This window comes from Episyrphus balteatus, chromosome 1 (genome assembly GCF_945859705.1).
Source record: "Episyrphus balteatus chromosome 1, idEpiBalt1.1, whole genome shotgun sequence".
Classification (NCBI taxonomy): Eukaryota; Metazoa; Arthropoda; class Insecta; order Diptera; family Syrphidae; genus Episyrphus; species Episyrphus balteatus.
This window is the reverse complement of record NC_079134.1, coordinates 104,703,968-104,776,056: the sequence shown is the minus strand read 5'-3', so window position 1 is coordinate 104,776,056 and position 72,089 is coordinate 104,703,968. Positions and strand designations below refer to the sequence as shown.

Genomic DNA, 72,089 nt, shown 5'->3' with positions numbered 1-72,089 from the left:
CTTGATAGTTCCCTGGAACTAGTAGGTAGATTTAGTTTTTATCAACTGACATAAGTTTTTCTGGTCGCTTTAAACGGCCATCAGAAAAAAATATTCATTATCATATTTTTTTCTTTTTTTGATGCATTTTCCTGAAAAAAACTCCAATTCTTGATAGTTCCGCGAAACTAGTTCCAGGAACTAGTAGGTAGATTAAGTTTGTATCAACTGACATAAGTTTTTTTGGTCGCCTTAAACGGCCATCAGGAAAAAATGCATTTTTCTGAAAAAAAAACTCAAATAGATAGTTCCGTGGAACTAGTTCCAGGAACTAGTTCCCACCGAAAAAAGAACCGTTCCATGTTCGTTTTGGCTTTGGAACTGTTTTGCGCATCTCTATTGCCCACGTAAAGAAAGTGTCACCTTAATAACATCTGCATCAGACGGCTCATCAATGCCAAACGAAAGTGAAGCAAATCAGCCCAATCTCAGCCCAAGATGATTTTTCCGATCTATAAAAGAAAGGGAGATGTGGCAGCCGTGACGTCTAGTTTAAACGAGACAGTCGTTCTCCCCATGTAACTGGGGAACAACAGGAGCCTGATAAAAAAAAGAGTAATGAATATACAGGGTGTCCAAAAAGTTAACGTCGAAACGAAAACGGTAGAAAGGGTAGGTTGTCCCATTCTGATCTATTTGGGATGGTGACTTCATAATTATTGCCAAAAACCAATTGTGGGGTGGTGTAGTCGGAGTGACTGTGGATTGATCCGAAAGAATTCAGAATATTTGTGTGACCAATGGAGTTATTGGTCAATTGAGAGATGGCTTGGAGTCTTATAGCAGTGCTCGCGGCCACCTGCTTGCTCAATATATCTATGGGTGGAAGATTGAGTAATATATCAAGAGCGGCGGAGGGTGTCGAACGGAGAGCTCCGCTGATGCACATGCAGGCTGAACGCGGAACTTTGCTTAACTTGTCGCGATATGTTACTTTTTCCAGAGCAGTCCACCAAACTGCTATCCCGTAAGTGAGAATAGGTCTGATGACCGCAGTGTATAGCCAATGAGTTATTTTAGGGGATAGTCCCCATTTATTCCCTATAGCTTTTTTGCAACTTTTAAGGTAACTTGCCGATACATCGTAGTGCATTTTTTTTACACTACCGTTCATTGAATTAGAGTCATGTAAATTTTTTTAGTAGGGTCAATGTGGGTAAATGTAAACAATTTTATGTCTTTTTTTTCTTCTGACTTCAGATTTTTATATGTTTTCACGGAACAACTTGAATGGTATCTTCAAATGCAAATATGAAATGATGGCAATTCTTCTTTATAAATATAAACAAATATTTCCCAAATTGTTTACATTACTGTCAAATATGGCATGTTTACAAATGCCCCACCATGTTTGTGTTTTTTTACAAATTCGGGGTAAATGTAAACGGTGGTTTAAAATTTAGAATTTCCTCTTTATCATATGGATAACAACTTGAAAAACGTTCAAGAAAGTATTTGACAAAAACTTTTTCAAATTCCAATAAAAGTTTTTGTTTTCTTCCTTTGATTCTTTATATAGGCACCCAATATGCATCCTGAGCACCTCTGAACGTCATATTTTTTTTGTTTTTACGCCAAAGACCGATTTTGCAACATCATCCACTGAAAATGGTGGATTTGGCTACTTTAAAATGTGACTCCACAGCACTTTAGCAATAGTAATTGACTAAAAATACTTTATTTTTATTAAAACAAATAATTTCAGCAAAAATATATGTTAATATTTACCCCCAGAATACATTGTTTACATTTACCCATTATGAAAAATATTCTGGGGTAAATTTAAACACATGCAAATCGACATAAATGTCCTGTATTTTAAAATTTGTTTGTTTCACATAGAATCTACATCAAAATTCAAAACTAAAAAGTATTTGCAAATTATACTGACTTAATTGAATCTGCAAAAATATTTAATATTTCTAAAAGACAAACGACTTGTTTGGCACTTTAAAAAATTGTCTTTCACGAAAAATACGCTCGTCGAATGAATACTCACTTGACAGCATTGAGTTTGACGTATAAGTTAAAAGATGCATGACGTATGTATGCGTCAAAGAGACTTAACTGAAGCTTGTTATGAGCCATGTTCTCATTTACCCCTGTTTACATTTACCCACATTGACCCTACTTAGTTGGGCAAAAAAGTAATATTAACTTTAAAACTGATGCAGCTGAGTTAAAATTTTTGAATGCATTTTGAAGCAGGGTTATTCAAGGTTCCGTAACAAAAGAAAAAAATGAGAAAAATTAAGACTTGAAGTCACGGCACATGAAAAACCGTCTTAGGGTGACCATTTTTTGGACTTTTTTTCAAATGCCCATAACTCACAAAATATATGGCTGCGATTTTTTTTATTACTTTTCTGATAACTGTCACCACCTACTCTATCTACCGTTTTCGTTTCGACGTTAACTTTTGGGACACCCTGTATAGAATAGGGATTCATGTAGAAACTGGAAATAAAGAAAGAACGATTTAATTTTAAAAATTATAAAATAGTCTTTTAAATTTTGACCTATCACAACTTCACAACTTGTTTCACAGCTTAAAAAACACCCTTTCACAAAAAATGCTCATTAGACAACAGACATTAATTAGAATATTCAGCACATAAATCTGCTCGTTTCAATTAAAAAAAAAATATCCCGCAGGTTTCCTACACATAGTCGAACACAAAATAGAGCAATGTTGCAGTTTTTTTCTAGTATTTTGTGTGGTGGCCAAACGTTAAATGGTATTTCCCAGTAAAACGTAGGAGTACAGAAACAATCGGTGAAATACGCACGAATAAGAAGTACGGATACATAACTATAAGTGAAGAAACTAAAAGCAGAAACCTAAGAATTAGAAGTAGGTACAGGAATGGGTGTTTGAAGAAACCAGGGCGGCATTTTTTTCATTTTTACAAAGTAGTCAAGTTTATTCGTTAAATACTAACGATATATATAAGTACATTTTCTTAAAATTAAAATTACATATATAGGTATTATATTATTACAAAACTAAAAGAAAAACTTACATATAATGTACATTATGGGTTATTTTGAATAAAGAATATTTTTTTAAAGTTAAGTGATTTTATATTTTCAATGTTGGAGTTATTTATATTTGAATTTTTATTGTAAATATTGATTAAAAGATTTAAAGGGCTATTAGCACCGTAGTTTGATCTACTGAAAATGTTAGAAATTGGCAACTGCCTTCTCAAGCTATACTGACTAGCAATGAAATTTAATCGACAGAGGATCGATGGAGCTGAAATCGATCCATTTATTATCCCGACAATAAAACAAAATTGTAGATACGCTCTGTGACTGGTAAGAAATGGAAGATTTATTAGATTAATACGTTGAGCATAAGTTGGCAAGTTAATTCGATTTGCCCGTGGTAGAAATCTTAAGCAAAATCTCATAAATCTTCTTTGAACGGACTCCAATCTATTTATATGAACCGCATAATATGGCGCCCATATAACGCAACCATATTCTAAAATGGATCTTACGAATGAGACATAAAGAGTTTTTAAAACGTAAGGGTCACGAAATTCCCGAGCAAATCTTTTGATAAAACCAAGAGTCATGTAAGCTTTTTTAATAATGTAGTCAAAATGGTCAGTAAAAGTTAATTTTGAGCCCAATACTATCCCAAGGTCAGTGAAACTAAACATATTAGTTAGTGGTGATAGATTAATCGCATAATTATAGACAATCACATTTTGTTTGCGTGTAAAACACATTGTTTTACACTTGTCAATATTTAAAACTAAACCATTAATATTGCAACATTCCCAAAAACGTTGAAGGTCTCTTTGTAAAAGATCACAGTCATTTGCAGAGTTGACTGTACGAAAAATTTTTACATCATCAGCATATATAAGAGACAAAGAATTTACTAGGACAGACGGAAGATCATTAATAAATAGTACAAATAATAACGGGCCAAGATGGCTACCCTGAGGTACACCAGAGTTAACAGTAAAACATTTAGAACGGTCACTTTTAAAAACAACACTATATAACCTAGTAGTGTTAGTTGCACAAACACATATGCATTGAACCAGGGACGCAGTGCAGTAAGATGGTTGTTTTGCAAGGCGCAATGTTTTATTTACGTAAAAGTTTATATTTTTTATGAAACACGTTATTTATGTTTTTTTAAATAAACATTGGCTTAAAAGTGTAAAAGTACAAAAGTGAAAATTTTCAAACGTATTTCTGGACGGAAAACTAAAAAAATGAAGCAGAAAACTTACAGCCGTATTTATAAGATTTGCTTAAATCGGTTCTCAAAGGTTGTTTAGTTAAGCTTGCTTAAATATTTAATTCGCCTTTAATCAACGTTGCTTAAATTTATATTTATAATCGAATTTCCACAGTTGATTAACTAAATGATAGTTGTTTCAAAAAATGAAGGGGAATTGACTAATCTAGTAGAAAAATCACGTGGTTTTTGACAACTTGAGGGTATGTATTTTTGTAAACAAAAATTCTTAACCTTGACTGCAAAAAAAAAACATTAAGTCGTTCACGATGATTTAGCTTTCGTCGCACATAGGGGTATTTACCTTCAAAAACCGCTCATGAGAATTTTTTTTGCTTAATGAAGTTGTACTTGACTGAAACCACTAATTAACAGTAAAAGAGGTTTTTTCTAATGAATTTAGGTATAAAAAAAAAATTTGGATACACTGAAAAAAAAAAATAGTGAATTCTGATATTTTTCAATATCAATAAATATTTGATAGTTAAAATGTCACGGTTATATTTGTTTAATTGATAATAAAATATCAATTCGTCAAAAAAAATTTTTTTTTAACTAAAACAGTCAATAGTTTTCACAAAACAAGGTTCACATAAAAGTCGATAAAAGCTAGACGGGCAAAAACGGGCAGACGTTTTTTTTGTTTTTGCTTTTTGACATCTTCCTCTTTAATATGATACCAAAAATGTTACCAAATAACACCGAATGATATAACAAAAGGTCCATTGAAAAAGCAGAAATTAAAAAAATAACTGTCTTTTTACTTACATTTAAAATAAATTAATTTAACAATAAATTAAAGCTCCAAGTACAACAAATATATTTTTTAAATAAAGTAAACACCTGGAACTGAAACTTCCAAAACAAAAATTTTATGTAAAACAATAGAAACACAAAAAAAATTTTATTATTGCCAATATAATTTTTCACATAAAACAACTGAACCACATTAAAGGATTACAGTCAATGACTTTCAACTGATGCTGTGGCTAAGTGCATGCATAAAAACAAACAAAAATTACGGGACATTATTCCGTGGGTATTTAAGAATAGCCAAACAAAAAATCACTTCTCAACTCCACATTTTGCAAAATAGTTATATGAGCGGATTTTGGAGTTGAATACCCCTATGTGCGTCGTTTTCCTCAATAAAATGCACAGAGCAAAGCCAGAGAGCATTGATTTTTTTATTTGTTTTAACCATGTTAATTTTTTTTAACATTCTTTAATTCTTTAATTTTAATTTAAAATTCAATCTCCTTTTCTTAGGGAATAATTTAATTTTAAAATAGCGTCTTCACCCCACACCCTAGATAAATGAATACCATGATACTGAGCTCACGATCTTTGTAAAACTTCATATGTGTTCAAATCAATCTTAAAATGGCTCTTAGTAAGCTCTAAACGCGGTGAATGGCGTTTAAGATAAGCAATCGCTAAGCAAAGTTGTTTAAATGTGTAATTTTTTTATAAATACCCATTTTGTAATTAAGAGCTATTTAGATGTTGTCTAACTTTAAACAACCTTTAAAATTCTTTTATAAATATGGCTGTTAATTTTTTGGTCTAAAAAATTAATTAATATTGTAATGTTTTATTCCGGGTTCACAATAAAACTTATTTAATTTCCACTTATATTTCCGTTTAAATAAGAACATGTAGGACAAGGTTTTTGTCCTTGATGTTTGTGGATGTGACTACACACTATTGTGTAGTATCAGTTCTCAAATTATCTGTCACAAATCTAGAAATCGCAGCTTTGTTTATTTATTCTGAGGCGCTTATACTGTCCGAAGACCGCAGTAAACGTTGAACAGATTAGACATCCGAGGTTACATTAATTCCCAGCAAGCTGAAAATTGGTAGGATTGTTGGAAACACCATCATATATTAAATCTTAAAAGTCCTCATCGATCCGAGGCCTGGAAAAAAATTTACGGGGGGTCAAAGGTCTTGTCTAAGGGGAATATTTTTAAGAAAGTTGGCCACTTAGGTTTCTATAGATTTATTTTATACCACAGGTGTTTAAAATTTTTCATAAAATACTTTTTTTTACATTTTGTATCAAAAAACAGATTTCAAAATTTTTTTACGAAAATGTGCAATAGCTTGCAGTTTTTAAAGCGTTTATGTACTCATACAATTATTGTAGAAAATGATAAAAAAAAGAAATTAATAAAATTCGTTTATTCGTGGTTGTAGTGAACGAAAACATAAGATGATAAAATTTAAAATACACTGAACGAAAAAAAGCCAATATTATATGAACTGGTTGCGATAGAACTTTTTTCTATCTGTTTTTAGAACAGTCATAAGTGTAGCTATCAGCCGTTTTAGGGTTGTCCATTCTCTATTGCACACCCTGTATATATTCAGACATATTCTAAACAAAAATTCCCAGGGAAATGGTTTCGGGAGAAGGGCCCCAATCGGAAAAATGGTTAAAATTTCCATTTTTTTTTTGCTTTCCCATATTCTTAACCATTGAAGAACGAAATTCAAGTTTAAAAAATAATGACATTTCAGGAATTTTTCAGTTAGGAGTTTTTTCAGAATAGGCCTGATTATGAGGATTACAACTCAACTTCAACTTTTTGAATCGTTATACCTAAGAAACGGTGGGTCTAAGGAAAAAAAGTGTCATGACACTTTTTATATATAATAATCTGGTCTACAATTCTTGCATTGAAAATTGTTTGATAAGACTTACCGTTTTGCTGAAAATCGTGAAAAACCAGTTTTTGTGACCTTTGACCCCCCTTAAATTTTTTTTCCAGGCCTCGGATCGATGAGGAGACTTTTTAGATTTAATTTATGATGGTGTTTTCAACAATCCTACCAATTTTCAGCTTGCTGGGAATTAATGTACCTAACCTCACCCCCTAATTTTAATCTAATTTGACCGGACAATTTTATTATTCGCTCAAACAAACACACTTTTAAATCACTTTATTTGCTACTAACAATTCGCAACACTTTATTTCACTTTGTACTGAGGGTCAATTCCCGATCTGTGAAGCTGTGAAGTGATAAATAAAATATCAATTCAGTTTTCACAGCAATTTATCATTTTATAGACCAGGGTCGATAATTTTTGAAACCAAAAAAAATCATAGTAGGATGAAACCCATTGGAAAAGGAGGTGAACATGATGAAAATTAAAGGAAAAATAAATTACGGGCGAGCCGAGTTCGGGAAGTGGGTGGGTTGAGTTTTTAATGGTAAAAAATGGTATATCTCGATTTCCGGCAAAACTACAAATCCTATAGAAAAAAGTTGTATGGCAAAGTTGTAGGTAATAAAAAGATCTACAACTTTTGTATCAACAATTTTTTCACATAACCTCAAAATTTATGTGAAAAATTCAAAAAACCGAGTTTTTGGTTTTTTATTTTTATCTTTTTCAAAAACAAAAATTTTTCTACGAAATTTGGTGAAAACTTACCTTATTAGGTTCCAAATACACTATAATTTATTTGATTTAAAATATTAATTTGTTCACCTTATTTTGACTTAATACCAAAAAAACACCCTAATTTTCAATCGAAAATTCACGTGTCAAAATATCAGCTTTTTTCAAAAAGTCGGTGGGCATTTCGTTCGTTAAAATGTCTATTTTCTGATGGTGTAAAAAAAATTTTACATAGTATACTATAGAACATGTTCTAGTAAAATTCAAAAAATGAAAAAAGTTTGAATTCGAAAAAATTTTTGTATCATTGCTTACAATTTTGGCCTATATATTCAAATTTACACTTTAATTACTCAAAAAACGTAAGATTTCATGTAACATTGATTAATCTTACGTTTTTTGAGTAATTAAAGTGTAAATTTGAATATATAGGTCAAAATTGTAAGCAATGATACAAAAATTTTTTCGAATTCAAACTTTTTTCATTTTTTGAATTTTACTAGAACATGTTCTATAGCATACTAATGTAAAATTTTTGTTACACCATCAGAAAATAGACATTTTAACGAACGAAATGCCCACCGACTTTTTGAAAAAAGCTGATATTTTGACACGTGAATTTTCGATTGAAAATTAGGGTGTTTTTTTGGTATTAAGTCAAAATAAGGTGAACAAATTAATATTTTAAATCAAATAAATTATAGTGTATTTGGAACCTAATAAGGTAAGTTTTCACCAAATTTCGTAGAAAAATTTTTGTTTTTGAAAAAGATAAAAATAAAAAACCAAAAACTCGGTTTTTTGAATTTTTCACATAAATTTTGAGGTTATGTGAAAAAATTGTTGATACAAAAGTTGTAGATCTTTTTATTACCTACAACTTTGCCATACAACTTTTTTCTATAGGATTTGTAGTTTTGCCGGAAATCGAGATATACCATTTTTTACCATTAAAAACTCAACCCACCCACTTCCCGAACTCGGCTCGACTGTAATTTATTTTTCCTCTCATTCTTATCCTATTCCGCTCCTTTTCCAATGGGTTTCATCCTACTATGATTTTTTTTGTACTTTTTAATGTTTTTGAAGGCATCGGCACTGGTCTATTATCACTTCACAATAAATAAAAAAGCGATTCCCAAACTCATTACGATAAATAGTCATGACTGCCTGTACTAAAAAGTACTAAATGAAAAATTCTGTCACTTTTGTTTCAGTTTTGACTTTTTAATTTTTGTTTTTTGTGAGTTTTTAATTATTTTTTAATTATCTGTCAATAAATTATTAAAAATAACAAGCGTTCTTGCAAAGAAAAGCTTTGTTTTGAAGCACAAAGGTCAAATAAGTGTTCTCAGAAACAAATAAAGAAAGTTGAGAAGGCGAGGCCATGAAGAAGGATACTAATCAAATCTTAGACTCCGGACGAACTTGGAGAAGAATTGTTATTCATAAATTTTCCTTTTTATCAAAATTTAAATGGAAACAAATATTAAAAAATCTAAATAAAAAATTGGTTTACCAAAATAGTGCCTTTATTTCTTTCCTCATATCTTTTTCAACTTAAATCATCTCGCTAGTGTCAAGATCCTCTTGTTCCAAATATGAAGTTGTCAGTCAGCTAAGTATTTAACCATTGAAGAGCCTTTAGTCTAAATCAACTACTATAAAGCTCCATAATTTGGCTCCGTTAATCAACCCAACTAATGCTATCATTACTGAACAAGGACTTAATGTGAAAAGTTCGTAAATTTCAACGCTTTGAGTTCTATTGAAAGACCCATGACATCTACTACGGCGACTGCAACCGGCAACAGGGCACATTTGGATGTGGATTTGTCATCGGAGGCAGACTCAGGCAGAACGTCCTGAGTTTTAACTGCGTCAACGAGCGCCTCACCACAATCCGCATAAAGGCTAAATTTACCAACATAAGCCTGATATGTGCACACGCCCCCACGGAAGAGAAAGACGATACCACCAAAGATAATTTCTACGAGCTCCTCGAAAAAACCTACGAGCAAATCCCAAGCTACGACATTAAAATTGTCCTGGGCGATTTTAATGCAAAGCTAGGAAGAGAAGATATCTTTGGAAGCACAGTCGGAAAGCATAGCCTGCACGACAACACATCCGATAACGGATTCAGGCTAGTCGACTTTGCTGCGGGGCAAAATGTTGTCATAGCAAGTACGCGTTTCCCGCATCTCAAGATTCATAAAGGGACATGGAAATCTCCAGATCAATCAACCGTCAACCAGATTGACCACATTGCGATCGACGCTAGACATTCCTCCAGTATTATGGACGTCCGAACGTTCCGAGGAGCCAACATTGACTCTGACCACTACCTGGTTGTAGCCAATGTACGGATGCGGATTTCCAGACCATCGCCAACACAAGGAAATACTGTAAGGAAGTTTAACGTCGGGCGAGAGATTGCCAGGTCCTATTCCGATCGCGTCTCGAATAACCTCTTAAGAAGTCCTACGCCGCCAGCAGCAAGTATAGATAACCAGTGGCAGCACTGCCAAGAAGCCATTAGAGATGCCGCCTCTGAAGTGCTGGGTTTCACAAGGCCACCACAACGAAACCCCTGGTTTGATGATGAATGCCGGCAAGCACATGCAGCTAAACAGAAAGCATACAAAGCGGCGCTGCACAGAAGGACCAGAGCTGCCAATGAGCTCTACAAGCGGAAAAGAACAGAGGAACATCGGCTTCTCAGGAGAAAAAAGAGGCAACACGAGAAAGAAGCGATCGTGGAAATAGAGGGATGCTATAACAGGAATGAAGTTCGTAAGTTTTACCAAAAGGTAAAAAGAACATCTCAGGGGTATAAACCTAGAACTGAAGCCTGCAAAGACCAACAGGGAAACATCGTAGTAGAGACGCAAGCGATGCTGAGAATATGGAAAGATCACTTCTGCAATCTCTACAATGGCGATGACGAAGCCAACCCCGCCCAAAGACAGATTGCACCATTCAATATCGACGATGAAGGCCAACATTTCCGTCCCCCCGACTTGGAAGAAGTGAAGGCAGTCATATCCAAGCTTAAGTCAAACAAAGCCGCTGGAGCTGACGGCCTTGCTGCCGAACTATTTAAAGCAGCAGGAGATGACCTGGTCAGGAGTATGCACCAGCTCATCTGCCGAATATGGTCGGAGGAAAGCATGCCCACAGAATGGAATCTCAGCATCGTATGCCCGATCCTTAAAAAAGGAGACCCTCTAACATGCGCCAACTACAGAGGAATCAGCCTCCTTAACATCGCCTATAAGATCCTCTCTGCCGTACTATGTGAGCGTCTGAAGCCGTTCGTCAACAATCTGATAGGTCCTTATCAGTGTGGCTTTAGACCAGGAAAGTCCACCATCGATCAAATATTCACATTACGGCAGATCTTGGAAAAAACCCAGGAACAACAAATCGATACCCACCACCTGTTCATCGATTTTAAAGCCGCGTATGATAGTATCTACAGAGATGAATTGTATAGAGCTATGTCTAGTTTTGGCATCCCTGCAAAGCTGGTCCGGCTGTGCAGGATGACGATGGAGAATGCACGCTGCTCCGTCAGAGTCGGTAAATATCTAAGCGAAGCATTTGATGTCGAAAAAGGTTTTAGACAAGGCGACGCACTGTCATGCGATTTTTTTAACATCGTTCTTGAAAGAATTATACAGAACTCAAACGTCAACACCAGAGGCACCATCTTTCAAAAGTCCGTTCAGCTGCTTGCATATGCCGACGATATTGACATAATCGGAAGAACTCAGCGTGATGTCAATGGCGCTTTTGTAAGCATTGAAACGGAAGCGGCAAAAATGGGTTTAAGGGTCAATGAGGGCAAAACCAAGTATATGCTGTCGTCAAAAAAGGACACACAACATCGACGCATTGGACAAAACGTCACCATCGACAGCCATAACTTCGAGGTAGTAAAGGACTTCGTCTACCTGGGCTCCGCTATAAACACAGACAACAACATCAGCGCTGAAATCAAACGGAGAATTACTCTTGCCAACCGCTGCTACTTTGGTTTGAGAAGGCAACTGACCAGCAAAGCCCTCTCTCGAGCAACTAAGGTGTCCCTGTATAAGACCCTTATCATCCCAGTCCTGCTATATGGTGCAGAAGCATGGACTTTAACGAAGGCGGATGAAAACATCTTGGATTGCTTCGAGAGAAAAGTTCTTCGTTCGATTTTTGGTCCCGTATGTATTAATGGTGATTGGAGAAGAAGATACAACAACGAGCTTTACGGGCTGTACAAGGACACTAACCTAGCCAAGAGAGTGAAGGTGCAGCGCCTGAGATGGCTAGGTCACGTGGAGCGCATGGAAAACAATGCTCCGGCCCGGAAAGTTTTCGACTCCAACCCAGAGGGACGGCGCAGTAGAGGAAGACCTCGTCTGAGGTGGCGCAACCAAGTGGAAGGGGACCTCAATCAACTTGGCGTGCGCAACTGGAAGCAGCGAGCTAAGGATAGAGCTGGCTGGCGAAGCTTGTTGGTTGAGGCCCAAATCCACAGCGGATTGTAGCCGCCTTACGGCGCTGGTCACCCTAAGTAAGTAAGTAAGAGTTCTATTGCAAATGGTGAAGACTTAGTTATTGTAGATTCTTCAACTTTTCTCTGGCACTCAATTCAAAATTATCTCACGAGTGTCGAAACTTAAAACGCGTTGTTTTAGTTTCCAATTGTTGTACCTAAGCAAAGAGTCAGAACTTAACTTATAACAATTTAAAACTTTAAAAGCATTTAAGTCTGGGTCTTTGCCAGCGACATAGAGTACTTCGGTAACTAAAGACATTGTTCTCTCAAACTTTGCTTCAGTGCCGGTTTAAGCACTACCGGCGCCCCTGGGCAAGATTGCAAGTGGCGCCTCTCAAAAAAAATTCATTTTAAAACAATTTTTAAAATCACGACCTTTTCAACCAGAGTTATTTCCTCTGTGTTCGATGTTCGCTGATGAAACTAAAGGCGTTCGATGTAAAGTGAAAACCCGAGAAACTCTGATTTTTTTGACAGTTAATTGACATGACTTGAGTGCCCTGGAGGAGGGAACAACGAACAGATCTATTCTTTTATTCTCAAACATAAACGTATTTTTTATGAGAAATGGAGAAGCTGTCAATTTTTGGCCTTTCTGGATTTTGGGTTTTCGGGATTTTGGTTTTTCGGGATTTTCGGATTCTGGGTTTTCGGGATTTTGGGGTTTCGGGTTTTTGGGTTTTCGGAATTTAGGGTATTCTGGATTTTGGGCTTCCTGGACTTTTAATTTCGGGATTCTGTCTGTCTCCCTTCTGTTTCTTTATTCATTATTACAGCCTGGATATAACCAGCTATGATTTAGTGTTTTATATATACACTGAAAATAATAAATTTCGTAAAATTACGAAAATTGTTTCATACACTACATTTTCGTTGGCCCAACGAAACTTTCGTTGGCTCAACGAAAATATGTAATTTTTCCTAATATGAAAACCTTCATCAATTAATGAAAACGTTTCATACACTTTTTCTCCCTTTTTAGTGCCAAAAAATCCAATTCAATGAAAAGATTCATCAATTAACGAAAAATTTCATACTCATTTTAAAGAATAAAAATAAGAATTTTTTTCTTACTTTATCAAAGTTTTAATTAAGTAACGAAAAAATTCATTAACTTATGAAATTCAACATTAACTAACGAAAATCTTCATAAGCCTATGAAAATTCTTCATATACTAATGAAATATTACATTGGCTTATGAAAAAATACATCAGTTAACGAAAAAAATCGTGGCCTTACAAAAAAAAAAAAAAACTAGACTTGGGTGCATTTCTGTTTTAATGATTAAAAATTGAATCTTGCTTTTTATAGTTCACATTAGGTTTTTGTTTAAAAATCTATGTAAGTTGAGCTGAATATAAAAAATATTTGCGTATTGACAAGGTGTCTCACGATAAGTCGGACTCATCAGTTGACTTAAGTGAGCTCAACCTTGTCGAAAAGCCAATAAATACTTTAATCTATTAAAAAAAAAATAATTAATACAACGAAAAGTTTCGTTAGCTAACGAATATTTTTTCGTAATTTAATTAAAATATTCATAAAATTTACGAAAAAATTCGTTAGCTAACGAAAGTTCTTTCATAAATTAATCAAAAAATACATTGACTAACGAAAAATATCACTTTGGTTAGTTAAACTTTACGTTAATCGATGAAAAATTTCGTAAAGTGATGTAAAAATTCATTAACTCTCGATCAAAAATTTTTATGAAAAATTTCATTAAAATACTACAGTTTTCGTTGATTGATGAAGTTCTTCATTAACGTATGAAAGCCATTTCGTTGAGCCAATTAAATTTTTCATCGGCTGAAAATTAATTAAATTTTAGTTGGATCAACGAATTTTTTCGTTGTATTTACGTAAGGATTTGGTTCAGTGTAGGGGCGCCTTTGCAAAAATTAAATTGGTTGGAGGAATATTAAGATTGCTTTAGTCTTTCAAAAGAAATTGGGGCGCCTTGTTCTTCAAAGATGAACGAAGATTTTGGACACCATTGTCCTTCCGGAAGCAAAACAAATTAACTCAAAACTGGGGGGCGCCTTCATTCTTCAAAAAGTTTAAAACAAACAATACGAGCGCCGTTGAAAAAGTAAAATAGAAAAAAATTGGGGCGCCTTTGTGAAAGTAAAAATAAATAAAACATCGATTGGATAGACTTCGTTATTTATAAAACTTTGGTAAAAGTTCGGGGCGCCTGCGGCGCCCCTCAGTGCCTGCGCCTCTGGGCGACGACCCAGGCTGCCCCCCCCTAAAACCGGCCCTGAATGTATTAATATAATAAGGTTCTAAGTTATTTAAATTTCAACATAGAACTCTTTTTTTAATTTTAAACTTTCATATTCGCGGTTTATACACATTTTAATTTAGTATTTTTCGGACTTGCCGCGACAATTAAATTTTTAATCATATAGAATATGACACGGCTCGACGTTTCGATAAGGTTGCACTTATCGTGGTCACGAGATGACTGATGGTTTGCGGGTGGATGTTGTTGTTGTTTTTTAAGCTTTTTTATTTTCTTTTCTTGCACGGAGATTGTAGCGGTTGGTATTTTGTGTTGATGTTGTTGGTGCTTGCAGTTCCGATGATGGTTCATGTTGGGACTGCATTAATTGTTGTTGTTGTGAGTAAGCTTCTGTGCAAGCAAAGCTAATCACATCAGATGGTACATTGTTTTGATTTTTGCTTTTCTGTTGTTGTTTTTTCTTTTTTAGTTCGTTGATAAGTGGATCCCATGCTCCGGATAAATTAAAACTTTGGTCTCTGTTGAAATTGTTGCACTTTTTAATTTCAATTGCCTCACGAACCAATTTAGGCACATAAAACCTTTCCGTTGAAATGGATTTTGCTTGATCAAATCTTATGAAGTGATCAGTATTGTACGCTAAATGTTCACAAATGGCAGATTTTGTTACGCTTAAATGAACATATAAAAGCAATTCAGAAGAATGAAGTAACAAAATCTGCCAATTGTGAACATTAAGCGTACAATACTGATCACTTCATAAGATTTGATCAAGCAAAATCCATTTCAACGGAAAGGTTTTATGTGCCTAGATTGGTTCGTGAGGCAATTGAAATTAAAAAGTGCAACAATTTCAACAGAGACCAAAGTTTTAATTTATCCAGAGCATGTTTTATTCGCACGAATATGACAGACAGAACGCTCCTCAGAATAAAAATTCTCTTCTTAATTTCAAAACAGAATTCACTCAAAATCACTAATTGCATTTTCGATTGGCTCTCCGGGAGCATCCGGAATCATTCAGAAGCCTTCTGAAAGTGTTTTATTCGCACAAAACTGCCAGACAGAACGCTTCTCAGAAGAGAAATTCTCTTCTCGATTTAAAATCAGAAGCAAAAATACATGAACACTAAAATGTCAACCAAAATATACTCAATCATTCTTTTTTATTGTCATTCAAAAATTTAAATTAAATTAAAATTAATAAAAAGATTAAAAAGGGTACCTTAATGCAGTGGAATGATTTTTACTTGCGATATAGGTACTATATATCAAGCTATGCATTCGTAAAAAAAAAAGTTGAGATAACATTTTTCCATGACATTACGATGGTAGAGAATGCCAAAAAAGTGGGTTCCGGAAGTCCGTCTGTCTGTCAGTCTGTCATTCTGTCAGTCTGTCAGTCTGTCAGTCTGTCAGTCTGTCAGTCTGTCAGTCTGTCAGTCTGTCAGTCTGTCAGTCTGTCAGTCTGTCAGTCTGTCAGTCTGTCAGTCTGTCAGTCTGTCAGTCTGTCAGTCTGTCAGTCTGTCAGTCTGTCAGTCTGTCAGTCTGTCAGTCTGTCAGTCTGTCAGTCTGTCAGTCTGTCAGTCTGTCAGTCTGTCAGTCTGTCAGTCTGTCAGTCTGTCAGTCTGTCAGTCTGTCAGTCTGTCAGTCTGTCAGTCTGTCAGACTGACAGACTGTCAGACTGACAGACCGGAGAGCCAATCGAAAATGCAATTAAATATTAGTGATTTTGAGTGAATTCTGTTTTGAAATTAAGAAGAGAATTTTTATTCTGAGAAGCGTTCTGTCTGTCATATTCGTGCGAATAAAACATGCTCTGGATAAATTAAAACTTTGGTCTCTGTTGAAATTGTTGCACTTTTTAATTTCAATTGCCTCACGAACCAATCTAGGCACATAAAACCTTTCCGTTGAAATGGATTTTGCTTGATCAAATCTTATGAAGTGATCAGTATTGTACGCTTAATGTTCACAATTGGCAGATTTTGTTACTTCATTCTTCTGAATTGCTTTTATATGTTCATTTAAGCGTAACAAAATCTGCCATTTGTGAACATTTAGCGTACAATACTGATCACTTCATAAGATTTGATCAAGCAAAATCCATTTCAACGGAAAGGTTTTATGTGCCTAAATTGGTTCGTGAGGCAATTGAAATTAAAAAGTGCAACAATTTCAACAGAGACCAAAGTTTTAATTTATCCGGAGCATGGAATCCACTTATCAACGAACTAAAAAAGAAAAAACAACAACAGAAAAGCAAAAATCAAAACAATGTACCATCTGATGTGATTAGGGGGGTTCACATTGACCAACTTACCGGACAGACCGGTTGTCATTTGGCCTGATGGCCGAATTATATTTTTCGTTCACACTCATCAGACAATTCTCATCAAAACCCATTTTTCAGCTTATTTTTAATGTATCTTTTGTCTATTCTGCTCTCAAATTAAAGAGAATTGATTATCACTGTCTGCCGGACAGACATGTCGTTTAATTGACTAACATGTCCGTCCGACCACCAAAAAATCAAAATTTTTTGAAAACCATCCGGCAAACCGGACAGTCCGTCGGATGGGTGTTCACATTATCAAAACAGCATCAGATCAGACCAAATGGCGGCTGGTCTGTCCGGTAAGTTAGTCAATGTGAACCCCCCTATTAGCTTTGCTTGCACAGAAGCTTACTCACAACAACAACAATTAATGCAGTCCCAACAAGAACCATCATCGGAACTGCAAGCACCAACAACATCAACACAAAATACCAACCGCTACAATCTCCGTGCAAGAAAAGAAAATAAAAAAGCTTAAAAAACAACAACAACATCCACCCGCAAACCATCAGTCATCTCGTGACCACGATAAGTGCAACCTTATCGAAACGTCGAGCCGTGTCATATTCTATATGATTAAAAATTTAATTGTCGCGGCAAGTCCGAAAAATACTTAATTAAAATGTGTATAAACCGCGAATATGAAAGTTTAAAATTAAAAAAAGAGTTCTATGGTGAAATTTAAATAACTTAGAACCTTATTATATTAATACATTCAGGGCCGGTTTTAGGGGGGGCAGCCTGGGTCGTCGCCCAGAGGCGCAGGCACTGAGGGGCGCCGCAGGCGCCCCGAACTTTTACCAAAGTTTTATAAATAACGAAGTCTATCCAATCGATGTTTTATTTATTTTTACTTTCACAAAGGCGCCCCAATTTTTTTCTATTTTACTTTTTCAACGGCGCTCGTATTGTTTGTTTTAAACTTTTTGAAGAATGAAGGCGCCCCCCAGTTTTGAGTTAATTTGTTTTGCTTCCGGAAGGACAATGGTGTCCAAAATCTTCGTTCATCTTTGAAGAACAAGGCGCCCCAATTTCTTTTGAAAGACTAAAGCAATCTTAATATTCCTCCAACCAATTCAATTTTTGCAAAGGCGCCCCTACACTGAACCAAATCCTTACGTAAATACAACGAAAAAATTCGTTGATCCAACTAAAATTTAATTAATTTTCAGCCGATAAAAAATTTAATTGGCTCAACGAAATGGCTTTCATACGTTAATGAAGAACTTCATCAATCAACGAAAACTGTAGTATTTTAATGAAATTTTTCATAAAAATTTTTGATCGAGAGTTAATGAATTTTTACATCACTTTACGAAATTTTTCATCGATTAACGTAAAGTTTAACTAACCAAAGTGATATTTTTCGTTAGTCAATGTATTTTTTGATTAATTTATGAAAGAACTTTCGTTAGCTAACGAATTTTTTCGTAAATTTTATGAATATTTTAATTAAATTACGAAAAAATATTCGTTAGCTAACGAAACTTTTCGTTGTATTAATTATTTTTTTTTTAATAGATTAAAGTATTTATTGGCTTTTCGACAAGGTTGAGCTCACTTAAGTCAACTGATGAGTCCGACTTATCGTGAGACACCTTGTCAATACGCAAATATTTTTTATATTCAGCTCAACTTACATAGATTTTTAAACAAAAACCTAATGTGAACTATAAAAAGCAAGATTCAATTTTTAATCATTAAAACAGAAATGCACCCAAGTCTAGTTTTTTTTTTTTTTTTTGTAAGGCCACGATTTTTTTCGTTAACTGATGTATTTTTTCATAAGCCAATGTAATATTTCATTAGTATATGAAGAATTTTCATAGGCTTATGAAGATTTTCGTTAGTTAATGTTGAATTTCATAAGTTAATGAATTTTTTCGTTACTTAATTAAAACTTTGATAAAGTAAGGAAAAAATTCTTATTTTTATTCTTTAAAATGAGTATGAAATTTTTCGTTAATTGATGAATCTTTTCATTGAATTGGATTTTTTGGCACTAAAAAGGGAGAAAAAGTGTATGAAACGTTTTCATTAATTGATGAAGGTTTTCATATTCCCATCCATGGGGGTAAGCCTTGTCGTGGCGGATGGGCTTACGGTGACTACTACTATGAAGCTAAGAGCTATGCGATCGCGAAACTAGTTTTCGCAGAAGGGCCTCCCATGGTCGACAGGTCGAAGCGGAGTAGGCTGTTGCTACTAATTACCCCCCCAACGAAGGAGTGTTCCCACCAAGGCACTCCCAACAATTGACGGTAGCGGAAGAATTCATTTATAGAATCAACGGTAGCGTCAGCAGTTCCAGTTAGGCCGAACTACTTGGTGAACCCCCTTATATGAGCTACTCCGACATATTCAGAGCACAGGTCTATAAGGTGCAAATCACATCTAGGCAAAATAACATCAAGGTGAGCCTAGCGACACACTCCAACATCTAAGAGCTTTCCATTAAGCGTGCATGCAATTCCTTGGGTTAGGCGACTGGAGATCACCGGCGTAGTAAAAGACGATCAAATTACACAAATAGGAGCATGCCAGTGTCGACAAAAATGCGATAACGTTTCGCGAAATTTTCGAAAAATTACGAGCATTATGGACAATCTTGCTAATACGAGCAGCACTACCCCGCCAGGCAGTATAGATGCTTCGCACAATACTGATCCTGGACCGATTAGTAATAATCGGGTCAGAGCTATACGGATTCCGGGGGCTAGCAAAGTAATGCACGAGGTGAGAAGAAAATTAAGAGTCGCGAGTTGGAACGTGGGCAGTATGAACGGCCGAAGCTGTGAATTAGAAGAGATGATGAAGAGGAGGCGAGTGGACATCTTGTGCGTCCAAGAAACCAAGTGGCGAAACACTGGAAACAGAGCCCGTTTCTTAGACGTCAAGACAAAACAATACAAGATGTTCTACTACGGAACAGAGCAAGGTAGAAACGGAATCGGTGTCATCCTTGCGGAAAAACTTCTTGGAAGCGTTTTGGCCATTTCGAAGTCCAGTGACCGATTGATGTCTCTTAAACTGGTGATGGAAGGAAAGGTGTGGAATATAGTCAGTGCATATGCTCCCCAAATTGGGTGTGAGCAGGTGGAAAAAGATGCATTCTGGCTAGACTTCCACAACCTCATTAAAGACATCCCAAAGGAAGAGCTTTTGTTTGTGGGTGGAGATTTAAATGGACATGTGGGGAACGGCAACGAAGACTACGAGGACTGCCATGGTGGCCTTGGATTCGGAACTAGAAACCCTCCTGGTGAAGAAATTCTAAGCATGTGCAGGTCACATGGTCTTATAGTGTTGAATACCATGTTCATTAAACAAAGCCGACACCTTATCACTTATAGCAGTGGTGGAAAGGAAACACAGATCGACTTCCATCTGGTATCTAGTTTCATGAAGCCGCTAGTGAAAGACTGCAAAGTGATATTAGGAGAAGCGATCGCCCAGCAACACCGTCTCCTACTGACAGAATTTTTTATGGAGACGAAGGCAGCAAACAAACAAAGAAAGGCTACCGGAGGAATCAAGTGGTACAACCTGGACAAAGGAAAAGGCAATGCATTCATCTCTGTTATGAGAAACTATCTGTGCGGAACCATCAGCAGACTACAAAACGAAGAGTGCAGAGTACAAAATATGTGGGACTCTCTGCAACGAACTTGCTTGTCGAAGGCGAGGTCACTGCTAGGAACATCAAAAGGAAACTACCAACGGGAAAAAGAAACATGGTGGTGGAGCGATGAAGTCAAAGCAGTGATATCAAGGAAAAAGACCGCTTTCCAAGCTTGGTCCAAATGCCCCTCTCATAATAGAGATGAAAAAGCACGACTCGAAATGGACTACAAGCGCTACAAGAAGGAAGCCAAGAAGAAATGCGCCCAGCATAAAGCAGAGAGTACGGAAAGCATGTATCGCGAGCTTGGGGAAATATCTGATCCAGCTGCTGATGCAAACCAGGCTCTCCAGGAACTGCGACATGCCAAGATGAACAAGGGTGCAGCCATCTTCAAAATTGCCGCTCAAAGGAGAAGGAATGCTCAGGAAATACGTTCACCAAAGTTCATTAACGATGCTCAAGGCCTACTACTTGTGAATGACGACAAAATTCTCCACAGGTGGCGACAGTATTGTGATGAACTCCTAAATGAGCAATTTCCCAGGATATACTTTCCAACAGCCGAACCTAATTTAGACGAAGTACCCGACCTTACAGTTGAAGAAGTTAGCGTGGCGGTGAAAAACTCCAAGAAAGGAAAAGCTATTGGTCCAGACGAAATACCCTCTGAGTTCTGGAAGAAGATGGGAGACATTGTGTAAATGGCTCACGATCCTTATCTCCAAACTCATTAGCGGTGACCAAATGCCAAATCAGTGGAGAGAAAGTTTCCTTCTCCCAATCTACAAAGGAAAGGGGGACACACGAAACTGTGATAACTACCGATCGATCAAGCTGATGTCACACACCATGAAGATCGTTGAGCGGATTTTGGACGGCCGACTGCGAAAAATAATACGGCTGTCTGATGACCAGTGCGGGTTTGTCTCGGGTAAATCAACCACAGATGCCATACAGAGTTTAAGAATCCGAATGGAAAAACACCGTGATTCCTCGAGGGATTTGCATATTGTGCTGGTTGATTTCGAAAAGGCATTCGATAGACAACCACGAGATCTGATTTGGGTGTCCCTGAGACAGCGAGGGGTTCCGGAAATCTACGTACGGATGATCAAGGACATGTACGATGAAGTAAAAACGAAGGTAAAATGCCCCGCAGGAGTCACCGAAGAGTTCCCAATCAAAGTCGGTGTGCACCAGGGAAGCGTCCTGAGTCCTTTGCTCTTTATTACAGTCCTTGACTTTCTGCTTGAAGGAAAAGTGACGGATCCGAAAGTGAATCAGTTATTCTTTGCTGATGATGGAGCCATCATAAGTGAAGATCCAACATCCTTGCAACGAGCACTTGATGTGTGGGTGGATGTTCTGGAGGGAAGTGGGTACCGGATAAGCGCGAAAAAGACAGAATATCTCTGCTGTCCATTTTCTGACCCAGACGGCCCTATTCCGGACATTTACCTGAATGGAACAACACTTCCCAAGTGCGAAAAGTTCAAATATCTTGGATCTATGATCAACAACCAAGCTTCTTGTGATGACGACATCAACCACCGAATAAGTGTAGGGTGGATGAAGTGGCGCGAAAACTCTGCCATCTTCTGTGACCGAAAAATGCCCCCTAAACTGAAAGGAAAGCTCTATACTGCAGTTGTTCGCCCGGCACTTACATACGGTTCACAATGTTGGACAATGTACAGAACGTATGAGAGTAAACTGACAGCAGCTGAGATGAAGATGCTTCGTATGACAGCAGGAGTAACAAAGCTTGATCGAATCAGAAGCAAGAAAATCCGAGGAAGCCTTCACATCAAAAACACCATCTTGGATAAAATACAGCATGACCGTTTAAGCTGGTACTGTCATGTACAAAGACGAAACCCTGAGAACCCAGTTCAAAAGGCGATCGCTTACGACGTTCCAACGCAATCGCGAAGAAGAGGCAGGCCTAAGAACTCATGGAGAAGACAAATGCAACGACAACTGCATTCAGTTGGCCTTAGACATGGAACAATTCAAAATCGAGAAGCCTGCCGACGTTTCCTGAGGTCAACCCGGCGAACCCCACATGCGGAGCCGTAGTGTGAAGCAGTGAAGTGGGAGAGTTGTGACCCCATCCGAGATCATGACTATCGTCGATAATGGAGAAGAAGAATGAAGGTTTTCATATTAGGAAAAATTACATATTTTCGTTGAGCCAACGAAAGTTTCGTTGGGCCAACGAAAATGTAGTGTATGAAACAATTTTCGTAATTTTACGAAATTTATTATTTTCAGTGTATATATAAAACACTAAATCATAGCTGGTTATATCCAGGCTGTAATAATGAATAAAGAAACAGAAGGGAGACAGACAGAATCCCGAAATCAAAAGTCCAGGAAGCCCAAAATCCAGAATACCCTAAATTCCGAAAACCCAAAAACCCGAAACCCCAAAATCCCGAAAACCCAGAATCCGAAAATCCCGAAAAACCAAAATCCCGAAAACCCAAAATCCAGAAAGGCCAAAAATTGACAGCTTCTCCATTTCTCATAAAAAATACGTTTATGTTTGAGAATAAAAGAATAGATCTGTTCGTTGTTCCCTCCTCCAGGGCACTCAAGTCATGTCAATTAACTGTCAAAAAAATCAGAGTTTCTCGGGTTTTCACTTTACATCGAACGCCTTTAGTTTCATCAGCGAACATCGAACACAGAGGAAATAACTCTGGTTGAAAAGGTCGTGATTTTAAAAATTGTTTTAAAATGAATTTTTTTTGAGAGGCGCCACTTGCAATCTTGCCCAGGGGCGCCGGTAGTGCTTAAACCGGCACTGAAGCAAAGTTTGAGAGAACAATGTCTTTAGTTACCGAAGTACTCTATGTCGCTGGCAAAGACCCAGACTTAAATGCTTTTAAAGTTTTAAATTGTTATAAGTTAAGTTCTGACTCTTTGCTTAGGTACAACAATTGGAAACTAAAACAACGCGTTTTAAGTTTCGACACTCGTGAGATAATTTTGAATTGAGTGCCAGAGAAAAGTTGAAGAATCTACAATAACTAAGTCTTCACCATTTTCAATAGAACTCAAAGCGTTGAAATTTACGAACTTTTCACATTAAGTCCTTGTTCAGTAATGATAGCATTAGTTGGGTTGATTAACGGAGCCAAATTATGGAGCTTTATAGTAGTTGATCCAGACTAAAGGTTCTTCAATGGTTGAATACTTAGCTGACTGACAACTTCATATTTGGAACAAGAGGATCTTGACACTAGCGAGATGATTTAAGTTGAAAAAGATATGAGGAAAGAAATAAAGGCACTATTTTGGTAAACCAATTTTTTATTTAGATTTTTTAATATTTGTTTCCATTTAAATTTTGATAAAAAGGAAAATTTAGGAATAACAATTCTTCTCCAAGTTCGTCCGGAGTCTAAGATTTGATTAGTATCCTTCTTCATGGCCTCGCCTTCTCAACTTTCTTTATTTGTTTCTGAGAACACTTATTTGACCTTTGTGCTTCAAAACAAAGCTTTTCTTTGCAAGAACGCTTGTTCAACGGAAAGGTTTTATGTGCCTAGATTGGTTCGTGAGGCAATTGAAATTAAAAAGTGCAACAATTTCAACAGAGACCAAAGTTTTAATTTATCCAGAGCATGTTTTATTCGCACGAATATGACAGACAGAACGCTCCTCAGAATAAAAATTCTCTTCTTAATTTCAAAACAGAATTCACTCAAAATCACTAATATTTAATTGCATTTTCGATTGGCTCTCCGGGAGCATCCGGAATCATTCAGAAGCCTTCTGAAAGTGTTTTATTCGCACAAAACTGCCAGACAGAACGCTTCTCAGAAGAGAAATTCTCTTCTCGGTTTAAAATCAGAAGCAAAAATACATGAACACTAAAATGTCAACCAAAATATACTCAATCATTCTTTTTTATTGTCATTCAAAAATTTAAATTAAATTAAAATTAATAAAAAGATTAAAAAGGGTACCTTAATGCAGTGGAATGATTTTTACTTGCGATATAGGTACTATATATCAAGCTATGCATTCGTAAAAAAAAAAGTTGAGATAACATTTTTCCATGACATTACGATGGTAGAGAATGCCAAAAAAGTGGGTTCCGGAAGTCCGTCTGTCTGTCAGTCTGTCAGTCTGTCAGTCTGTCAGTCTGTCAGTCTGTCAGTCTGTCAGTCTGTCAGTCTGTCAGTCTGTCAGTCTGTCAGTCTGTCAGTCTGTCAGTCTGTCAGTCTGTCAGTCTGTCAGTCTGTCAGTCTGTCAGTCTGTCAGTCTGTCAGTCTGTCAGTCTGTCAGTCTGTCAGTCTGTCAGTCTGTCAGTCTGTCAGTCTGTCAGTCTGTCAGTCTGTCAGTCTGTCAGTCTGTCAGTCTGTCAGTCTGTCAGTCTGTCAGTCTGTCAGTCTGTCAGTCTGTCAGTCTGTCAGTCTGTCAGTCTGTCAGTCTGTCAGTCTGTCAGTCTGTCAGTCTGTCAGTCTGTCAGTCTGTCAGTCTGTCAGTCTGTCAGTCTGTCAGTCTGTCAGTCTGTCAGTCTGTCAGTCTGTCAGTCTGTCAGTCTGTCAGTCTGTCAGTCTGTCAGTCTGTCAGTCTGTCAGTCTGTCAGTCTGTCAGTCTGTCAGTCTGTCAGTCTGTCAGTCTGCCAGTCTGCCAGTCTGCCAGTCTGTCAGTCTGTCAGTCTGTCCATCTGTCTGTCTGTCTGTAAACGAAGCTCTAGCCTAAACGTATGGACCGATTGATGTCAAACTTGGTATGTAGCGTTATTTGGCGACTCTCCAAAGGGGTTTTTGAAATTAATTTTTTTGGAACAAAAATAACGGTACTTGTACCGATTTTAGTAAAATTGAAATATCTTAAAAACGGCTCCAACGATTTTTTTTTTTTAAATTCAAATGTTAGTTTTAAGCTAAGGTCTATCTTTTAATGAAAAAAAATATTTTTTTTTGAAAATCATTAGGTATTAACGGTACCTGCCATAGTACCGTTTTTTTTTCAAATCCGATTATCTCCGAAAGTGAATATACGATTTCAACAAAATTTTTTGTGAAGAAGAATTTATATAATTGAAATACACTCCTGCTCAAATTTAACGCACATCATATTTATTTTACAAAAAAGTCCTACTATTACTTTATCTCACAGTATCGTGGTTATTTTCTCAAATAAGACAGGAGTTAGCTTAAATTGAAGGTATGGAATAAAATGTTTGTGGGGAAGATATGGAGAGGTATGCTGAAGTCTATCTGTCAACCCGCGAACCTTTTAGAGATGAGTCATAAATTTTCATGGAGTAAACTCTGCCTCACAACACCTACGGAGTTAGTGAGATCTCCTAGACCTAATTTAAGTACCTAAAGATACTTGGCTGATATTCTCGAACAGCATGCGGTTCCAATCACCCCTAGATTTGGTCCACAAATCAGTCTGATGCACGATAATGCATGCTAGAGTGGTTTGAGAATATCTTCATGATTAAAATGTGCCACCTTTGAATTGACCACACAGATATCCGGATGTAAATTCAATAGAACATGTCTAGGAAATGTTGAAAAAAATGCATTTGCGGCCGAAATCCACCTCCAAGCATTCTTGATTAACAGAAAACTGCAGTGAAAGAAAAGTTACAACAAAACCTTCAAAACTTAATTCGTGGAATGAATAGACGACTCCAAATAACCATATGCGCTAGAGGAGACAATGCCAAGTATTGAAAAAAATTATTGGAAAGAACTGTCACGCGTTTCCATTTTTAAAAATTTTTCTTCTTAAAAAACAAAAATTATTTTATTATCAGTTTTCAGACCTTGAATTGCTAAATTTGGTTTATCTTTTTTTTGGTTAATAATACTGTTGCAATTTAGCATTTTTCTGACTTGCTAAACAATAAGCAAACACAAAAAAATACAACAAATAATTTTAAAGCCATTTCAAACAAGATGCAGGGGTATAACTAAAGAAAAAAAAGTGTGCGTTAATTTTGAGCAGGAGTTTATTAGACAAGTAAGTGATTTTCATAAAAAATACCTCGATCAATTGGGAAATAGATATAGTCTTAGAATATATTTTTTAAATAGCATGTTGTTTCGAAAACATATACTTTAAATTGATGCCGAAGTTGGGCAAATGACAAAAAAAATTGAATTTTTGAACTTTGACATCTTATAAATTCTAAGTGGTTTAACCGAGTTACATGTTTTATACATTGTTAAAAAGGTATATTTATCTTCTATCAGAAACTGTAAAAAATCGAAAATGGGTACAAATTTGACGAAGCTAGAATTGTTTCAATGGGTGAAGATCAAAAAACCCGTTTTTTTGTCCCTAACTCCAGATTTTGGGGGTGTTAGGGACTTTTTAAATACCGTTTCGTAATCAGTGCGTCTAGCTCTTCAAAACGTGATAGGTCTCCGCCCGCGTATATTTTGAGTGTTACACCGTGTAATTAAATAATTGTATGTTTTTTGTATTGCCCGCGGATATAGAGTGATGCAAGCCCGGGAGACTTGCCTCCGCTTTCTAAGGGCTAACCTAGTGAATCTCACTTACGGATCAATTAATTAAAATAGGGATATTAAGAACTGTTCTTCGTTATTTTATCTTATAGGTCGTTTCAAATCAAAAGTCCCATGGAAAATTGAGCAAAAATAAAAAAAACTCCTTCGCTTACTGGAAGGAAGCATTTATGAGGCAGCTGAACTAAAATTACGATAAAATAATGAAGAACAGTTTTTGATATCAATATTTTTTTTATTATTATTAATTGATCCGTCTGTGAAATTCACTGGGTTAGCCTCAGAAAGCGGAGACAAGTCTCCCGGCATTCTATGGTTTATAGGGAGGGATTTTTGTATGAAAATCGCTGTTTCAGGACTCTTCAAGGACGTCTGGGAACGTTAATGCCGCGAATAAAACGTCTGGGACCGAACTTTTTGAAATCACGGTTTCGCCTTCTATCGGTTCTATATGAATTAAAGTGGTTATATACTCGACACAAAAATCGGAAAAAATGCATTTTTCAATTCCCTATGAACAATAGAATCTTCTTCTTCTTCTTCCTTTTTCTCGGCGCTGTTATGATCTCGATGTCGAGGGGATCATAACTATCCCACGTTACTGCTTCACACTAGTGATCCGCTTGTGGGGTTCGCCGGGTTGACCTCAGAAATCGGCGGCAAGCCTCCCGGTTTTGTATTGTTCCATTTCTAAGGCCAACTGAATGCTGGTGTTTTTGCATTTGCTTGTACCAGGAGTTTTTAGGCCTACCTTTCTTTTTATTTCGTTTTTTTTTTTATGAACAATAGAATGCCGTGAAATAAACCTGCCAGACTTTCGAATTCACAATAAAACTTATTTAATTTTCACTTATATTTCCGTTCAAATAAGAACACACTTTATTTCAACTCAATTTACTTTTATTATTCGCTCAAACAAACACACTTTTAAATCACTTTATTTACTACGAACAATTCGGAACACTTTATTTCACTTTTTACTGTACTCTTTCACTTTCAAGATTAAACTGTATCCGGTCGGTGTCTACGCTGCCCTTTTATACCGGAATCTCGAGACTCGAGAACGTCCTCGAAGGCTCTCGTCCCTGTCTCTCGAAACTTATTTTCCAGGAAGGGCACTTCATACTTCCAGTCTAGTGGGATATTTTGAGATGTGTTCAGTGGGATATTTTCTTAATTACTAAAGGTCCGTTCACATTTCTACCTTTGCAGTAGTAGGTAGTGTGTTCAGACTTTTATCTTAAAGTAGTTCAGTAATTTTCATCGTTACAATATATATGACCCATTTTCGGTTATCCATAAACTCCCAAAATCTGCTGCGGGCTCTCGGTCTAAATTAATAAGTCAACACTAGTTTATGCACGAAATGTATATAAAAAAAGTTCATAATTCATACAATTTTTCAAGTAAAAGCATTTATGTACTGTTCTGTATGCATAATCCACCCATAATCCCAACTTTTCATGCTCTAATCTGGGTTGTTCTTATTTAAAAGTTCATTTTTGAGAAAAATAAGCATCATTGCAAAAAACTTCATAATTCATAGCATCGCGTTTGCTTAAAGTTTGAGCACATTTTTCTAAAATATGTTAAAATAGTTGGTTTGAAAACCAAAAAAATGTTTCACTTTTTAATGATAGCAATTCATAATTTAAAATTCTATTCACATCTTTTCATTTGTATAATTGGGTTGTAAATATTTTATTTTTATTTTTCAATTATTTTGGAGTCGTCACCATAGAAATCATTAGGTCCGTTCCACATAGGATTGCCAACCGTACTCTAAAAAAGAGTATTGTGCTCTATTTCAAGTATGTATACTCTATAATCTATACCTCTGATAGAGTACGTCAAAATACTCTTTTTTTACTTAAAACTGTGTGTACCCTTTACTACCACATACATTTGTATTATTAAGTTTAAAAAAATGAGGCTTAAAAATTCGACCTTATAATTTCTAAATTTCAACAATTGTAATTTAGAGAGTACAAATCACAATAATTTTAAATATTTTTTAAAGTATTTTTTACGTCTACTGGAAAGGGCAGGGCATGAGCAGAGAAGATGTTGGATTGTTTCTTCTTCTTCCTCATCAAGGCAACTTCTACAGAAGTCGTTAGAGACTACGCCAAGTCTTATGGCGTGTCTGCCTTTGAGGCAGTGTCCTGTTAAGACACCTATTACAGAGCTGATATGAAACCTGCTTAGAGACAATACATTTTTTGAACGTTTTGGATCTACAGTACCTTGCCATATTATTAGGCCCAAGGAGAAAAACTATAAATTTTCATGTTGCTCAGTTTTCAAAGTTTTTGTCGAAATGTCTTAAATTTGTTTGTCTCATTTATTTACACTTATCATGTAGATACGGATTGACATAAAAAAAGTTGAAATAACATCCTGTGAAGCTCTGCTTGTCTGGTCTTCTAAGAAAGAAAAAACTGCCAAAAATCTAAGAACCTTACGTAATAACCAGACGATCAAAGCTTCACTATTAATGCAAGATAAGACTTTTCTCATAAAGTTAAGAATGTCACGTTATTCCTCGATACCAAAATTTAAATATTGGACCGGTCTGGAAATGTTCCGGACATAAATTCCATAGAAAACCTCTTTTGGAGCTTATTCCCTTTTGCACGTTATTTTTTATCAACATTTTTGAATTCTTTAACTTTTTTAAGTCAATCCGTATCTACATGATAAGTGTAAGTAAATGAGACAAAAAAAAATTTAGATATTTCGACAAAAACTTTAAAAATTCAGCAATAGGTATGAAGCAACAAATTGTATTTTTTTCGCTTGGGCCTAATAATATGGCAAGGTACTGTAGGTAAGGCCTGCTTGATATTAAATAAAGAAATATGAGTTTGGAATTTGAAATTTTGGAGTCATACAAAACACGTAATGTTAAAAACAACCAAAAAATGCTACGAACGGCAAGAAGAACAAAAAAATACATTTTCAAGACTTGAAATAAATGGTACTCTTCTTTTTTCAAATGTAGTCTTTTTTTTTTCGTCTCTAAAATCAAATATACTCTATTCTTTCTTTAAAAAAGTTGGCAACCCTAGTTCCACACTCAGTTGTAAACTGCCGAATTTAGTAATATTTGGTTATTTTTGGTCAGAGTCTGTTCCCAACTTCAAAAATTGTGTAGAAGAGAGCACTCACGAGAGAGTAAAAAATTTCCCCACCCTGACAAATTTAGCCCAAAGAATTTCTTCCGGCAGAAATATGAGTTCTGTCAAACGAAAAGTTGACGTATGTCAAACAAATAAACAAAAGAAGAAAACAAATCAAATTGTGGCGATTTTTAAATAGAATCGCGTTTACGTGTTTTTTGCATTAAAAAAGTGTTAATGTTTATCGAATTAATTATAAAATATGAAATTGTGTTGAATAATGATGCCCATTCTCCTTTGCATTTTTTTATAAAGCAAATTGCAAATTATTAAAACGCAATTGGCTGTCTTTTTACTGTATAGAATCGTTTAGGCAAATTAATCAATGAAATGCAATATTTTTTCCAAAGAAAATGCTTCTATGTCATTTTTTAAAAATGCTATTAAAATCATTTTTTGTGGTGAAATTAATGTTTTTTCATGGTTTTATGACTTTTTTAGGGTCCTTTATAAGATTGCATCAATACTTTACTGCTATGTAACTATTTTATCCAAAAACCAGCCTTAAAAAACTTTGAAATCGATTTTCTCAAAACAAAGGGGAGTTGACATACAACCCTATGATTCTCAGCCAGCGAGTTGCCTCGGTTCCTTTGTTTTGCGATAATGTATGTACTACCAAATGCAATTCCATTTTATTAGCAATTTTCTTAACTGCAGCAAATATGCTTTCAAATCATTCTTCGTAAAGTAGTTCAGTCAATAGGAAAAAAATCTGAGAAAGTTGTGACGTCAGCTTAGTTTGGATGTAGCATTGAAGAGGGATTTCTTCTGAGAATAAATCTCAATATCTCAAGAACGACTTGTCGCACAAAAAATTTGTGAAATATAACTATTAACTATGTATCTTAATTTTTCTCATAGATTCTTCGTAGCAAAAAATTGGCTGATCACTGTTAGTGAAACAATAACCATACGTTTGTTTTTTGTTAGTAATAAAGCGGCTCGAATCCATCAGTTTTCAATGGGCCATATTCATAGTTCTTTCATAAGCTGTTACTTTCTTGCTTCTAAGATAAACTAAGGTTTATCTTATTCATAGACAAGTTAGACCCACTTTTAATTAATTTTTCTATGGAAAAAAGCTGCTTCTAACCTGATTTATAACTTTTGACTCCAGTCTAAGTTAGAAAGGCTTTTAAAATATGACTATGAATATGGTCCAATTTGTTTTCATCCAGGACCCACCAATAAATCCACATTTACATAATGAAATCGAAATATAAAATCTACTATATAAGTCCTAAAGTTCGTCGGGAATTGAAATTTTCAAAAAAATATAAAAGTTTCCAAAGTTGCAGTTAGATCGCAAAATACTACAATTTGAATTCAACAAAACAGGGTTTTTCAGAGCAAAAAAAAAAAAAAAAAACGAAAATAGAGGCTTTTGTTCAAAAAAAAATAAACAATTAACAATTGGAGAAAACTACAACAACAGGGCAACTTTTTAAAATTATAAACCATTCTCACACCGTACAAACTTTTTTTGTGGTGTTGCTTTCAAATAAAAATTAGAAATTGATTTTTTATAAAACTTGAAACTGTTAGTTAATTTGCAGCGAAATGGCGAATGGAATAATTAATAATAATTGGAATAATTGATTAATTAATTGTTCCTAATTGTTTCGCAATGATTTTGTAAAAGAATTAAAAAAAAAAACAAAAATCAATAATGGCCACAGGAAGCAAAATAATGTTACAAAATAAAGATTTTCGTAATTTCACAAGAATTGCATTTAATCGAAAACCGTTAGGATTTGGGATGAACAAGTTACCAAATTCTGAGAGCCCTTAAGTTCCCCAATCAGCATATTTCGTTTGATCCATTACATTTGGGACACCCTGTATATTTGATACAAATTCATTTTGTATTGTCTATTGGTTTTTTGTTTAGATACATTTTATCCTCATTTTATTATTTAAATTCTATTTGCAATTATAATTTAATTTTTTTTTTTTTTCTAAATAATCTGTGCATAATTTATTGAATTCTAGTGCATCTTGTAATTGGTTTTATTAAAACTGTTAGTTGCATATTATTATAAAAATAAAAACAATAAAAGAGTATTAAAAATAGGTCTGTTTGGGTACTGCCTAAAACAGAAACATATCTACTTTTGTCAAAAATAGTGTACAAAACTACACAATTCCAGAGTACCCAAACAGGAATTTGGTTGAAAATTTTGAAAAAAATAGAAATATTTCTGTTTTAGGCAGTACCCAAACATACCTAATAACGCTAAGGGTTTGTTCTCGATCCCACACAACGTGATGTAGTAATTATCCTCCTTCAATAATGTAAGTAGCGGTTGTGCGATCAACCTGAGTATTGACTGATTGAAAGCAATCGTAAATTGCTGACTTTGTTGTTCTACGCATTCCAGCTGCATGAAAATGATAAGGTTAGCCCCTTACCTACTCAAAAAATTTTTCAATCTCATCCTCAAATGCTTTGGTTTTTGGTTATACTCATGTTAGTAAATAATAATACTGGGTCTTTTATACTGGGTCTATTATTAGGTATACGGAGTAAATGTTTCACCTGTCATTCTAGACCCTAGACGTGGAAGCAATCCCAACCTCATGAGCCTTATGGCGATTAATTTTATCCTCACCAACAACTTCAGAAGCAATAGATACGATTTCATTAATTTTAGGAAAAGGTTCATGTGATGAAAACCAATCAAGAAGTTTTTTAATATCTTTAGCAACTTTTTTACGCCGCGAATCACTTGCATCTGCATTGTGATCTCTTTTGTCCATTTGAACTTCCCACCCATTCATTGCATGTATCCCGTAACGCCGCACACTGGGGCCTACTATATGGGCGGGATGCCCATGAGTCCATTTCTTAAATTATAACTTTTACGTTTTTTTTTTGTTTTATTTCATGAGTATATGTGCTTCTCTATCTATTTCTAAGCTTTATATCATGAATTAAGCACAACAGCTGAAAAAGTGGAGCATCAAAGTGCAAAGTTTGATACCATTGATTTCATCCAGTTTTAGTGGTTAATCATGGATATAATTTTTTTCTTCGTATTAAGTGAAAATAAAAATAACTAAAAACTATCAGCTATGGGCCAAGGTAAGTAGAGTTCACTGAAGTGTTTTTTAGAATTATACTTTTTAAAATATCAGAGATATCTGAGGCTAAAGTCGGAGGTCTTTTTTCGAGAAATTATCGATTTTCATGGAAATGCACAAGGTTCTTTTAAAACTATTGCCTGTTAATAATGCATAGGGGTACTCTTAACATAAAACTGAACTCAAAAGTTAAAGCCTCCTGCGCATTTCCATGAAAATCGATAATTTCTCGAAAAAAGACCATAGCTGATAGTTTTTAGTTATTTTTATTTTCACTTAATACGAAGAAAAAAATTATATCCATGATTAACCACTAAAACTGGATGAAATCAATGGTATCAAACTTTGCACTTTGATGCTTCACTTTTTCAGCTGTTGTGCTTAATTCATGATATAAAGCTTAGAAATAGATAGGAAAGCATATATACTCATGAAATAAAACAAAAAAAAAAACGTAAAAGTTATAATTTAATGTCGTTTTCTATTGACTTTTGAGATTTTTGTGTAAAATTCTTAGATTTTCCACTGCAAATAGAATATGAAATCTAGTTTTGTAATTGTGTGCGAAATCTGTGCGTATAAAAAAAATAAAACAACAACAAATGTTCAGACAAATGTCAAACAGAGGAGTGTGTGTGAAAGTGGGTGTGTTTGTATGCGTGAATCTTGATAAAAATCCAGAATCAGATTCTTGAATCTCAGATTCATTTTTTTGTCATTTTTTTGAATCTCAAGACGCAAATAGATCATGAAATCTGAGATTTGTCCACTATTTCCCCTCTTCACCCCCCCTTTCAGCTGTCAAATTTACAAATATCATTCTGAGATTCGTCAATAGAAAACGACATAAGAAATGGACTTATGGGCATCCCGCCCATATAGTAGGCCCCAGTGTGCGCCGTAACCCATTTACTTATCACACTTTCTTTCGTACTTCTTTCTCGAGAAATGCCTCCATCTGTTTTCATAGATTTTATAATCGGTTGATCAATAATCATATCGGTTGAAATTCGACAACAAAGTTCATCAGAACGTCGAACAGTAAAAAAAACTTTCTGTAAACCTCTTATAAACACTTGGATCCATTACCTCGTTCAATTGAAGCATGTCTTGTGTTGTAAGTACAAGTGGGCAGACTAAGCATAAGGTAAATGCCCAGATGCATGGAATTAAGGCAGTATTTCTTTAACGCATTTTAAACTCCTTTGCAATGAACACCATCTGAAAGTTTTGTACCCATAATATGTGCTATTCAATTAATTTGTTATATGTAAATCTGATCAAGTAATTTTAATCATCATCTTCTGGCTTACTTCTTTGTAGTACTGAAATTTGGCAGTTTGTATCACAACATTACAAGACTTCTTTTGTTGACGTTATTCAAAGCGGTTAGCCTCGAACTGATTCGGATGATGGATATAAACGCCATATTTTTCAGAGTGTGGGGAATAAGTGAAGCTTATAAGCTGATTGACCTTCTACGTCGGAGATTCTAGTAGGCTCATGATCTAAGTGGATATTCTGTGAAGAGCTATTAAATAATTTCTTTGGAAATTGTTAATTTTGTTTGCTTTTTTATGTAAGGATTTGTTATCTGTCAAATTATCCATTAAACAAACTTGTCCACGTTTAAGTTACATGTCTGATGTCTCCTCGAGTTTCTGGAAGAGTAGTTTAAAATGCTTAAAATTGACAAAAAGTGAGACGACTTGAACGAGCAGATTACTGACTGAATATGTGTGCTTTAAATGGTTAAATACATAATTTCATAACAAAGACACAAATCAAATAGATCCGTTAGAAACTGGAATCTACCAAAATATAATTCAGGCGGTATTAGGTGTGTTTTTTATTACCACCGGTCTTAACTGGTTAAAAAAAACGCCTCGGGGCTTAGCGAGAAAAATTGGCAGCACTGCATACTAAATGTTCCGAAATCAGCTGACACAAAAATATATAAAGATGTCATATTTTTCGCTTTTGGGCTTTCTTGTGTGTTTTTGAAGAAAAAAAGTTTAACTAACTATTAAATAAATATTTAAAATAATAATTGTCATTCCAAACATCAATTTTGATGTTTTTGAACAAATTCTAAACAATTTACGAACAAGTTAATTTGGTAGCACAGATTTAAATCTGTTGAAAAAGTAAAGCCCAGAGAATTTTCCGGGCTAAACAACTAAGCCCAAGGGGCTAAAGTGTTGTTGCATTTAACATGTAAATTGCTTAGCCCCGACTGCGTTTTTTTTGTCCAGTTAAGACCGGTGGTAATAAAAAACACACCTATTGTGAGTAAATTTAACGTTTTTGAATAACTGTTTTTTTCTTTTTCTTTTAAGACAAAATTTATTTATTGAAACAGCATAACTTATATTAATATTAAATAAATTCGTCATCCCCTCGATTTTATTAGAAAAAACTGGTTAGATATAATTGACTTGAAATTTTAAGATTAACTAACACCTTAAATTTCTATTTTTCTACTTACTTAATGGATCTTATTTCGTCTTTGAATTCTACATTGTTTTTTAAAGTGAGAAGTTTTGTTTCAGGTGTAACATATCCAATTACACCTACTCTGATTCCTGATACCTCTAGAATAATGGATTTCATAAGACTTTTTGCCGATAAAAGTTCCGGTTCCTTAGAAAGATCTAAATTTGCAGCAAGTACAGGAAATTTGACTTTATTTAAAAAGGGAACTAATCCTTCGACGCCTTCATCGAACTCATGATTTCCTAAGGACTATAAAAGAAAATAATATTATTGTTGCTTGATCTTATAAAATTTAACTAACAATGGCATCAGGAGAAAGTTTGTTTAAAAACGCTGCTGTTATGTTGTCTTTAAATATGGTAAACCATGGAGTCCCGGTATATGTGTCTCCTGCATTCAAATACAGTATTGGAGGTCCAGTTGATTTCGCTTCGTCCCGGAATTTACGAATTCTAATAAAAAATAAGTTTCGATAATGTATACAAACGATGGTAAAGCCTTTTTACATACTCGTGTGCAGTCCTTGCAAAACCACCATAACATTTGTTGGTATTCTCGTCTCCTTGCGAACATTTTCCTCCACTTACACTGGTTTGTTCAAACCGAGCATGCATATCATTGTTGTGTAATATGAGGAATTCAATTGAATTAGATTTAGATACGGGAGTAGCTTCTGATGAGAGCAACGCAATGCCTAGTACGGCAAGGACAACAAATCTTTTCATGTTAAACTCAAGTTACTGGAAATGGAATAATGTTGAAACTTTTAACTATACATTAAAGCATATTCTATTATTTTATTTTTTTTGCAATATAAATTTGCATTACAAATTAATAAAAAATAAAACATAAACGTAATTTTTAGATAACTGTTTCCTATTTGTGAATGAAATGGTCCTTAAACTCTTTGCAATTACTTTGCCATTTAAAAAAATCGGATTCTAGCTCAACAAATTTTTTATCAAATTTTTTTCATTAAATTTCATAAATAGAACGACATCAAAAGATTGGGATCGGGTCAAAATTCTGGCTTCAAAATTCTGCTTTTCAAAATTCTGCTTTTTTTCTATTCTGCTTTTCAAAATTCTGCTTTTTAAAATTCTGCTTTTCAAAATTCTGCCAGCATTATACTTAAACAAAAAAATTCTGCCAATTCTGTTTTTTTTTTGTATAGCATATGTGCTGACTAAAGAAAAATACACCTCATTAATGTAATTCAACATTGGTACTTTCCTAATTTTTTACTTGCGATATTTTTGTTTAAGTGTCGGAAATATTTTTCGATTCATATACTTTTCCAAATTTCAATTTCGGTTTTCCAAAAAAAATTATTGGAAAAGCTTTCTTCCAGAGGGATTTCTTTCCTCCCTTAAGCCTGGTACGCTGCTCGCGCTAAATTTCAGCTCCCATACAAATTTATCGAAAATTTTTAGCCGAGATAAAATGGATCCCATACAAGCTATCGATAACTTGTATGGGAATTTTATCTCAGCTAAAATTTAGTGCGAGCAGCGTACCAGGCTTTAAGGTGACAAGTCACATTAATTTCTTGAATGCGCAAATTAAATAAAACTGGCAGCCACCGGGGACACGGTTGCCACAATGGTCATTTATGACCAAAATTGGTCATTTTATATTCACTTGGTCATTTGGTCACTTACACTGTGCAAGTCGAAATTCTTAACAGGCGCGCGAATAACTGTTTCGCCCTATTTCGGACCCGAGAAATCCACTGGCATCATTAGTTTTTCGATTTATCGGTACGACTCCGAACAAAATTTTTTTTGAATGTTTTTTCAATTACTTTGAGAGTTTCCCATTGTTTTTAGTCATTTTTCAACCAAAAACAATATTTTTATTGCTAATAATTCTGCTCAAACGTAATTTGCTACCAGTAGAAAGACATTATAAACAATTTTGAAATTTTAGTGATTTTTTTTTTTTTACATTGTTTATCGTTTTTTTCGCTGTTTTTGTTCTCTTTGCACAAATACATTGCATGTTTTCCATTAAAAATTAATTTAACTGCTAATTTAGTGTTGGTTAATGTCAAACGAAAACTTAACTTGTAGTTCAAATTGTGTTTAATTAATTTCAAAGCTATTTTTTTTATGAGAAATGGTACGAGTGGTTTTAAAACTTTTTGCTACGTATGAAAAATATTTCAATTTAAATGTTATAAGAGACGTCGAATGGGCACCAAGCATTATTTGTTCAAATTGTTATAATAAGCTTATCAAATGGTCAAGTCTGGATTTTGGAGTCCCAATGATATAGTCAGATCCAAAAGATCACAGTGAAGATAACTGCTACGCATGTGTAAATAAATTCGCCAGATTAACTCGTTGCAAAACTATTTACAAAAGTGTTCTGGCGCTCAAATGCCAATACCTCATTTAGATGTCATACCGATTCCAAAGTGTCCAATTCCAAGTCCATCTGATGAATATATACCACCTTCCTTTCAATCAAAGCCAGAATCATCACTTTCGGCTTATCAACCTTCTGAATTAGAAAAGACTTGTAATCATGTGTAGATTTCTCAAACGCGTTTAAATATATTGGTACGACAGCTAAAATTGTCGCAAAGGCAATTGCAACGAAAAAAATTAAACACAATTTGAACTACAAGTTAAGTTTTCGTTTGACATTGGATGTAAACAACGAATTAACATAGTGTTTAGTAGATATCGATAGTTTCCATTATCGATAGTTTTAAGAAAAAACTATCGATAATATCGGTAGCCTTGTGGTAAAATAATTTGAAAGTATTGAAACTATCGATAGTTTTGTGAAATATCGATATACTCGATATTTTTTTGTTATCGATGCTATCGATAGACTGTCGAAGTTTAACCAACACTAAACTAATAGTTAAATTAATTTTTAATGGAAAACATGCAATGTATTTGTGCAAAAGAGAACAACAACAGCGAAAAAAACGATAAACAATGTAAAAAATTTTAATTTTTTTTTTCAACTTAAAAAAAAATCACTAAAATTTCAAAATTGTTTATAATGTCTTTCTACTGGTAGCAAATAACGTTTGAGCAGAATAATTAGCAATATAAAAATTGTTTTTGGTTGGAAAATGACTAAAAACAGTGGAAAATTCTCAAAATAATTGAAAAAACTTTCAAAAAAAAAATTTGTTCGAAGTCGTACAGACAAATCGAAAAACTAATGACGCCAATCGATTTCTCGGGTCCGAAATAGGGGGAAACAGTTAATCGCGCACCTGTCTCAAAAATTTGTTTCAAAAACTTGCACAGTGTTATTATTCCACTTGGTAATTTTTTCTGAAGAAATGAACAAAGTATCAGCCTGGGCTATTATTAGTTTCCAGTGAAAAGTTCTACCCGAAATATTTTTGTTCGACTAGTTTCATATGTTCTTAATTTTACCAAAAATTTAGTGTGAAACGATCTAACGAACCTAGCAAAAAGTTCTAGGAAAAAGTTTGAAATACGAGGAGTTTTCCGAACGTGAATAACTTTTCGGACACAACTCAGAATAAGGGAAAAGTGACTTTTAATTTTTCCGGGTATAATCCTGTTCACGTTAAAGCTCTACTTTCAAATTTCATGTCCACAAAAAATTAAAGGATGCCATGTTGGGTATGAAAATAAATAGTATATCAAAAATATTATTTCTTGTCCAGAAGAACAGAGATTTTTTTTTTGAAAACATTGAAGATGTTTCTATAGTAAAAAAAAGCTGAGAAACTTCTAATCTAAAACAATCAATTTTATATTTAAACATTTTAAGTAAATTCAATGATCTACATTGCGGAAGGTTCAGTTTCAAATTCATAGATAGGCCAGTCATTATGTCGGAAAAAACGGCTTAGAAATGCAAAATGACCGAGAAAGCTAAATTTTGGATATGTTGTAGAGGATGCTTAAAAAAGCTTAACTTGAAGTTTTCGACCAAGATTTCCTATGAGCTTTTTCCGCCATTTTGAAAAAAAGGATAAAATTGGTTTTTTGACAATAACTCGGCTATCTGACGAGATGCGAAAATTTTACAAGGAGCTTTTTTGTAGCTTTTAACGAGTTCTACAATTCTTGCATTCACATTTTTTGTGTATCATGAACCGTTTTCGAGATATCGATTAAAAAAGTCAAAAATTTAGGACATGCAATTTGTTTTTTGAGATAATCTATTTTTGGGTGATGAATATCGAAAAAATTATTAACATAAAATTTGTAGCCCACATTCAGACCTACTATGTCGTATTTTTATATTTTTTTTTGGACAAAAATTACGACTTCCAGCCGGCCGCAAAGTCGTTTAGTCCGCTCCCACCGCCAAGCAAGCCGCCCGTTCGGTTGTAAAAAAAACAATCATTCATGTTTTTTTTTTAATGTTTATATCATTATATCAGTAACACATACATACAAATGTATGTATTTATTTAATAAATAATGAGAAGAAGATGGTAATGGTTTTTTTGTTACCCCAATTTTATTAACCCAAATTTTGTAAATACAGTATACCGGCTTTTTGTGCATTTTGTTATTTGCTTCAATCTCAATATTATTTAGTTCATCAAAATTGCAATTAGATCAGTGCCAATAATTTTTGAAAATAAAAAAATTATTAGCAGCATTTAGGATAAATGGTATATGAAAGCGGAAAAATAAATTGCCCACAAACTAATTGGTGGAAAAGGGTGGGTGGGCGAAAAAGTGTTGGTGTCGAAAATCTTGGTTTTTTACGATTTCTGTCAAAAGTAGACCTCCTATCAACAAAAGTTAAATGCAAACGTTGTGGGTAATAAAAGTGTCATAACTTTTACTAAAACCATTTTATTTATATAATCTCAAAAATATTGAAAAAATGGAAAAAATACGATTTTTTTATTTTTTATTTTTATCTTTTACCAAAATGGTTTGATTTTAACAAATCTTGGTTAAAAATTACTTTGTTATGTTTTCTATGTATTTTAAATGTTATTTGAGCAATTTTAATTTTAGTTACTTATATTAAAACCTTTTAGGTATTTAAGATTGTATGGAAAAACTATACTTTTGATTTAGAAAATATTGAGAAAAATTGAAAAAAAACGAGTTTTAAGATCGATTTAAGATAGTGGTTTCTATACATTATACATTATACATTTCTAATGGCCTTTGACCTTCTTAAATTCAATCTAGCATTAGAATAGCTCTAACGTGCAAAGTTGTTGAGATATTGAATTTTGAACGTTCAAAACACTATTTTTGTGATGTATACTTTGATTTCTATAAAAAAAAAACTTTTTGACTAGTGAAATCGAACAAGGCCACCAATTAGTTTGTGTGCAATTTATTTTTCCGCTTTCATATACCATTTATCCTAAATGCTGCTAATAATTTTTTTATTTTCAAAAATTATTGGCACTGATCTAATTGCAATTTTGATGAACTAAATAATATTGAGATTGAAGCAAATAACAAAATGCACAAAAAGCCGGTATACTGTATTTACAAAATTTGGGTTAATAAAATTGGGGTAACAAAAAAACCATTACCATCTTCTTCTCATTATTTATTAAATAAATACATACATTTGTATGTATGTGTTACTGATATAATGATATAAACATTAAAAAAAAAAACATGAATGATTGTTTTTTTTACAACCGAACGGGCGGCTTGCTTGGCGGTGGGAGCGGACTAAACGACTTTGCGGCCGGCTGGAAGTCGTAATTTTTGTCCAAAAAAAAAATATAAAAATACGACATAGTAGGTCTGAATGTGGGCTACAAATTTTATGTTAATAATTTTTTCGATATTCATCACCCAAAAATAGATTATGTCAAAAAACAAATTGCATGTCCTAAATTTTTGACTTTTTTAATTGATATCTCGAAAACGGTTCATGATACATAAAAAATGTGAATGCAAGAATTGTAGAACTCGTTAAAAGCTACAAAAAAGCTCCTTGTAAAATTTTCGCATCTCGTCAGATAGCCGAGTTATTGTCAAAAAACCAATTTTATCCTTTTTTTCAAAATGGCGGAAAAAGCTCATAGGAAATCTTGGTCGAAAACTTCAAGTTAAGCTTTTTTAAGCATCCTCTACAACATATCCAAAATTTAGCTTTCTCGGTCATTTTGCATTTCCAAATGTATATAATGACTGGCCTAAGATAATTTTCCCAATTTCAATTTTTCCTGAAAAGGGATAAAATTCGTGTATTTTTCTACAGTGAATGCTGTTGAGAAAATGTTCCGTTGCAACTTGCAACACTTGAACCCGAAAAATGACGATAATTTTTGCATTATCATAAACAACTCTACAAGATTTTAAGCAAGGTCTGATATTTTCAGGGCTAAGAGCTGAAGTGAACCAACAAAAAAAATGAACTCGGATATATAAGGAGTTAAAGTAAATACGCTACCATTGTATCTTATGGCATGGATAAAATTTTTTTTCAACAAATGACAATTTTGACTTTTTGCCTAAACTAATGACAGATCTTAAACCTTGTGCAAGTTTTGGTACTAGATTTGAATTTTTAATTGACTTGGTTCGTTATAGCTGTGAGCCCTCCATTTATGGTTACTGTTCTATTGCCCCTTACGTATATTCTTTATATAATTTTGTCTTTAGTTTAAAGTTAGCAGAAACAAATTATTTTGGTCATTTTTAGTTGTGTTTGGTCATTTTTATTTACATCCTTGGTCACAAATTTTTTTTTGAAGTGGCAACCGTGACCGGGGATCGAACCTACAACTGTTGGGTTACTAAGCCAGTGCCTTACCACTGTGCTATCTCACTGTTGGAAATGAGTATGACTAAAGTGTGACTATAATTAAAATAAAATTTTTTTTGTCGGTTTTTTTTAATTTTACTGAGTTTAAGTGGAATCACCTTATTCTAAGCGGATAACACCTTATTTTAAGCGGATATTTTAAGGAGGTGAAATTTAATGTGCGCATCATCTTATTAAGGTGACACTTTTTTCTCCGTGTAAGAAGAACTTCATTCTTGATTACATGGTTGTCCTTCAAATCACCTAAAGTTAACATGAGGCTGAGGAAGGTGATGAAAAAACCTTATATAAGTCAGTCTGAATAAGAACCGTATTATGTACCCAGCTGCATTCTGTATTTGACACTGCTACGTGTTAGATTGAACTACACATTATCATTTTACATTCTTCTTGGTGTCAATCAGCCCTATTGTGGGTTTTAAATAGACAACTTTCCACCCGAAATATTTTTGTTCTTTCGGAATTATAAAAGATGTTGCAAGTTTCATCCGAAGGGAATTAACATTTTCCACTTATTTTTTTGTAATTTGGATTTTGAAAATTAATTTTCCAAAAACTATTTCATAAAACAGCTTTAAACGAGAAAATAGACGAGGTTTGTGGATTTATAAAAAGGCACATCACGTAATAGTTGGTGTAACCGCTGATTTGTAATATTTTTTTTCCAAATTAAGTCAATTTTTTAGAAAATTGCGCGTCCTGTCCCCTCCCCCCATACGAATGGCACATTCCTCCTGAATCAACCTGTATTTATAAGAAAATCATTAAAATCTATTGATAAACAATATTCATAACATTTTTTATTTTTGTAGAAAAACTGCTAAATCCAATATTTTATTGCATCACTAACTGAAGAAAACCTGCTAACTCACAAAAATGCTAAAAAGATACGAAACTACGAGTCTTTTTGAATCTGCTTTCACATAGAAATGAAGAAAATGGTATTTTGGATTTTTCTTTTAAATTGACAAGAACCATTTTGAGAAGTTTTTTCTTTCTCCTGTAAAATTTACTTTAATGGAGTTAGCAGGTTTACACTCTAAGTCGAAGATGTTTGCTATCAGTATATTATTGTAAATATTTGTTTTTTTTTTTGCATTTGGCCCACTTTTTATGTAAGTGACTATATGTCAGAATTAATTTTCATTTCAAAATTAATGTGATATAAAATCTAATGTTTCTATCCATCTAATCGTTTCATTTCTGTCTATTGTTTGCGCGGGATCTGGCTGTTTAGAGAAATAAATTAAAGTTTATTGTTTGCAGGAAAAACGATAGGTACGTTAATCATGTTTTTGGAATGAAAAATGAAACCAATTTAATTATTTTGTTTCAATAGTTTTATTATAATCTTACGCTTAAATCCAATGACAAGATCTCAAAATTATGTTAAAATGTTGAAATAGCTTCAAAAGGATACAAAAATCCGTAAAATCGGTCAAGTCAAGTTCAACTCAAATCTGATACGGGAAGAAAATTGTATATCACATTTAGGCCAGTCATTATATACATTTGGAAATGCAAAATGACCGAGAAAGCTAAATTTTGGATATGTTGTAGAGGATGCTTAAAAAAGCTTAACTTGAAGTTTTCGACCAAGATTTCCTATGAGCTTTTTCCGCCATTTTGAAAAAAAGGATAAATTTGGTTTTTTGACAATAACTCGGCCATCTGACGAGATGCGAAAATTTTACAAGGAGCTTTTTTGTAGCTTTTAACGAGTTCTACAATTCATGCATACACATTTTTTGTGTATCATGAACCGTTTTCGAGATATCGATTAAAAAAGTCAAAAATTTAGGACATGCCATTTGTTTTTTGACATAATCTAGTTTTGGGTGATGAATATCGAAAAAATTATTAACATAAAATTTGTAGAACACATTCAGACCTACAATGTCGTATTTTTATATTTTTTTTTGGACAAAAATTACGACTTCCAGCCGGCCGCAAAGTCGTTTAGTCCGCTCCCACCGCCAAGCAAGCCGCCCGTTCGGTTGTAAAAAAAACAATCATTCATGTTTTTTTTTTAATGTTTATATCATTATATCAGTAACACATACATACAAATGTATGTAATTATTTAATAAATAATGAGAAGAAGATGGTAATGGTTTTTTTGTTACCCCAATTTTATTAACCCAAATTTTGTAAATACAGTATAACGGCTTTTTGTGTTGATTGTGCATTTTGTAATTTGCTTCAATCTCTATATTATTTAGTTCATCAAAATTGCAATTAGATCAGTGCCAATAATTTTTGAAAATAAAAAAATTATTAGCAGCATATGGGTGGTTGGAAAATTTAGGATAAATGGTATATGAAAGCGGAAAAATAAATTGCCCACAAACTAATTGGTGGAAAGGGGGCGGGTGAATGCCTTGTTCGATTTCACTAGTCAAAAAGTTTTTTTTTATAGAAATCAAAGTATATTTTTCTAATGATTTTTTGTATACTGAGCTGGAATCTTTAGTCAGAAAAATTCTATAACGTTGAGATATAACCATGCCAATACATCACAAAAATAGTGTTTTGAACGTTCAAAATTCAATATCTCAAAAACTTTGCACGTTAGAGCTATTCTAATGCTAGATTGAATTTAAGAAGGTCAAAGGCCATTAGAAAAGTATAATTTGGTTTCTATGGAAAATTATTTCTCGCCAATATTATGTCATTTCAATTTTTCTCAATATTTTCGAAATCAAAAGTATAGTTTTTCCATACAATCTTAAATAAAAGGTTTTAATCTAAGTAACTACATTCCAAGCTTTTCAAAAATCAAAAACTTTTTGGATTGACAAATAGGCTATTTTATCAAATTAAATTTGTCAAAAATCCAAAAATTAACTTTTTGCTCAAAAAACATTGAAAATACATAGAAAACATAACAAAGTAATTTTTAACCAAGATTTGTTAAAATCAAACCATTTTGGTAAAAGCTAAAAATAAAAAAAATCTTTTTTTTGCATTTTTTCAATATTTTTGAGATTATATAAATAAAATGGTTTTAGTAAAAGTTATGACACTTTTATTACCCTCAACTTTTGCATTTAACTTTTTTTGATAGGAGGTCTACTTTTGACAGAAATCGTAAAAAACCAAGATTTTCGACACCAACACTTTTTCGCCCACCCACCCTTTTCCACCAATTAGTTTGTGGGCAATTTATTTTTCCGCTTTCATATACCATTTATCCTAAATTTTCCAACCACCCATATGCTGCTAATAATTTTTTTATTTTCAAAAATTATTGGCACTGATCTAATTGCAATTTTGATGAACTAAATAATATAGAGATTGAAGCAAATTACAAAATGCACAATCAACACAAAAAGCCGGTATACTGTATTTACAAAATTTGGGTTAATAAAATTGGGGTAACAAAAAAACCATTACCATCTTCTTCTCATTATTTATTAAATAAATACATACATTTGTATGTATGTGTTACTGATATAATGATATAAACATTAAAAAAAAACATGAATTATTGTTTTTTTACAACCGAACGGGCGGCTTGCTTGGCGGTGGGAGCGGACTAAACGACTTTGCGGCCGGCTGGAAGTCGTAATTTTTGTCCAAAAAAAAAATGTAAAAATACGACATTGTAGGTCTGAATGTGTTCTACAAATTTTATGTTAATAATTTTTTCGATATTCATCACCCAAAAATAGATTATGTCAAAAAACAAATGGCATGTCCTAAATTTTTGACTTTTTTAATCGATATCTCGAAAACGGTTCATGATACACAAAAAATGTGTATGAATTGTAGAACTCGTTAAAAGCTACAAAAAAGCTCCTTGTAAAATTTTCGCATCTCGTCAGATAGCCGAGTTATTGTCAAAAAACCAAATTTATCCTTTTTTTCAAAATGGCGGAAAAAGCTCATAGGAAATCTTGGTCGAAAACTTCAAGTTAAGCTTTTTTAAGCATCCTCTACAACATATCCAAAATTTAGCTTTCTCGGTCATTTTGCATTTCTAAGCCGTTTTTTCCGACATAATGACTGGCCTAATTAGCTGCGTTCCTTTGGAAATATTTATCTACTTTTTAGTACTTAAAGCTGCTTTGAACTACTTTTTCAGTATATAGCAAAGTAGATCAAAGTAGTTTTAAGTACTAAAAAGTAGATAAATATTTCCAAAGGAACGCAGCTATTAATTTCGATATGAAAATTAATTCTGACACATTGGCATAGATTTAGATAGTTTCCTGAAGAAAATTTGAAAACCGTGCAAAAATAAAAAAAAAGTGGATTTCGTAATTTACAGTTTTGTCAAAAGCTAAACGAGATTTAGAATTCTAGTTTTCTGTGTTTGACTAAAAATATATGTATAAGAGAACAAAGGATTATTTTTTGTCTTTTTAATTGCAGAACCAAGATACATACATTACATACATATTACATCAGTGGCGAGGAGTCCATACAAGACGATTCCTTCCGTCTTACCTTCTATAATTCTATAACTCAATAATATTTTTCATTCAATTGAACTATATGCGCATACACACAATAGTCTGCCTTTATTTTTCAATATTCCGCATAAATACACACCTAATCATCAAAGCTACAGCGCAGCGACAGCCAACAAACAGAAAGGCAACACGAAAAAAGACGTCTTATCGCTGGATATAACAAATTTGTTTTCTTTTCCTTTTTTCCCTTATAAGTTACTTTGTTTGACTCCTCTCTTAGTCCAGTCAAATTATATTTGGTTGTATGGAGGTCTGAGAAATAATTCGCAACTGCAATTCGTACCTAAAATATGAAAGTACACTAGTACAGGAACTAAACCCCCCATTTTCCGAACAAATGTCTGGACGACTTTGGCCGCCATTTTGTTTTGAACAGTTTTGCGACTATCGCTTGTAGTTCGGCTAGTTTTGGTGTTAGAGAAAAATGTTATGAGACAAACTTGTAGTAAATTTTATTTCCCACAAAATATATTTTATAACTTTTTACTCTAAAACCCACCATTTAGGAATTATAATGAATTTCGTAAAATGCTATGCTCACTTTTTTTTTGTATGCACCATAACTTTTTATTTTAAACTTTTATCAAAAAATTGTTGTTATAAAAATTGAAGAACTATTAATTAACTATGTTTTTCTCATATAAGGTTTTTTTGTCCGACGTACCGTTCCCTCACTAGAACGAAAAATCAATAAAAAAAATTAGAAAAAACAGGGTGAGGGGAGAGCACGATAACTATGGCGCTGAGATTTGATAACTGTATTTTATAGAAGGGTTCAGTACAAGTATTTTTTACTTTGGGAGGGGGGGTCTATCTAACCCCGTTTAGGCGGGAGGGGAAATTTTCTAAAAAACAACCTACTATTAAAAAAAAATATTAAAAAACAACGGCAACACTAAGAGTTATGAAGGATATTTTTTTCAAAAACCACAATTAAAGGATTTATTTTAATTTTTAAATAGTGTTATTAAAATTAATAGTTTTTGAAATAATCGATCTCAAAGTTAAAATTAGCGAAACAAATTAAAAAAAAAAAACACATTCAATACTATTTTTGTCATGACCATTAATTTCAATACAAATTTACTATTACAATAAAACTACCTTCGCTGATTTTCTATGCCTTCTTGTTTTTGAGAAAATTGAAAAATGAAACAAAAAAACAGATTAACAATTTTTTATTTTTTTTTTTCTGTTTTGATAACTTTGGTACTAACGATATTGTTAGTACCAAAGTTATCAAAACAGCAACAAAAAAGATCTTATGTATTTATTACATATAGAGTTAGTTGAGAGCTTTATGCCTTAAAAAAAAAAAAACATTTTACGCTCACCACAGAGATGCTGAGAACCCGCAAAGCAGGACAGGTAAGGTACTTTTAAGTTAAAAAACTGTTGACATTGGCGCAAAATCAAAATAGCAAAAAAAAAAAAATTAGTGAACATCTGATAAAAAAGTATTTTTTTTAATTTTCTCAAAAACTAGAAGTCATGAAATATACCGTTTTCAGTGTTTGTCAGAAAATCAGCCAAGGTAGTTTTATTGTACCTAATAGTAAATTTTGTATTGAAATTAATGGTCATGACAAAAATAGTATTGAATGTGTTTTTTTTTTTTTTAATTTGTTTCGCTAATTTTAACTTTGAGATCGATTAGTTCAAAAACTATTAATTTTAATAACACTATTTAAAAATTAAAATAAATCCTTTAATTGTGGGTTTTGAAAAAAATATCCTTCATAACTCTTAGTGTTGCCGTTGTTTTTTAATATTTTTTTTTAATAGTAGGTTGTTTTTTAGAAAATTTCCCCTCCCGCCTAAACGGGGTTAGATAGACCCCCCCTCCCAAAGTAAAAAATACTTGTACTGAACCCTTCTATAAAATACAGTTATCAAATCTCAGCGCCATAGTTATCGTGCTCTCCCCTCACCCTGTTTTTTCTAATTTTTTTTATTGATTTTTCGTTCTAGTGAGGGAACGGTACGTCGGACAAAAAAACCTTATATGAGAAAAACATAGTTAATTAATAGTTCTTCAATTTTTATAACAACAATTTTTTGATAAAAGTTTAAAATAAAAAGTTATGGTGCATACAAAAAAAAAGTGAGCATAGCATTTTACGAAATTCATTATAATTCCTAAATGGTGGGTTTTAGAGTAAAAAGTTATAAAATATATTTTGTGGGAAATAAAATTTACTACAAGTTTGTCTCATAACATTTTTCTCTAACACCAAAACTAGCCGAACTACAAGCGATAGTCGCAAAACTGTTCAAAACAAAATGGCGGCCAAAGTCGTCCAGACATTTGTTCGGAAAATGGGGGGTTTAGTTCCTGTACTAGTGTACTTTCATATTTTAGGCACGAATTGCAGTTGCGAATTATTTCTCAGCAAAAGTATAACTTGACTGGACTATCTGTTTTACGCACGCTCAATTATGCAAAATAATAACACGGTTTCTATCGTCTTATTTTGAAGAAAATTTATGTGTATCTCACAATATTTTTAATAAGCACAAGCAGCAGCGGAATATTCAAACAGAGAAATGTATGCACAGGAAGGTCGTAGTCGTAGGTTTCTGTTTGAAAAATTCAGTTTGTTATACGAACAGAATAAGACGGTTTTCATCGACTTATTTGGGGAGTATTGTATGTATCTAAAGGGGAGATTGACTGTTACTGTTTGAAAATATTGTTTAAGAGGTAAGCAAATAAAAATATAGAACAATATTATGTGTTTTCTTAAGTCACGACATGAATCTTTCACGTAATTTTTTGTCGTTAGATAACCTAAAAATTCGATCCATCAATTTGTGGGTTCAGGTAGATTTTTAGAGCTTAAGAAAATTGTAGTGAATTTAAAAAGAAAAAATACTTGATAGGTACCTACGAAAAAATATCCTGTTTGACATTTTTCTTTCTAATTTTATAGGTATTTCGGTGCATGAAAAACACTAAATGATGGTTCTTCATTTGAATACCTATTTCATTAAGAGTTCTTGAAGAATACTGAATAATATTTAGTATTTGATTAGTCCTGGGAAAGAGACAATAAAAGCCAATTTTTGCGGTTAAGATAATCAACATCAATGTTAGTTATTTATTTATTTATTAATATTTGTTGCAAACATTATGCGTGGAGTTTCTGTTAAATAAAATTGTTTAATAAATGTTTTCGAATGCCTTATTTTTTTATTATGTTGGTTCTGTCAATACTTTATATTTTTTGAGGAAGTGCAATGGATTCTGGTAAAAATTTCTTTTTTTTGGCTTTAAACGTTATTGGGATGAATTACCTATGCAAATACAAAATCTCTTGCCTATGTTTAGTTTAATTTCAGGTAGATAGTAAAAATTTGCTTTTGTAGATAATTAATTTTTATCGACTTCCCTTTTGAAATTATCGACGCCTCGCCACTGTATTACATAAATTCAAATTTTCCACAAAAAAAATTAATATGAATTTAAAATATGGTTGGTGCTTTCAACTACAAGAGCAAGTAGGTGCGACCCAGTCGTTCATTTTATTTAATTTTATCAAACAATTTAATGTAAACATTATTCATACTTGCATCTGAATACTTAAGTATGTCAAACAGGTGTTTCGTATTATCGCTTCTCCGTAACATGTTCAATTCAGAGCCTTACATTTTCTTTTTGGCTTTAAATTATTTATTAAACATACAGCTTGAGCTTCATGCAGGTTATATGTATATTAATAATAATTATAATAACAAAAGAGAAACAGGTTCTTAGAGTGTGTGCTTATTTTGGTTTCCTTGACTAATGTTTGTGTGATCTGAAATCAAAAGAAAACACGAATTTGAATTTGTTTTCGTTTAAATCACTTTACACAACTTCTTATTAAAAAATTTATCACTATATTTATGGTATATAGGTATAAATGAACATACCTACACATATTAAAAAAATAATAGCTTAGTACAAAAGCTGATACATCATGCCTATACCTACATGCAATTTCACACATACGAAATACGAACATACACCGGTCGTCAAAATTAGCGCAACATTGACAAAAAGTGTTTTTTTTTTAAACAAAAATTTTATCCGTCAACTTTGTTTTGGTGATAGAACGACAACTTAGGCTGTGCAAAAAGTAACGGCTTCATGTAGGGGAGTCAAATACAAGCATTTTTTACGACAGAAGTGGATTGTCTATCTCTCCCTATATAGGAGGAAGGGGCAATTTTCTAAGAAATGACTAAAAAAAATGAAAAACACCGGAAATACTAACAGTTATGAATGATACCTTTTTTTAAAGCCAGATCGTAGATCTATTTTGCGAATGATAGGTGTGTTTTTTATTACCACCGGGCTTAACTGGTTAAAAAAAACGCCTCGGGGCTTAGCGAGAAAAATTGGCAGCACTGCATACTAAATGTTCCGAAATCAGCTGACACAAGAAAATATAAAGTTGTCATATTTTTCGCTTTTGGGGTTTCTTGTGTGTTTTTGAAAAAAAAAGTTCAACTAACTATTAAACAAATATTTAAAATAATAATTGTCCTTCCAAACATCAGTTTTGATGTTTTAAAACAAGTTCTAAACAATTTACGAACAAGTTGAGTTAGTAGCACAGATTTAAATCTGTTAAAAAAGTTAAGCCCAGAGAATTCTCCGGGCTTAGCAGCTAAGCCCAAGGGGCTAAAGTGTTGTTGCATTTAACATGTAAATTCCTTAGCCCTGACTGCGTTTTTTTTGTCCAGTTAAGACCGGTGGTAATAAAAAACACACCTATCATTCGCAAAATAGATCTACGATCTGGCTTTTAAAAAAGGCATCATTCATAACTGTTAGTATTTCCGGTGTTTTTCATTTTTTTTTTAGTCATTTCTTAGAAAATTGCCCCTTCCTCCTATATAGGGAGAGATAGACAATCCACTTCTGTCGTAAAAAATGCTTGTATTTGACTCCCCTACATGAAGCCGTTACTATTTTGCACAGCCTAAGTTCTTTTAATCAATAGTTTCTGAAATGATCGATTTCAAAGTCAAAATTTGTGAAAGAAAAAGTTCAAATATTAAAGACCTTTTTTGATATTGCCACTTTTAATGCCGAAGTTATCGAAAATACAAAAAAAAAAAAAAAAACAATAGAAATCTGATAAAAAGCAGTTATTTCCTATTTTTCAATTTTCTCAAGAACTAGAGCATAGAAACGGGTTGCGGTCGAAATACTGTATATGTTTATAACACAGGTCTACAAGGTTTTTGGTGCCGAAACTAAGATATACTTTTCTATAGGTTTTCGGTGTGCTGAATTCGAATCTGAAGTCATAAATGTCCTATCAGCTCCCGTTTTTGAAATATTATCGTTAGAAGATGTAAAAAAACTACTTTTGAGGCTATGGCCTTATGTCAAGATATTTTTTTTTTAATTTATAAATTATAACGGTTTCTATCAGAACTATTTTCCTTCTTTGAAGGCCTGTTTAAATCTTTGCAATATCTTTTATACTGCCCGAGATATCTCAAAATGAAGTAAGTGTGTTTTTGTCAAAAAGGAGATGATAACGTGTTATGAGTCACCACCTGATCATCGCAACTTGACTCAGGTCGAGTTCTTACCTGAGTCGAGTTGCGATGAGTGGGGCTAGCTTGAGTCGTGTTGTCTGAGTGGCGCTCTGTTTCTACTATTCAAAAGTCTTAAACGCAATTTCTCACCACCTGATCATTCTTTTTAGCGCAGTTATTCACAAAAAAGCATGTTTTGGGATATTTTAGTTCTAAGCTAATATTTTAGCTCCAGGGTGTCGTAAACCAAAAAATGAGTTTAAAATTTGCATCGTCCTGACTCCTGATTGTTTCAACAATATTTAAGTCTTTTTTTAAATAATATTTGTCACATGTACACTGCTGCATTAGTATATTAGTAAATTAATTACAAATTTTCGATTTTGGATTTTCAAAGAACTTATAACAAACAATATTGTAAAAACAAAAAACCAAAAACAGAAACTGTTTGGGTACTAGTTGCGTTTTGTTCGCATTTTCTGACAAAACACTTAGAATAAAGGCACACACAGAGGAAAAAAATAGTTATTTTTCACTTTTTTTTTTTAAACTATTTTCATACTTAAAATCTGGATAACTATTTAAAATAGTTAAACATGACTATTTTAATAGTCAATCGAAGTTTTTTCCAAATAAACTATTAAATTGTCAATTTCAACTATTGTGACAATTGAAATAGTCAGATGGAGGGAGGAGCTATGGGGCTATATACAATGTATTTTTTTATAGGGAGGAGGGACCTTAAAATAATGAAACATGCAAAATAAATACATATGTGACATTTTAATACCTACATATTTTTTCTAAAGAATAATTTTCAAAAATAATACATTACAAACTTCGTAAAAGTGATTATATTGATTAAATTATATAGGTACCACATGTGCTATTCCTTAATAAAACAACCTAAGTCCAAACGAGTTTTTCCGGTTTTTATCGTTATTATTTCTAATAAAGTATGAAGGTTATTTTACACATCAGGTCATCAGTTTCTTACAACTCAAATATTAAATTAAGCTTAAAAAAGTTCTTCGAAATTCGTTTACTTGAGCATAAAACAGTTTTTATTGGTTCCTGAAAAATTAAAAATGTTGCACTTTTGTTTTTTTTTAGTGTCCGATTCAATTAGTGTAACCTTTAACAAATACAGCATATAATAACAAATATAACATATAAAAATAATATATATAAAAAGTAAAGTAGTATAAAAAAATAATAATAAACTCAAATCAATTAACAAACTGATACCAACCTATTTACTTAAAAGTTTAAAAAGAAAAAAAATATATTAAGTCGTGACACTCCGATAGATTTACAATAACATTAAATTATTACAACACCTTGAATTGAGTACCCAATCAAAAGAAATTTTATTTAATTAAATTTTAACTAAAGCAAATTATTAGAGAACCCGGCCGAACAGCTCTGATTTTGATGATCTTTTTTTCAAACGTCGGTAATTAAAAATACTTTAAAGTCTATAGGTTAAAAATTGCCGATGTTGCCGTGGCGCATTGTTTTTTTTTTGATAAAAATTGAATTTTTGCATTGAAATAATTGATTTTCTCAAATACTTTGGCAAATGAGAACTTTAAACTATTTTCAATTTAACTTTCAAAAATAAGGGCTATTGAATGAAGAAAAAATAACTTTGTATTTAAATGTTGAACTTAAAAAAAATAAATTAATTTTCTTTTCAAAACTTCTATTAAAAAAAGTTCTTCGAAAATGAAATACTTTTTTTTCTTATGATTTATTTTATTTAGTTTAATGCATGTACTTTGAAAAAAAAAACGGGATTTGACGGGATTTTAAAATTTGGGATTATAAATGATCGGGATTTCGAATAAGCGGGATTTCAGAAGACGGGATTTTAAAAAATCGGTATTTTCGAAGACGGTATTGTACACCTTTTTTCGGAATTTTTAGAAAAGCGGGATTCGCATACGCTCCCCCTTGGGTACAAAGCCAAGACCACGAATCTGCAAAATTATACTTTTGAGAAAAACGGCTTCAAAGTTTTGGAAACTCATACAATCTTATGGAAACTCGTGCAACGTAAATTGATACATACATAGGTTAGGCTTATAGACAACAGATTAAGGATTGGGATCCTTAGATCCATATTCGCGGTTTTGGCGTTGTGTCGAAAAAATGTTTTTCAGTTTTTGATAAGGAATCAATTTGGGCAGTTTATTTTTTAAGAGTACCTAAATTTACTCTATAAGGTGTTACTTGTATATTTAATTTAATTAAATTAAATTAAAAACTAGGTTTTTCAATAGCTTAGAGTAATTCTCTTAGAATTTAAATATTATGTATATTATATGTATAAGCATTGAATAATTACAAATAGAAGTGACACCGCAGATTACTCAGCAACTATAAGAGTACCGGAAGATAGATGAACTACATGTTTGCGCCTCAACTATTTTGTATTTTCGAGTTGAGTCTTAACTAATAATTTTTTTAAACCTTCATAAAAAAATTAATAATTTATTATTATACATTTCAAAGAGCTTATATTGATATAAGTTTTCGTATTTTGAAAAGTCATATTAGTCTAGAGAACAAGGACGATGCCTTCTGCTCCTACTGGCCTAGGTTCGAATACCGGTAAAATTTGAAATTGTTTTTTTTTTTGTTTTTGCGGAGATTTTTTTTGAGAAATTTAATTAATTTTTATTCTAGTAATGTAAAAAAAAAAAAAAACAATCTCAATTTCCCGTCAGATTCGAACCTAGGCAGATAAACTTAACACACATTCACCTTATCCTCTAGGCTATCTCCACTTTTTGAAATAGGAAAACTTTTATCTATATGTATAAGCTGTTTAGGATTTGATTTTGGGTTGCTGGATTTGCTTTTGGATTGTTGGCTTTGCTTTTGGATTGTTGGATTTGCTTTTTTAATTCAATGCACGATACAAGCGACAATTACTTTACAGCGGAAGTTTCCCTGGGTGTCCACTTCTATTTGTAATTATTCAATGGTATAAGTATTATCATTGACACCGCAGATTACTCATGCGACCACAACGTACCGGAAAATAGATGAACTACATGTTTGCGCCTCAACTATCATGTATTTTCGAGTTGAGTCTTAACTAATAATATTTTTTAAACCTTCATAAAAAAAATTAGTAATTATTATTATAAATTTCAAAGAGCTTATATTGATATAAGTTTTCGTATATTGAAAAGTCATATTAGCCTAGAGAACAAGGACGATGCCTTTTACTCCTACTGGCCTAGGTTCGAATACCGGTAAAATTTAAAAATTTTTTTTTTATTTTTGCGGAGATTTTTTTTGACAAATTTAATTAATTTTTATTCTAGTAATGTAAAAAAAAAAACAATCTCAATTTCCCGTCAGATTCGAACCTAGGCAGGAAACTTACCAGACATTCACAAAATTGAAACGAATTGAAATAAATTAAAATTAAGAGGTAATAGGAGGGTATTTGTTAGTGTTAGGGAGATGGATTTTTTGCTCTCTCTCGGGACGGATGGGTTAAAGAGAAAAAAAATTGGGTTTCTTGAAAGCGGTGCGAAACTTTTTTTGAAGTACTTACCTACATTTACTGTGCAGTACACAAAATTGTTCTTGAAGGTCCTTCATATAGAACCATCCAACCAAAGATCATAAGACAAGTAAAGATATGTCGCACGTAGAACACATTTCTGTGCCAGCGTTACCGCTGAAAATTTTTGAAGGTCGCTAAAATAGTCACTTTCAGAACAAAAAGGTCGCAAATCAGAAAATTGAAAAAAGTCGCTTTTTTGTAGAAAAAGTCGCTATTTGGAAAAAAAGTCGCTCAATCGTATTAATATTTTTTTATAGAGAAAAAAAAACAGAACAGTTGTTTTATAATGAGGTTTTTATTAACAACAACAAAATAATAAGTAAGTTGAAAATCTAAAAAAAAGTTTTAATTTTACGAATATTAAAGACCCCCAGAACACGAGCTAATATTATTATTATTTGCTCAAAATATTTTTTGCTTAAACATTAGCCATGTTTATTAGTACATAGCTGTCCTGTGTACTTAGGCTACTTACATAAATTTTATAATGTAAACAACAAAAATCTATTGTATTGCTAGTAATAAACAAAGTATTAGTTTATTACAGATTATTACCTACAGAGCAAAATTTTTTCTTACATTTTATAACTTATGTCGTTTTCTTTCACTCCAATGAGAGTACCCTTTTAGTACTTATTTTTGCACTTTTGAAGATTTCGTGTTCTTTGACGCCACAAAAGTTTAAAAAAAAATTACTCCGGAGTAATTTTAGTACTACGGAGTACCCCGGATTTACTCCACATTTTTAGTCAGATTTACACCGATTTGCACACGCTATTGCACACACACTTATGAATTTGAAGTTTGACATTTTAAAATTTTGTTTGAAAATTGAAAAATGCGAAAAGTTTTTCTTTCAAACTCTTTTGTTATTAACAGAAAACAACCATTATGAATATATTTTTTACTGTATTATACTCCGTCAGATATATTTCTTCCATTTTTTCGTTAATTCTTCACTTTTTCCAAAATGAAATTGAAAACCGAATAAAAAAAATTTTCCGCCAGTGTTCTTCATCAATAAAAAAAATCCCGTGCCATATAACAAAAAAATCCCATTTTTTTCTGCGTTGATTGGATATTTTTATTTTACAATTATAAAATCAAACTAAGGGTGTGTGTCAATTAGGCTGAAAAACCGATTAGAAACATAATGAAAAATATACCAAGAGTAAAACTAAGTCCGCTTCTACACGAAGACGCAAAGCGCAAGACGCACATAAGAGCAAAGGAGAAATAAAGTTCGAAAAAAAGGGAAGGAAGATTTTCTACCGTGAGTCTCCGGTAAAAAAATTTGTGACTCTTTTTGTCGTTTCCCTTTGATCCTGTTCTTTTTTTTTATGCTGTTCTGCTTTATTTTATTTCGGTTGCGGAATCTGCTTCGTCGGTTGTGTATTATTTGCGTGTATAGTAACGTTTTTAATTTATTCAAAAGTTTTCGTTGCACATAGACCCCGCACGGGAGTTGTTTTTGGTGTTTTTTTTTTGGAATTAAAATACATAGTCTGCTTCTACACGAAGACGTAGACGCACAAGATGCACATAAGAGCAAAGGAGAAATGGATCTTTCTCTCTCTCTTGTTCTTATGTGCATCTCGTGCGTCTACGTCTTCCTGTAGAAGTCATCATACGAAAACAAGAACAAAATAAAACCAAAGAAAATAACTGTCAAATTTGCGTCTTCAAAAAAATAATACGAAACGAAAATCAAAAGGAAATTGGAAGATGATTTCTGCGCCTTCTGTTCTTCGTGTATTATGCTTCATATGTTATTAATATTAATTTTTCTTTTCAATTCATAAAATGTTTTCCCTAGGCCTGTTATCACTATTTTTTCAAGGAAATTATCCATTTTTGCCTTGTCACACACACAATTACATAAAAAAAAATTACTCATTATGTTTTTTCACTCCAGAAAAAGGAGTAAAAATTTAGAGTACTCCTTAATAGAGTGAAAGAAAACGACATTAGAGCCGATTTTTCAATCTTTTAATAAATAGCCAGTTAACTGTTCGACGAATAACAGCATTGAATTTCTCAATCAAGAAAAATCTTTTCCACAGAATAACAAACAAAAAAATGTCAAATTCAAAAATATTAAAAATTGAATGTCATTTTTATTCATAATTGTTTTTGTTTTCTTGTGTTCCGCTGTATTGTTTATCGATATTTTCTTCAAAGCAGCTTTGACAATTGACACGATAAGGGTATTCACGTAACGAGATAATTTTCTACTTTGCAGAAAAATAGAAAATTCCGCAAAAGGTTTAAATGAACACCCCAGCCGAAAATAATTGCGTAAACAAGGGAAAAAAAAAACAGCTGTTTGTTAAACGTCAAATTGAACTTATACAGTTTTTAATTTTGCAAATACTATGCAACAATAAAAAAAATGTAATTAACATATTTTATTTGTGGTTATCTGAATAATAAGACATATGTACATCGGGTTCAAAAATATATTCCAGATACGGGGATCCCAGATAGTCTATCCGATAGGTGATTGAACACACCCAAAGTCTATCAGTTTTTTTTCTACGGTTTCTGCTTCAAATTTGTGAGATAAAATTCTATGATTTGCGGAATATTTTTCCCATACAAATTTTGACAGCTCATTTCTACCGATAGAAAATTCTACGGTTTCTATGGGTTTTCCGCGTTTACGTGAATACCCCTAATATTTTTGTTGAGATTATTCCTGAGAATAACTTTTATTCGTCTCTGAAAGAAGCAGGATAGTTTTATTCATCTGTTAAATGTTTTATTAAAGGAATAAGCTGTATCTGACTGTTGAAAACTTGATTTTTTTCGATCTGGGGAACAAGTAGGTTCTAGGTACTAACTGACTGTTTAACTAACTATTGAAAAATTGGCATTTATAATACATACATATATACATATGTATATTTAACCTTCAAAATAAAACAATTACCAATATTTAATAAAACACGGCTAGTCAAACACGCCAGTAAACTAGCCGGTTACAATATAAATGCCAGGATTTTTTAACCCTCAAACGACAGACATTAAAAAAGGCACGGCAAAAATCGACTCGTAAAAAGTCGATTCGATGTTGTGTATTTTTTCATTCCAACAAAAGTAGATAAAGAAAGATATATTTTTCACAATGAACTCCGTACTACAGCAAGTAAGCATTTGGGAAATTACAGATTAAGGAATACAATTCTTGCTACAAAAGATGTTTAGCAGGAATAAAAAACTTAACCATGGTGCTGAAAAATAAATGAATTGAAATTAATGAATAAAATGAGAAAATAAAACTGTCAGGAACATTAAAATTTTATTTTTCTCATCAATAAATTTTATGAATAGAAGTTGACTAAGGCCGTGTGTGAAGTGCGTTAAATAGTTAAATTCGTGTAAAATTTTTGACACAATTGAGGTGAATAAAAAATTTTCAGCTGTTAAAAATTTATTGGGCTCCGGGTAGAGCTGTAGAAAATCGTATGTATTCGTTACTAAAATGCGGGTATTTGCTTCAGTAACGAGTAACGAAACGTAACTTTCTAAACAGTATCGTTACTCGTATGTTTCGTTACTGGGTACTGAAGTAACGAAACATACGAGATACGAAACATATGTAAGAGTAACGACCGCATTCCAATTTCAATACTAAATCATCCGATACATGAGATACGAAACGAAGTCATACACTCAATTTGTCGCATTTAGCATCTTCTATCGACATCGTTACCTTAGTCGGAATGCTTACTCCAGATAATTATCTTGAGTTCACTTTTATCTCAATAAAGACAGTAGTGCCAAGGTATCGTTGTGTTATCGATAATAAATTTATACAGAAATATCAAAAGAGACACGTTTTGGTATTTTCTCTATGTGGCCGAAACCAATGTGTTTATGACCTTTTTGTTAATGGTTTTGAAATGTACCTTAAGAATATAGAATATACAAAAGTTTTTTTGGTTTTTCAAAAAATTTGTTTATTTTCACTGCAAAATTTTCAACTAAAAATAAAGCAGAGAAAACGAGGTTTGAAAATCACTCTCAATAGAAAAAAAAATGAAAAATTGTTCGACATGGTTGTATTGAAGTGTTAATATTCCGAGATCTACGAGATGTACTTTTGAAATAAAGGTCTCTAAAGAATTGTGATAAGATCACTGAACGAATATAAACAAAAAATTACCAAAGTTTTGTCGAAAAATTAGGGAAAAAAATAAAATAAGTTTCCACGTTTGATTAAAAAAAATCGAAAAAAAAATCAGTATAGCTACCTTCAAACTCTTATAACATGAGAACGCCGCAACTTAAATTAATGTTTATGACCTTAAAATGTACCTTAGACTACACAAATTGTTTTGGTTTTTCAAAAAAAAAAAAAAAATTTTACACACTCATACCTACCAACGTACGAAAAATACTTAAAATACCTACCAAAACCAAACACACGAAACGTATCAAATACATAAAATATACGAAATGTACGAAACATACGAAGCATGCGAAAGTAACGAAAGTAACGAAACATGCGAAACACACGAACCATACGAAATATACGAGATATACGAAAAATGCGAAACATACGAAAGTAACGAGTAACGATATTATTGATGCGGGTACTAGTATCAAAACTAACGTATACATGCGGGCACTATTTTTGTCGTTACTTTTACAGCCCTCGCTCCGGGACCTGGTTAAATTTGAGTTAAATTTTGTTTGCAGATGGTTTTGTTTTGTTTTGTTTTTTTTGTTTTTTTTTAAAAGGAGTATCATGGCAGAAAAAAGGCAGACAAAATTTTAAACAATAACTTCTTTTTTTGAAATTAAAATAAAATACACACGTTCTTATGGGAAGCGACCCATAAGCGACGGATCGGACGGAAACGGATGGATTCGACGAAGGAAGTAGCCCAACTTTCTACTTTTTCATCCGTGCGTCGTATCCTTTGACATTGGTTGTCAACAATAGACCAGTTCGATTTTCTGTTTCTGAGTGCACGCCGGGGAATTTCAGAACTAAAAACTGTGTTCTTTTCTTCTCCGATTTTATGAATTGTGAACTTTAATTGTTTATTTGTGAAGAAAATGTAATAAAAGTAATATTTAATGATATATCTAATAAATTATATCAATTAAATACTCAAATTCTGTTGTAGAGTTCAATTTTACTATGCCAAAGTCATACCTACAACTCATAATTTGTTATAAAAAATTGTTTTTAACTGAAGAGCAAGTACCTTCAGGAAATCTAGTCGTGCATTTTATTTTATTAAAAAAAAGAACAACAATAACACGGTGTAACACTCAAAATATACGCGGGCGGAGACCTATCAGGTTTTGTAGAGCTAGTCGCACTGAATACGAAACGGTATTTGAAAATCCCCTAACACCCCCAAAATCTGAAGTTACGGGCAAAAAACGGTTTTTTGGACCTTCACCCATTGAAAAAATTCTAGCTTCGACAATTTTTTACCCATTTTCGATTTTTTTACAGTTTCTGATAGAAGATAAATATACCTTTTCAACAATGTATAAAACATGTAACTTGGTTAAACCACTTAGAATTTATAAGCTGTCAAAGTTCAAAAATTCTATTTTTTTCGTCATTTGCCCAACTTCGGCATCAATTTAAAGTATATGTTTGCAAAACAACATGCTATTTAAAAAATATATTCATAAACTATATCTATTTCCCAATCAATCGAGGTATCTTTTATGAAAATCACTACAAAATTGGCTTAGAAAAAAAAATTTTCCTTTTCAACCCAGATACAGAAATTCGAACTTTTAGGTATAGAACAAAAATGTTGTTTCGGCACGTAGTAGGATAACCTGGGCACCAGGGTTTGATAACAGGTCTTTGTAGAGGAGCTCAATACAAACAAGGGGGGTCTATCTCCCCCCGTTTAGGTGGGAGGGGCATTTTTGTAAAAAAAAAATATCAAAATAAAAAAAATTATTAAAAAACAACGGCAACACTTACAGTAATAAATGATACCATTTCCGAAAGGAAAAATTGTACATTTGATTCGTATTTTTAAATCAATATAACAAAACCAATTGTTTTTGAAATAATCGATTTCAAAGTTAAAAATTGGCGAACAAAATTTTTTAAAAACTCATTTAATACTATTTTTGTCCAGACTGTGAATTTAAAAAAAAAAGTTTCACACAGAAAACTGCCTCAATTGATTCCTTATCGAACAGTGAAAACTATATGTTTCTATGTCTTCTAGTTTTCGAGAAAATTGAAAAATAAAAACAAATAAAAACAAAAAATATTTTGAAAAAAGAAAAATCTGATAAAATAATTTTTAAATTTTCTCAAAAACTAGAAGACATAGAAACATATAGTTTTCAATGTTCGATAAGGAATCAATTGAGGCAGTTTTCAGTGTGAGTAATTTGTTTACTAAAATTAACAGTCTGGACAAAAATAGTATAAAATGAGTTTTAAAATTTTTTTTTTCGCCAATTTTTATTTTTGAAATCGATTATTTCAAAAACTATTGGTTATGTTATATTGATTTAAAAATACGAATCAAATGTACAATTTTTCCTTTCGGAAATTGTATCATTTATTACTGTAAGTGTTGCCGTTGTTTTTTAATAATTTTTTTTATTTTGATAATTTTTTTTTAGAAGAATGCCCCTCTCACCTAAACGGGGGGAGATAGACCCCCCTTTCAAAGAAAAAAATGTTTGTATTGAGCTCCTCTACAAAGACCCGTTATCAAATCCTGGCGCCCAGGTTATCCTACTACGTGCCGAAACAACATTTTTTTGTTCTATACCTAAAAGTTCAAATTTCTGTATCTGGATTGAAATCGAAAAATTTTTTTTTCTAAGCCAATTTTTTAGTGATTTTCATAAAAGATACCTCGATTGATTGGGAAATAGATATAGTTTATGAATATATTTTTTAAATAGCATGTTGTTTTGCAAACATATACTTTAAATTGTTGCCAAAGTTGGGCAAATGACGAAAAAAATGGAATTTTTGAACTTTGACAGCTTATAAATTCTAAGTGGTTTAACCAAGTTACATGTTTTATACATTGTTGAAAAGGTATATTTACCTTCTATCAGAAACTGTAAAAAAATCGAAAATGGGAAAAAAATTGTCGAAGCTAGAATTTTTTCAATGGGTGAAGGTCCAAAAAACCGTTTTTTGCCCGTAACTTCAGATTTTGGGGGTGTTAGGGGATTTTCAAATACCGTTTCGTATTCAGTGCGACTAGCTCTACAAAACCTGATAGGTCTCCGCCCGCGTATATTTTGAAACCTCATTTTTGTAACACCGTGTAATAGTTAAAAATTTCTTGCATCAGAACTTCCTTAGTGCACATTCAGCGATAAAATATCGAACACACCTCGGAATTTGAAGTGAGCTGTCAAAAAGCAATCCGTCGTACGACGTATTCTATGGGTCACCCCTTTCTGTCCCAAACTTCAACTTCAACGGATGGATTGAAGGAACGGACGCAACGGATTCTATGGGTTGGGGCCTTTATAAGAAAAAATATACTTGAAATAAACTTACAAACCTGCTTAAATATATTCCTAAACACCTCACCTACACCATAGTGCCTGGCTACACAGCGATTTTTCAATCGATTGAAAAATCACATGCGGTGGCTACACACTGTTGTGCCCAATCACGTTCCACTTTTACATTTTCTAGGAACAAACGTCAAAAAAAGGAAAAATTTATCAATTTATTTTTTATTTCACATTTATTCACGACAAAACAATCTTTTTTGTTTTCATTTGTTCCTATTAAATTTACATCTTAGTCCTTCGCATTTAAAAAACGTATTAAAAAAAACTCTCTCTTTCAAACTCATAAGAATTTTTTTTTAATGTTGCGAAGGATTTCTGCTTTATCATGATTTGGACCTATTGATAATTTGAGGGTTTAAACTCATTTTCAATTAAATTTGCTCTTATACTCTTGTCACTCACATATAAAATTGTTCTTATTAAAATGATTATTTTGAATCATGTGTCGTTATCAGTATCCTGAATAATTTGAGAAAAAAATTCATTCATAATATGAATGTGCTTGTGCATATTATGTACAAAAATTGTAAAATGATGCTCAACAATTTAGTTCTTGAATACCTACATGTTTGGGTTGAAATTTTCAAGCACAGAAATTTGTTCAACGTACGACATCTCTACTGGTTATCCCTTCAAGCAAGAAAACGGAGTTCAGAAAAAAAACTCAGACCTCCGACCGAGAAAGACGGGGTTGCACTCACACACTTGCAACTTTTTGTATATGAACACAAAGTCGAAGGAGAAATCGTGGTGAAAAAACCAATACATATAAAATCGGCTCCGCGGTGATTCTAATTTCCATACTAATTTGAGCCGCCTTCGGACCAGTTTCTGCCTCGAAGTCGGACTCAGCTCCGCCTGAGGCGGAGCGGATTCGGACCGAGGTCGGACCTGTTTGCTTGAAGGGATACAATTATACATCTATGATCTGTCGTAATATCATACACAGGTTATCAGTAACCAGGGGCCTATTTCATAGATAATACATTACATACATTGTATGATATTGACAGTTCTGATGTATTATTTTTGTTTCATAGAAAATTTGTATGAAGAACTGTCATACATCAGTGTATGAACGGAGAATCGACTGGAAGTATTCCAATGTTGTATGATACTGTTTCATAGAAATTTATCATACATTGTGATAATACATTTTGTGTGAATTTTTCATACATTTCATACAGCAAGTCATTTTGCTGTAAACAAAATTTTTTTACTTAATAGAAGTATAAAAATGGCAGTTTTGTGTTCATAATTTAATCATAAGGAATATGCACATAATATATTTTGTATTTTTGCAAAGAAAATAATAATTCATTGTCTTTTCTTGTTTTATTTTTAAATATCATGACACGCAAGGTTCTGTTACTTTTCGTTTTGGTTAGTCAGTAAAACAAATTTCCTACACTCCAACGAAACCTAACCTCACAATTCATTCAAACGAAATGTCAAAATAAATACATCAACTACAACAGAATAGATTTTATACATTACTTCCAATGAAATCTATGAAACAAAAAATTGTATGTAATGTATGAAAAAAATTTTAATGTATGATGTATGTAATGTATGTGATGTATCATCTATGAAATAGGGCCCAGAACTATCAGATGAACGAATTAAAAATGGCTTCCAAATTTTTTGATAGCTGATTGCTTTTGACTTTGAAGAAACAAGCGTCATAAACTTAAGACGCGTTTTAGCAAGTTTCTCCTTATACCATGTTTTTAAATAATTATTAACCATACAAAATTTTTGGCACTACAACCGTCTAACCCAGTCGAATTAAACATTTCAAATAGAAAAAAATTAGATCGCGTATTTTTTTTAGAGAACGGTAGATGGGATTTTTTGTCATTTTTAACAAAATGAGTACCTAAATATTATAACTGATGTCTATAGCAAGACAATAAAGTCTTTAAATTTTTAAAATCGGTTTATTAATGCCTGTGATATGACCAATTGTTTATAACTCTCTCTCTTTTCATCTTTTACTTTAAACAATTGGTCATGGTCATCTCAGACATTAATGAACCGATTTGAAAAATTCAAAAACTGTACTGTCTTGCTAGACATCAGTCATAATATTTACCCATTTTGTTAAAAATGAGACTTACCGATATTGAGATAGTTCCTTTTTTGTTTATAAAATTTCAGGAATTTGGGGAAACTAACATTGCAGCTACATTTCTCATCCCTGAAAACATATAAAAACACTCCTCATAAAACACTGATCATAAAATCTATACTCAAAGCGGGTATAACGTTTAAGCTGAGTAAGGGAATAAATGTATGAAGATAAAAGTTTTTTCAATTTTCTACAAGTTTTACCTATATCATTTTTTTTTTTCAAAAATTAAAAATTGCTTAGTTATTCACTAAAACTTGTTTTTTTTTTTCTTAAATCCAAGATGGCGACTTTGGCTCCAGCTCGATTTTCCCGAAAAACTGGTTTTAAGCTCTCAGTGATCCCTTCTACCATCCTATGAAAAAAATTGCACGATCTAATTTTTTCCAATTCAGCTTAATTTTTTGTCATCCCGACTGGGCTAGTCATCATTTCCTGAAACTAAAACATTGAGTTCAAGCTTAATCGTTACCTTTTACCGAAAAAAGCAATTGAAATGTGAAAAATAAGGAATTCAAATTGTGGGCAGATGTATTTGTTTCATCTTCTATTAATTATATTTTGGTAGCTATCATGGATTGAAGATCGTATGCAGAGCCAGCAATATTATTTTTTTTTTTTAAATTTTTTTTAGGATTACCGATATATAAACATTCCAAACTTAATTCATTAATTCCTTGCTTAAACAAAAACAACGAAATAAAACACTGTTATTATATCATTTTTCTATAGTGTCCATAAACTTTATCACTTCACGTTCAATCCCGTTCACAGTTGAGAAGTGTTCAAATAATACGCTCTTTAACGTCAGTTGCAATAACAATAATTTAACACGAAATTGCACAATTTACAAGTACCTACATAATATTTAAATATGAATTTTCTAAACGACTTTAACAAAGCACATTGTTATCGCTTAACCATTTTATCTAATCAATTGAAAATTTCAAAGGATTTCCTATGTATCTTAAGATAAATATCAATTAAAAGAATAGGTGCTTCTCACCATATACAACAAATCGTGATGACAGAATTAGTTTCTTGCATGTAATGGTTTTTTGGATTTTAGGTATAGGTAGAATACCTAACAGAACTTCTTGAGATAATCCCAAAACTATCACAATGCGAAATCCCCAAAATGAAATACAAATATGTAAATATAAAAAAAATTAACAAGTATATGAAACTCGTGACTCTTTGTCAACGCCGCCGCCGGTAAGGTTGTTTTTTAATCTTTAACCTGGCCAACAATCAGTGATCTTGTCTTCCTATTCCTACCTTTTGTTCCTCAAAGACGATATTGTTTTTGTTTTCACAACAAAATTTAAACCTTTGGAACACAAATACAAATACAAACTAGTTGCTAGCGCAAAAAATGTGTTCATCACCAACAACACTTGAAAAAAAAAAATGTTTTTGCATGAACGGCAGCAATACACAGCGGCGGTACTAGCACGACAAAGTGAACTTCAACACTGACGGTTGACTCTCTGAAGCGTGTAATATGACTTCGATTTAAGGCCATTCTGTTTCTTTTTGTTGTGATGAGAATATGTGTTTGTTCATCTAAAGCATTCATCAAATTATTTAACTGTTAGCAAATTAGGTTTCTTGGCTATTATATCACGCGAAAGAGAGGCAGACACAATGCCGTCAGAGAGAAATAGAGATCAAGCTTGAGTGCTTCCTGCTTTGAAATTCTTATCGCCAAGAAAAGAACTTATCGAATTAGCCTTTTATTGATTTGATAAGATATCGCAATCTCTGTATTAAGTAGCCCTCAATCCAACAATCGAAAACGAAACGTGTAAGATAAAAATATATATTCTACACTTTCATTTACAGTTGTCTTGGATGAACATGCTTAAATAAGTATTAATTTTTTTAACATAGTGTAGGAACATTTTTAAATTCGTTAATATTTTACACACATTCATTAAGAAATATCTGGAAATAATAATGTTCCTGTATGAAATGTGCGATAAGCTAGATTAAGAATAACAATAATGAAACAAAAAACTTTCGGAGCTAAACATAATCTATATATACAAATGTACATATATTATTGATGGGTAATAAAATGTTATCAAAGGTAAAATTATATAAGTGTTGATGACAACATTAGATGATTTAAATGAAAAAAAAAAAGTGAGAAAATAATTTAACGTAAAGTGCACATGGCCATTTGGACCAAATTGGCCCCGTGCCCCGGGGCAACAACAAGTGATCCCATTAATACAGTTATTTTTACAAAACTTCCTATTTACATACATACATACGCATTCATTGAAAAATTCAATGCGAAAATCATCAGATGACAATATTTGTCTTTCTTTCTCTTTCATCTTAATATGTCTCTACTTTAAACCTTAGTGTTCAATTCACTGTTATTTTTTATTTCGTACGGAAAAAGACTTAAATGTACATATGTTTGTAAATTTATTTTATTTTAAGGAGACAAAAAGGACACCTTAAAATAAGATGATGTCCACGTTGAATTGCACCTTCCTAAAACAATACTATTCCCGCTTAAAATAAGGGAAATCCGCTTAAATTGTGTAAAATTTTAGGATAATAGTTATTTTCAACTTAAAAAACCGACAAAAATTTAAAATTAAAAATTTTAGTCACAAACAAACGAGTCCGACCTCGGTCCGAATGGTCTCCGAAGTGAGTCCGACCTCGACTACGAAACGTGTTCCACGGCGCACAGTGGTTCCATTGGTCGTTTTTGGCGTCAAAATTCATTCGTACGGCCATTTCTGGACGAAAAGTCATGAAATTTGGTACACTGAATGATAATAGTATGGAGAATAAGAAAATGCTGACAACCTTTTTTAAATGGCGGCTCCAAAATGGCGGAAGGAATGGGCGTTAAAATAGAATTTTTATTTTCAAAACAGTATATAAGCCAGAAATTGGGCTAAATTCATGACAAAAAGGTGTCAGATCTTAGATTTATAGGATTCATAGGTTCATACTCTTTAAAAAAAAAATCAAAAATTCTAAAAACAAAGTCCAAAAAATGCCAAATTAGTAAAACACACTTTAAGACCCCTTATTACGCTTCTCATTGATTTTTTTTTTTTAAATTAGTACAATTTTGAGATCTCTTCTATTTATGTTTCATAAGAAAATTGAAAATATTGCGGCGGCGGCTCAAATTAGTATGGAAATTATAATCACCGCGGAGCCGATTGCATATGTATTGGTGTGGTGAAAATCTCCACTCCAAGAAAACGGAGCCGAAGTCGTACCCGAGCCGGAGCAGCGAAAACCTACCACAAAAAGGAAAAAAAAAGGAATGACGTTTCGCATTTGAAGCCATTTGCAACAAAAAAAAAACACGATTTATTTTTTTTACACTAAAAATTTTTTATTTTACTTTCACAATCATGAAATTATTTTCATCATTTTCTGTTGCTGTTAACACTGGCCAGCGGCTGGAGTGGTGTGTGATTTAGTTCCATAAATTGTTGAAAAAAAATTGTAGCTGTTGATTGTTGGTGGTGGTTAGGTTGCCGGAGAAGAAAATTTTCGACAAAAACACAAAATTATTTATTAGAAAATTGCTAAGCTACATTTCAGCTATGCGAACCTTTATTTTTAGTTAAAATGTTCCAATTCGTTGAAAGAATTTTAATATTAATGACGAGCCACGACCACGACACACGAGACACTGCAATCTCCAATAAATAACAAAATAGCTCTTTGTAATTTTCTTGCCTTTGTCTTTCTTTCTTGAATTCTCCTTTTCGTACTTTTCACCACGCTTCTCCTTCGACTTTGTGTTCATACACAAAAAGTTGCAAGTGTGTGAGTGAAACCTCGTATTTCGCGTCATTTTTCATTTTAAATTCAATTTTATTATTCATCAACTTAAAACTATCTTAAAGCTAGACAAAAATTCATAAAAACTAGCCTACTTATCAATTACTTACAACTAACTTACTGGCCCTATACGGGCACTCTAAGTTATACTTCATTTTTCTTAATTCTAATGCCTTAATTCGGCCTTATAACTATTTTAATACTAATATTTTAATGGTTTTTATTTTTCACCAAGAAATAATTTTAAAAAAACTTGGTATCATATCATTTTTTTTTTTTTTATTTTAAAACTTACAAACTTATTAAAACTACTTAAAACTACTTAAACTACTTAAAACTACTTAAAAAACTAGAACAGCCACAGCAAGCAATTTTTGATTTTTTTGTATTTTTTTGTATTTTAAAAATTTTTTTATTTGAAGAGGCCATCGCTCTTGAAACGTGGCCACGAACAAGCTTCAGCATAAAGTTATCAATTCTATTTATGTTGGCCCTATTGTATAAAACCTCATTGGAATAGTAATGCGTGTAATCAGGGGTCGAATTACAGCACACGATTACGATCATACGTTAACGTTTTGATTATTTTTCTCTCTATTTATTTAGTAGGGAAAGATAGGGACACATAGCAACGATACGATAACAAACGTATGCCGTAATTCGACCCCAGATTCGGGTGTTCTGTGAAGACCAAGGCCACGTCTAAGACACTGCCTCTCAAACACCCGAAACTTTTCCATTTGAGATGGAGCAACGTTGAACCACACAGGGCATCCATAGACAATCATCGGCCGGATGAGGGCCATGTAGCAAATCACCTTAACCCTGGTGTCAAGCCGACTGCTATAAAACAGCCGTTTCGTCAGGGCAAAAGCTCCCCTAGCCCTGGCCAGAGCAGTATCCATATGTCTATTGAAATATAGACCTTGATCTAGCCAGATGCCAAGGTACTTTACTATACTTTTACCCGGCAGTGGCTGTCCGTGTGGTCCAGCGATCGCCAGCTTCCGCCAGTTCCTTCGCGTATCCCCTGAGGCCCTAGCCAAGGGAGTCCTAAATAGAATCGTTTCTGATTTCTGAAAGTTGATTTTCAACTTCCAGTCATCACAATATCGCTGAATTTTGTCAAAGTCACGTTGCAAGAGAATTCTTATGACCTCAACTTTTGGAGCTGTTCTGTAATTAGATCGTCGGCATACGCAATTGCCTGAGTTAGACTTTCTATCAGATCGCTGGTGTAAATACTAAAGAGAATCGGTGAGTTCACCGCTCCCTGTTGAAGACCATTTTTAATATTAAATACTCCAGTAGAAGTTACATTGCCACTTTTGACAACAAACTTTCTACCATTGAGCATGTCATAAAGCATATATAAAAGTGGTATACTTATACCAAGTCCTGTTAATTTAAGATAGAGACCTTCTAACCAAACGGTGTCGAAACCTTTTTCCAAATCAACAAGACAGGCACCCGTGCACTGTTTTTTAGATTTATTCCACTGAATATCAGATACAAGTTTAGACGCGGCATGAATAGTGTCATGTCCTGCCTTAAACCCAAATTGATTATCCGGTATGATATTGTTGTCCTCAGCCCACTGAGACAGAGCCCTATTGATAACTTTTTCAAATACTTTGCTGATACTTGGAAGGAGACTTATCGACCGGAGATTTGCCGGATTGGAATTGTCCTTTCCCTTTTTCGGTAGAGGATGTACCACCGCTGTTTTCCAACGCCTTGGATAATATGCATTATTCAGAGCGTTGTTGGACAGAATTGCGAAAATGTCAATAGATTCTTGCGGTAAATGTCGTAGTACAATATTGAATATACCATCGACTCCTGCTGACTTCTTTTTCTTTAATGAATCGAAGATGAGCTTGAGCTCTACCTTCGTAACTAACAGGGTGTTAGCCCCAGCATGTTCGGCGATGATGGCGTTTGCCAAGTGCTCTTCATTAAACCCGGTAAAACCGCGATTCTCAAATCGCCATTGAGTAGATAGAAGTGATGAAAGAGGGCTCTGTTTTCCAGGTCATGGTTCGGGTTAATGCTAGCATTTACCTTGTACACTTGCTGGAAGGCAGCACCCACCGCCTCCACTTTCTCTTGCGGATCTTCGATTATAAAGAGGTCGTCGTCAAAGATGGCTTCCCCTGGATATATGCCTGCTGTCAGAAGTACGTCTCTATTTTCCACAGTTCTTAAGACACGGAAGCTCGTTTTGATCATTACGTCTAAAAATCTTATTAATCTGCGGAAACATACTCGGGTCGCTAGAATTAACGGCCCGAATTTTTTTGTCCCAATACAAATTAATAGACAACCTATTATTTTCTTTGATCAACTGGTTGATGTTTTTGATCGACGACTTCAGTGTTCTAATCTCCAGATCGTGTGGGTCGGTAAATCGCCGGTATAAACGTTTAAGTCTTGTCAATAGTCCGCTTTTTTGTCTGTGG

General features: G+C 33.2%; 1 protein-coding gene across 3 annotated transcripts; it reads right to left on the bottom strand.

Annotated features, from left to right (window-relative positions):
• Window positions 1–35,628: 35,628 nt before the first annotated feature.
• LOC129907424 (protein 5NUC-like) lies at window positions 35,629–67,293 on the bottom strand. Of its 3 annotated transcripts, XM_055983634.1 has the most exons (5): window positions 67,075–67,293; window positions 50,570–50,796; window positions 36,267–36,496; window positions 36,058–36,208; window positions 35,629–36,005 (listed from the first exon to the last, which is right to left on the bottom strand). In XM_055983634.1, exons 3-5 carry the CDS (start codon window positions 36,479–36,481, stop codon window positions 35,745–35,747), a joined length of 627 nt encoding a protein of 208 aa, XP_055839609.1. In that variant the 5' UTR covers window positions 36,482–36,496; window positions 50,570–50,796; window positions 67,075–67,293; the 3' UTR covers window positions 35,629–35,744. The 3 variants fall into 3 exon arrangements, with proteins under 3 accessions (XP_055839609.1, XP_055839608.1, XP_055839610.1); XM_055983633.1 differs by lacking the exon at window positions 50,570–50,796 and having other exon boundaries at window positions 67,075–67,292; XM_055983635.1 differs by lacking the exons at window positions 50,570–50,796; window positions 67,075–67,293 and adding an exon at window positions 56,109–56,227.
• Between the last annotated feature and the right edge of the window lie 4,796 nt (window positions 67,294–72,089).

Coding starts and splice junctions, on each gene's coding strand:
- LOC129907424 (XM_055983634.1), bottom strand. CDS start 36,481: ATGAAAAGATTTGTTGTCCTTGCCGTACTAGGCATTGCGTTGCTCTCA. Junction 36,209..36,266: donor TTTGCAAGGACTGCACACGA/GTATGTAAAAAG, acceptor ATTTTTTATTAG/AATTCGTAAATTCCGGGACG. Junction 36,006..36,057: donor AACTTTCTCCTGATGCCATT/GTTAGTTAAATT, acceptor TTTCTTTTATAG/TCCTTAGGAAATCATGAGTT.